Consider the following 72089-nt stretch of genomic DNA (forward strand, 5'->3'; position numbering starts at 1 on the left):
CACTATGAATATTAAAAAAGTTCCGAGCCATCCAATATGATGACGTCAACAAGAAATAAAAACTAAACCATTAAATTCGAAAAGAAACAATCAATCTTTTACAAAATAAGAACATAACCATCAATTTTGAATATATATTAGCTCCCCCTTGTTCGTATAATATCTTGACGGTAACAATCGATCCTTCAATCACATTCTGTAATAAAAAATATATATATATATCGAGTTTAGTAATTTAATTGTGTCACATAACGAAAATATTAAAAACTTTAAAGAAGTAGTGGGGAGGAAAGGGCGAAGGAAAGGAAGCTAGAAAAGGTTCCTCTTGGTCAATAAGCTCACATTTGATAAGAGATGAAAAGCAAAAAAAAATTCTTCCATACTAACTATTTAGATGGATAATACATGGTATTTAAGAAATTTGTAAGCCAACAATAAGACCAGCCATGTAGAATGAAATAGAATGCTAAATAAACAACAAGCTTGTTCATAATTTCACTATAGCTGATATGAGGTTTGTAAGAAAAAACTAGGGGAAAGGCTATTGATGACTATTCAATCTCTTTCTTTCCCAGCTACTAAATTGTAAGGGAGATTTCTTCTTCATACATTCCTATACTTCTGTTCTAATAAATCTATTACTCAAGGATCTATTTGATATATGTGAAAAACATCAGCAAGCAAAACTATCATGTTTTACTTGAAATTTCAGATGGCATATATATATATATTTACATAATTTTAGATCTTTATATTTCGACTTAATACTGTCTTAAAAATTTTGTTGGCCTTATATTCATGAAAGTTCATGTCTTAAATGTTCTTTTTTGTTTCAATTCTAATAAGTTGTCTTTTACACGTTTCAAACTAAATTTGCTTCTTGAGGTTCATTTGAATGTCAAGAGTTTAATCCACTCACACACACACTTGAGGTCCAGACATCAATTTGAAAACATTAATATCCTATCATTTAAGTCCAAATGTATTTTGCATGTTCATATATTACAGTAATACTGTTGCAAGAAGCGACGGAGAATAACAAGATGGAATAACAAATTTCAATGGAAGGCTGAAAAAACTACAATAATCAATATTTATGCGCTTGATAATCAAGTCTCTTATTTATTCTAAGAGAAATGCAAATAACATACCTCACTGATATCGGATCCTATTGCAACACCCTCAGCAATCATTTTTGAAAGAGCAAAAACATCCCCAAAGCCCAAATTCACTCCTTGACCAGCCAAGGGATGAACAGTGTGTGCCGAATCACCAATAAGAACTACATGCGTTGATGCATAGTGATTTGAATGTGATAAAAAAAAAAAAAAATGGAAACACCATTCTACCTTAAACCAACTTGACCACTTTCGGTGGAACTTCAAAACACTCACCGGCTGATGATGTCACGTCTGCTCTAAGCTAAGAAAATAGGTCTGACCAAATAACCGAGACTGAGGATAAGGGCCATGTCCATAATCCAAAGCATTATTTATAGATTTCACAAAATCATCCTCACTCATTAATTTGCATACAGGCTATTGCCATCGCTCAATTTCAGCTTTGCTAAAGAACCATGACTGTTCATTATTGTCCTTGATGATGTACTGTCCACCTTGTTGGATGAAGCACTTGGAGATAAAGCCATTGATATTAATCTGGAAGGATAGATCGCCTTCTGGAAATCTGTGTTCTGATTATATTTAATTCAGTTAAAAAATAATATCAATATTGCAATAACAAAATATAATAACTATGGGATCATTATTGAAGTTTCAACAAGTAAAAGTCAATGCAAGCTATGATATCGTACATTACAAAATTTTCTTACACACACAATTACCCAAAGCACAATGTTAGTTAGGGAAGAAGGATTATATCTCGCTAATTATCTACCACAGAGTAACAAACTAAAAAAAAAAACTAATTGACTCTGTACTACCATTGCAGAACCTGGCACCATTGATAAGCAGCGAATATCAGGTCAATATCTAAAAGTAAACCTCTGATAATTAAAGCCAACAGACTATAGGTAAGCAAAAAAATTATTTTTCATGCACCATTTTGCAATAATTTATAACACTATCCAGGAAGATGTAATAATAAAAAGGCATTAATCAAGCACAAAAATAAAGTTCTTTATCACTGATGCGACTTCTGTAAGATTGTCCAAAATGAGAAATGAGAGAGAGAGAGAGAGAGCAAGCAGAGTCGAGTGGAGTTTCAAGCCTGAGTCATAGGAATGGAGTAGTGCCAATAATTTCGTTTTTTTGTATTCATATTCACACAATATAATTAACTGGGCTTCTAAATCCAAGCAGTTTTAATATATATAGTTCCTTGAAATTAAGGATATCAAATAGGATCTTAGGCATTATTAAAATAAATGCCCCAAAAGAGGAGGTATATGGAGTGTGCGGAGAACTACAATCCCTCTCAAATATGCGCAGTAACTCAAATATCCGAGACTGAGAATGATTCAGCACTCTTAAACTCACTGGACAATAAGTGAAATTGATTGATGGTAAACCCTAATAACTCCTAAATCTCACCATCAGATGCAATTATCTCATAATCTAACTCACAAAATCAAAATTGAAAAAGAAGTAGAAAGCAAATAAAACTTACAAAGGCTCGAAGACATCATTAGGCTGTTACGGCTTTGTCAAAAATCAATACTCTGCCTGGTAGCGTTCAATGATTGTATAGATTAGGGATGAGTTGCTAGATTAAGGAGGAGTCGCTGAAGAATTGAAATACAAAGCTTCATCAATTCTCTTATACATGAGTTTTAACAGAAAAATCAAGATAACCCATCTCAGTCACAATTATAGCTCTAACCAGAAAATTTGAAATATTGTAGCCCATTCACAATTTTTCAAAAGCTTTGTAAACACATAAATGGACACATGTATATCAAGCAGTTTCAAAACCTCAGCCCCAATGATTATTCAACAAAAAACAATGTATGGGTATATATCAAAACATAGTCTCAAGCTTCATAGAATTTTCAACATGGCAACAAGATATATACATCATTTCAGTTTAAATTTCACAGCCCCATTTCAGTTCAAAAACATAGTCACAGAGATATATCTATATCAAAATCATCTTACAGTTTTTATGAATTCAAGTACAGTCCAGAATTTTTGATACAACACAAGACCATATATATATATAATCTAAAATTTAAAGGCCCAAGAAGTTGCAATTCAATTCAATTCAATTCATCGTCAACCTCAATTTCAAAAGTCAGGGACAAACCCTTCACATAATTTTTTTTAGAAAAAGTTTCTCAACCACATTCAATCGTCACAGTCCATTCTCCATTACCATAGGCCATCCTCCTTTTTCACATCACAAACTTATACATTCACAGCCCTAATAAACACAACCACAAATATATGTAGGAAATTCTAAATTCCCATTCTAAAATCAAAGTCCAAAAATCAAATTTCGGGTTGATAAGAGCATACCCGAGAGAAAGATGAGAAAAACGAGAGAGAGAGACTCGGCCTGAAATTTTTGGCTGGAGAAGACAACCGAAACTGGAACTGTGGTGGCCGGCGGCAAGATGTGATTTCTCCTTGGCCAAGAATCGACCAGAGAAAGCGAGACCGAGAAGAAAGGAGAGAGTAACGGCGGCGGCCAAGAGGTTCGGCCGGAGAAGCTTATGGCAGAGGGGGTTCGAACAGAGAGCGAGGGCTTGGTGATGGTGTGAGGATGTGGGTTGATGGTGGTGGTGCCTCGGCATGAGACATAGAGAGATAGAGAGAGAGGCTAGGGTTTTTTCAGAGAGAGGAGATGGAGGCATGAAGGTGAAAGAGAGAAGAGAAGAAAAAGGAAAAGGAAAAGGATTTAGAATGGAGGAGAGGAAATGATGTAATGAAGTGTAGGCCAGATCATGTATTAGTGGGCTTAGCACGGCGAAAAAAAATTTCCTTTAGTCATAACGCCAGGGAAATAAAGTTTTAAAGAATTTTTGACCCACTTTTTACGATATAAAAAATAAGTCGTTACAGTAAAGAATGCAAGTCTTTAAAAGAAACTTGAATGGACAAATTAGTGTAAGCTGTGAATATAAGTGTGTTTTAATATTTAACGACTTACTTTAAAAATAAGTGTTAAATTAGTGTTTATAAAGACTTACTTTTTAAGCATGTTGTCAATTACAAGTTGTTAAAAGCCTTTTTTCTTGTAGTGTTTTTCCCATAACAGTTGACGTATTTTATCAACTGGGGTTTCCCCACTAAAATCCTGGTGTCATCTCTAACTTTGTATTTTGCTTTATTTTATCTGCATGTGATTAACTGTTTAATTGCTAAAATAAGTAAAGTTGGTAACGACATAGGTCTGTTGTATAAAACCTAAAACTTTCTTAAATACATTCCGTTCCTTACAACTCACACTCCCAACTACCATTTGGGGTCCGAGTTGCTAAATTACTCACGGGTACCTCTCATGCCCCTATTAGCCAATTAACACCTCCAATAAAAGGGTACCTCCCTTATACCGAGTTTGAGAAAACATTTTCTCCACAAAACTTCTCAAAATTCAATTTTCACATTCCCAACACACATCACCACCCACACCATGAAATGCATTATCATCAATGTGATGTTGTGAGCATGCCTCTCAATTATGTATGGCAACAATATAGCAATCCTCTCTTATAAAGCATAGCGTCAATCATGTTTGCTACAATAGGTTCTCACACGTATTTAATCAAATATTAAGCATGCTAGACATTTCAAATTCAATTTCAAAGTATATCAATTCAATTTAAAAACATAAAGCACATAATTCTTCATGTGAATGGCAAAGAAAACATGTCTACTAGCATTTTACCACATTATAAACATAGGGTTTTAAATATTTCAACATCTTAGCAAGTAGTCATCTTGCACATGATCATACAAAGCATATAGCATCAATTTCTTCACACCAAGCATACTTATTCACGAGGGAAAGTAAGAGTTAAACCAGGATTACGCAAATTAGACAACTCTACCTCAAAGATGAGCCAAAGTCTTTCCTCAAAATTTTGAAATGCTACAATCCTTTCAATTCTTGGATCAAATGAAAGCCCTTGATGAAAAGAGGTCACACTTTCCTTCTTGCTCAAATCTCGAATCTCACTAGAAATGGATAAAATATAGGTTGAAGTATATGTAGGTTTGTGTGTTTGTAGAGAGATAAACACGAGAGATATAGAGCGAGAGGAGAGATAGTGGGTCGGGATGGATATGAGAGGAAGAGATGATGGCGATGAAGCCAAAAAATCTCATTTTATGGGTCTTCGTTAGTCACAAGGTCAAAGGGTGGTGTCCACCTTAGTTTCCAAACTACCAAATTACCCTCAAAGTGTATATAATACTACAACCATACCATTTACATGCAAACTGCCACATTTACATATATATATATATAGTCATATATATATATATATATACATACACCAAATAATTATATAAATGAATGAAAATAAAGCCGAAATAATTCTCGAGCACGAAAACCCGTCCTTAGGCCCACATAGGGCCTCTTGGGGCAAAAAACCTAAAAACGATGAAATGTCCTACAATGCATTTCTAATAGTTCTAAACTCATAGAAATGTCCTAAATACTCATCGGAGACCATGTGGCAAGCAAAACGACACTCGAAATAAAGTAAATAAGAAATTCAAAAATGCCAAAACTGCGAAACAATACACCACATAACAAAATTCTTTATGTAGAATGTACAACAATGAACAACCAAGTCATCTAAAAGAATTATAAGCTTATATCAATGACTTGGTTCATAATGATAATCAAATTTGTGATAAGAAAATTCTTTATAAAGAACAAAAAATATATATTTAAAAAAAAAAAATTAAACGTGACAAGAAAAATTAAATGAATTGAATATATTATCTACTGAAAAAATATATATATATACCTTAACAAAACTTGAATACAATAATCTAATTCAATAACTTTGCATCTCAATCATCAAGATGGAGAATTTTTAAATAAATATTATTAATTATTATTTAATATTAATATATATATTACACATTAAAAGACAATTCTTATATTTCAAATTATATTGAGCTCAGTGTTTGGGATCTTGTGATTGTGTTTCGGATGATGATCTTGAGAGATGACACGGTGATATTTTTGGTTGATTAAGCAACAATTATGTAATCTTGATATTTTTAATTTTTGTCTTTTTGTGTGCACTGATTTTTTATACCTTAATTTCTTGCTGTACATGGGGGGAATGCTTCTCTTGTTGTACATTTGGTTGCTTTGATACAAAATCAAAGATGATGAGTACAACTATTTAATTTTGCAATAAATGCTCGATTTAGTTTCTGGTTAATGGATGTTAAAAGATGGTGATGGCTGATCTCTTAGAGTATTCGGTACGTAATCCCCGTTTCATATGTACAAGGTAATTAACGAAAAAATTTCCTTAACATATCCTCTAGTCATCCGTCCCATATGGTGTAATGAAACAGACAAAAATAAAAATAAAAATAAAAAGGAAATAGAAAAGACAAGTTTATGACACAAAAGATAAATTTAGAACCTGCTAAATATATCCTACTTTCTCATTGCTAGTTTCACATTAATGACAAGCTATTATTGAACGAAAATAGGTAAATATGGATAATGTATGTATCTCTTTCTTAACATCTGGGATTCATTTTCCGCTGTCAATTATTCTATTGGCTTCCCCTTTTCTAGGAGTAAAATCTTTTGTATTTTTTTCATCCGCTTGTTTGCCTAAAATTCTGCCACTTTTGCCGTTCAGATAACCTATATATAACTTTACATCTACACTTTATATCTACACTTCTGCCTTTGTTTCTATTCAGGTTTTCTTAGAGTCCACAACCATGGCCTCTTCACCACCTATAATATTTGTCACATCCATTTTCTTGATCTCAACCCTGGCATTTGCACAGGAAGTAAAACCTCATAACGACACTTCACCCTACGAAAAAGCTCCGTTTGCCTGTGATGTCGACGCCAATCCAGAGTTTGCCAAGTTTACCTTCTGTGACCAAAAGAAGCCGATTGACGAGAGAGTGGCAGATTTGGTGACGAGGATGACATTGAAGGAGAAAATCGGATACATCAAGAGCAGTTCAAAAGAAGTGGAAAGACTTGGAATTCCATATTATAGGTGGTGGTCTGAGGCCTTACATGGTGTCTCTACGACCGGTAACGGGTCTGAGTTCAATTCGGCTCGTAACATTAGTGGAGCTACTAGTTTCCCTATGCCTATCAACATGGCCGCTTCTTTCAACGTTTCGCTGTTTTACGCCATTGCAAGAGTAAATTAACCCTCACTATCTGGAGCTTATTGGATATAATAATGTTCTTGAGTAATGATACAGAATCCGAGAGTCATGACAATTCGGACTACATTTACGTGAGTAGAGGATGACATTATCATCATATTTAATGAGTTGTGATGATGTCATCTCCCACTCACATGAAACAACCGGATGTTTTCCTCTTTTGGACTACTTATCATTATTTGATATTCTATGTTCTTTGCTTTTGACATGATCAAATAATGCAGGCGGTTGCCAATGAAGCCAGAGCAATGTACAATGTTGGTCAAGCTGGATTGACCTTTTGGTCCCCAAACATCAACATATTCCGAGATCCGAGATGGGGAAGAGGCATGGAAACTCCTGGGGAGGATACATTGTTGACAAGCGTATTCGGAGTAGCTTACATTAAAGGTCTACAACAACCTGATGACAATAACCCGGAAAAGCTTAAGGTCGCCGGTTGCTGTAAACACTTGACAGCATATGATCTAGACGGCTGGAAGGGTTATTCACGATTCACTTTCAATTCTGTGGTATATTTTCGATTTTATTTATCTTTTGTTTTTCCAACATTTTTATATATATATGATCAATACGATGTTTCTTCGTATAATCATTTTCATTGTAAACGTGAGTTAGGTATCAAAGCAAGATTTGGAAGAGACATTTAATCCCCCATTCAAGAGCTGTGTTATGGAAGGGCAAGGGGCCAGTATCATGTGTTCCTACAACAAAATTAACGGCACACCAGCCTGTGCTGACCCTGACCTACTGAAAGGATTAGTCCGAGGCCAATGGAAATTAAACGGGTAATCATTTTATGCTCCATAAGCAATAGCGTTATTGTCACCATTACCATCCAAGTTAACATGGATTTTTTATGCTGCAGATACATAGTTTCGGATTGTAATGCAGTACAATTCCTTTACAATAGACATGACTACGCGAAAACTAGAATTGAGGCGGTAGCCATGTCTGTAAATGCAGGTGACAACATGACATTGAAAATGTGGCAATTGGCTAGCAAGTATAGGATAACTGGGCACAATAAATGTTTATTAACTGTTTAAATCGAACAGGTTTGGATCTGGACTGTGATCATGAATCCTACGTAGGCAAATTCGCTCATAGTGCCGTGAATGCTGGATTATTGAAGGTGCCAGAAATTGATAGGGCTGTCACAAACAACATGAAAACATTGATGCGACTTGGGTTCTTTGATGGTAACCCCCGCAAGGGTATATATGGGAAGCTAGGCCCGAAGGATGTGTGCACCCCTGCGACCGAGGAGTTGGCTCGTGAGACGGCTAGGCAAGGAATTGTGTTGCTCAAGAACATTAGAGAAACACTCCCTCTAAATCCCACTAATATCAAGTCCATGGCAGTAATTGGGCCCAATGGCAATGCCACAAGAGCCATGATTGGCAACTATGAAGGTACTTTTAACATATTGCTTCGAGAACTTAACATTGTTAACTCAAATTCGGTTAAACCAACTGTAATGCAATGTTTCATCCTATATTATGTCGTGTGTCTTTACATCATTTATGCAATAATTTCGTTACATCGTTATTTCATAGTGTTACCATTTTGTCATGAGAATGTTGCACTGGCGATACGTTTATTCTTTCTTTATGTTCCAAGCGCTCTAATGTCTATCGTCCAAGTATTCAAATTTCAAAATCGTCACTTATCAGCATCCTGAATCATGATTAACTAATACATTGCAGGCATTCCTTGCTCGTATATAAGTCCTCTGCAAGGTCTCTCAGCTTCAGTTAAAACTACCTTTGTGCGTGGCTGCAATGTAACATGTGAAGAACCAATATTGGATGAAGCTAAGAAAGCAGCAGCTGCAGCAGACGCTACTGTTCTGGTAGTGGGCGGAAGTACAGATATTGAAGACGAGTTCGTTGACAGAGAGGAAATTAGTCTTCCAGGAGAGCAAGAAAAATTGATTTCTGAAGTCTCAAAAGTATCAAAGGGACCTGTCATTCTTGTTGTATTCTCTGGAGGAAGCATGGATGTTGGATTCGCTAACACTGATAACAACATAAAAGGCATCCTTTGGGCTGGTTACCCTGGTCAACATGGTGGTGTAGCAATAGCAGATGTGATCTTTGGCCGTTACAATCCAAGTATGTCTACTTGATTCTTCACATAACTCACCTGAATACAAAAATATAAATTAGGGTTGGAGCAGTGTTGTTCAAGGCGCACGCCTAGGCTCATACAGACGCAACACTTGTGCCCTGATGTGTGCACAGGGATGCCTTTGACAACATAGAATATGAATTTGTATTAATAGTAATTTAAATTTTTAATTGTGCGCCTCACTTCGCACCTGATGCCATGCTTCACGTGGCATCAGGGCCTCCTTGTCGGTGTCTTGTAATCTGAAAATACATGAAATGTTTTAACTCGACATTGTCTTTTAATGTAGGTGGAAGACTACCCGTGACATGGTATCCAAGAGAATATACACAGTACTCCATGGCAAGGATGCATATGAGACCAAACAAGACCTCGGGATTCCCTGGCCGGACCTATAAGTTCTACACTGGACCTACCGTCTACCCGTTTGGGCATGGTCTAAGTTACACTACTTTTGACCACCAAATAGTTTCAGCACCAAAGGTTGTCAAACTTAACTCAGGCAAGAAAGGTAATCCCAAGTCCGTTGATGCTTCTGGAAGGGCTTGTAAGAAGTCAACTTTCGAAATCCGTGTGAGAGTTAAGAACACAGGGAAAATGGCCGGAGGCCGTCCGATTCTGTTGTATTCGACACCCCCTCCTGTACATAATCCACCACAGAAGATGCTGGTGGCCTTTGACAAGGTGTTTTTGAAACCACAAGAACAGGCTGTGGTAAAGTTCCGTGTAAATATGTGCAAGGACATGAGTGTGGTTGATGAGCAAGGCAACAGAAAAGTAGCCGTAGGAAACTATAAACTTCAGGTGGCAAAACTGAACCACACCTTGGAAGTGAGGCGCTGAAATGAGCACCTAAGGAGAGAAGAGGACATAAATGTGATCTCTTTGTATGTCTTTTGACCTATATGCTATAAAAACCCTTCGGTTTTTGTAGTTACGTCAATAACTAGAATCCAACAAGAATTCTTGTTGGCTTTTAAAAATAAACAAAAAAAAAAAATTCTAAGTATTTATTCCAATCACTATTTTCCACATTAGATAACGTTATGTAGTCGGTGAAAAAAAATCAACAATTATATAATTTTTCATTAATAATAGTTATTTAAATGTGTGAATTGAAAATTTTTATAAACAAGAGACAGTCCAAGTAAAATAAGGCAAAAGTGTTTTAACAACCTATCGAATAAATAGGAGTCAAAATTTGATAAAAACTCACAAATTCGGAGCCATCCCAGCAGCTCCACTAGTGGGACTTCTTCCAGGTGCAACTATACAGTAAGGATTGTCACAGATCGAATTAGACATCAATCCTAATTTGATCCGTTCCCAACAGAATCAAAAAATCTAAATACGCTACCAATCCATTATCTTATGGATCGAATCGGATAATATCCGTTGAATGGTGGATCGGATTGGATTGGATCCGTGAATTGAGATTTTTTCCTAAATAGTCTAATTTTATTTTTATTTTTTTAACTATAACCCAATAGATAAAATTTAAATTAATCACCATTAATTCATTTATTTAAATAATCATTAACTAATATATTTTTAGAGTCCATTAAATAATCATCAAATAATTAAATTAACTAATGCATTCTTTGAATATTTATATATAAATCTCACGGATCAAAACGGATCAGATTAGATTTTTAACAGCCCAATCCGTGATCCGATCTATGAATTACGGATTCAATTTTTTTTTTTTAATTTGCCACTAACCCGGGAGTGTAGCAATCCGTGGATTCAAATTTTTTTGAATTTGCAACTGGTCTCGATTTTGAGACCTACATTGGTGAGACTTGTTCCAACAGGTGGTACTTTACAAGTCTTAGAAACTGATACCACTTGGACCAGTGGGACTTTAAAAATATATTCAAAAATACATATTTTGACTCATAAAAAATATTTAAAAACCTTTTTTAAAAAACAAGTGTACTCATACATTCATTTACCTATTCTAAGTAATGTTCAAATCAAATCAATGGGTGTTGAGCTTCTATGATGACCGTGTCATCTTTTTCTCTTTTTTCAGCAGATTTTTTTTTTTATTTGATTAAATATTTTATTATTTTATTTTTTTAAACATTTAACTGATTATTTGTTTATTTATTTATTCCCTTTTTTGTTGCCTTAGGTTCTAGTGTTCGGAATTGTTTTCCGGCACGGCATGCACTTACATTATTTTAATTCAATATCAGTGCATGATTTATTTACCTAGAAAAGCATGATAGCTTGTTTCCAATTCCGTAGGGGTATGAATGCATAGTTTCTTCGGAAACATTTTCATTTCTCGGGGTGCTTTGTATAATTAAGTTTTTAGAATATTTTGTCTTAGGGACCATTTTGTAATTATTTTCTTGAGATATTTAGAAGAGAGACTATTTTGCAATTTTTGAAAAGTGTGACAAGTGTCATCTTTTCTTTTGGTCCACTTGTCACCTTTTGGGAGAAACACTTGGAAACCTGTAATGTTGACAAGTGTAAGGTGTTGATTGAATTTAGAGAGGGTACTTAGGATGGTGATAAGTGTAGGCTTGAGATTAAGCCTTGTGAGGAGGCCTAGGATGGTGACAAGTGTAGGATGAAGATTCACCCATTTGTTGGCTCATGGTTAGTACACTTGTTGGCTTAGGATTGTGACAAATGTAGGCATGTGATTAAGCCTAGTGAGAAGGCCTTTGATTGTGACAAGTGGAGGTGTAATGTTACTTATTTTTCTATTTTTCAATTTTCGGGAATTTTTTGATTTTCTGGATTATTTTAATCCTTATCTAGTTTTGCATTCCGGATACCGTAGAGTGTACCAGGTGTGTTGCGAGAGTTGGTTGAGACATTTCTTTGAGTTTAAAACTCTTGAAAATGCATTGATTGTCATTTCGGTATTTTTTTTTGTTTATCGAGCCGGGAGGTCCCAAGTGGGACCCATAACCGGAGTGGTGGTGTATGGGGATTATTTTTCAGATTTGTTGCATTTCATACATTATTATTTTGTGCATATTTACCTAATTATTTAATTAATTGTGTGGTGCTAAAGTGATTATATATATATATAAAATAATGTTAATGGTTGATTTTTTTATCGAGTGGGACCCGCCATTAAAATGAAATGTTATAATGGCCATAAGGTCATTACCTGATTCTATTCTTCTTCACTTTTCACGCAAGTTCTCCTTCTCAGCCACCATTTCATTTTCTTTTCTTTTTTTTTATCCATTACATCAAGCTTAGATCTTCTTTCTTCATTGAGATTTAGACTTTGTCACTGAAAGTAAAGTCAATGAGCGCGTCGAGACCTCAGTTTTGATCGGAGCAAATTTCAGTTTGGAGCATTTTGGAATCTCGAATTTTGGAGTGAAATTAGGGCTTTTCTTCTAAGTGAGGTAGGGGTGCTCTAATCCACAATTTCTTGGATTTTTTATGAATTTTTCCTTTAATTTGAATCTAAGCATGCTTAATTTTAATTATCTTGATTATATTTGTTGTGTTTGTTGGTATTTATGGTGATAAAGACATGTTATGTGTTAAGTGAGCTTATGAATATGATTAAATTCTTTGTGGTGAAGAAGCATGCTTAGTGTTGATGTATTATATGTCCTATGATTTTAAATTGCTATGAAAAGTGATGTTGTAGTTATGAAAATAAATCATTTTATTTTATGCCTTATGCATTTAAGTTATTGGATTTGCAAATTGAAAGTATGTAAAATGTCATGATTTAGAAATATGAGAATGTGATATTGTGTGAAAATTCATATTTTAAACATGCTTGAATGATGTGGATGATATGTATGAAATTTCTATATTGTCATGGCATTGAAGAATTTGCATAATTCATGCATTACAATTGGGAAAGAAAAGGGAAAAGTTGTTTTGAAAGCAAATGAAAAAAAAAATTTGGAAAAAAATGTTTTTGAAAAGTGGTTTGCGAAAAACCCGGATGCCTATGAGGTGCCTAGTGGTCCGCGGCGTTAGTGTGGTCTAAAGGGGACTAGGAAGAGACCCTAGCCTGGTTAAGCTACCTAGGCCAAATACGACACCTTGGAGCTGCCTTGTGGTCGTGGATAGTTAGTCAATCCTCCTCTCATGATGCCTTGGAGTCGCCTAGGGTCGAACTGCACTAACGGCTAGGAAAGGTGAAACGGTATTATTTCAGAAATGGGGAATGACATTTCATGGCATGGCATATCATTGGCATATATTACACACTTAGTAGTCGGATGACTTGTGTATGTATTTATTGATATTATTATTGTTTTACTTACTTTTCGAGGCATGATTCCGTTTACTTGTACTCTATTCTTTATGTGGATTTATGGGGTCATAAGAGGTGTGTCTTAGACACTTCCTACTAAGCTGTTGGCTTACCCCATCATATTATTACATTTTTTCAGGTTACGGGAAGGAAATGGCGGATGACGCTCCTCCACAAGTTTAAATGGGTTAGTGGACCGTTCTAACATCTTTTATATTAGTGATCTCATTTTTTTTTATAGCCTTGGGATGGCACTTATATTATGTATCGACCTTGGAATTAACCATAATGTCCTTAGACGACCTCGGGTTCGGGTAAGGACCTGGTAAGCCATTCGGACCCCTGGGTTCGGATCATTGCAAGAGAGGTAGTGTTGGTGTTGTTTTTGTAACTACCAAGTGTTTTTGTTAGTGGAAAATCTTGTGATTTTCATTTCTTCCCCAACCTCTCACCTAAAGCCACCATTAGAGACTCGAAACACTAGGGTTAAGAGCTTGGCTTCAAGCCCCTTTTTTTCTCACCATTTAGTCTTGCACTTGGAAGACAAAATTGTCCCCACTTCATTGTCTACCTTACCTTGTTCTTAGATTCTCCATTTGCTTTCTTGTTCTTGGATTCTAGAGATACATTTCTCTAGTGAGGTAGGGGGTGTCTTATGCTTATACCCTTAGTGTTTTAATATGTTCTTTGGGGTTAATATACATTGTATGCATGTTATTTAAATTCTAGAGTTTCATATAGATGAATCTTGTATGTAACTAGCCTAGGGTTTCAAATTGTTTAAGGTTTGTGAATGATTTATCACTTGTGTTGAAGCTATTTCATTTTTGTGGTAGTTTAAAATCTAGAGATTTTCAATAGTGTAATATATTAAAATTCTATATAATCCTTCTCAATGATTTAATTGTGTATTTGATACTTAATTGTTGTTTAAATCATGGACTTTAAGCTAATAGTATACTAGCATGAGTAGATTTCATAAATTGATTATGTAGTAGTACTTTAAATTGATTCACCTTGTGAACTTGTTCAAATATTTGCTATTGTGTGATACCCCTCGGATCCGAGACACGGGTTGATCAGGCCCAGGCCCAAACCCGAGGGATATCAAACAATTAATATGTTATAACGAACACAGATTACTAAATGAAATAAGAATTAAAATTTTAATAGCTGAAAGAAATCTAAAATAAAATCCTTTAAAAATTATAAACTTAAAATTAGATAAACCAAAACCCCATAAGTTAAACAACTCGGGAATCCATCTCTGGACCCCTAATAAAATCCCAAACTGAAATGAAAGTAAAGCTAAAGATAAAATCCAAATCTATTATCTGGAAAGAAGTCCTACATCGTTGGTAGAGTGGAAGATCGTCTTTGAAGTTCAAGCCTAGAACTGACGTACACCTGAAAAAGAGGAGTGGGTCAGGCCCACGAACAAGTTTTATCCTACTACAATCCAAGCAGAAGCTCGATACGCATGTACATAATAAATAGTTCAACAATAACTAATAATCCATACATAAATATATCCACACTACTGGACTCTCGCTAGACTATGAATAGGGTCTTAACCTGAATAGAAGGTATCACACAAAACGCACCTGAGTGAGCATAAGTACCTAAACCTAAACAGGGTATACCTCAACCCTCACAGCCAGTTAAACATCCAACTACATATACACCTCCTAACCGTCGACTCTGAGACTCAGGCTCATGTCACGGTAACATAAAAATATATTTAAATTCCGTTCCTAACCATCCACAAGAAACCCAGTAAGTCGTTCGGCGTATTCAACCTCACCGACCCATATATATAAGGAGGATTTTTATTTAATAACCCGTACCCTTATTCCAAAATAGGTAGGACTTAGCAATTTAAGCTAATCCAAACCTAGTATGACACTATCCCATACCGATGCATACAATCCCATCCGTCCAACAGTTGATAAAGCATCGAAAATATGAATGTCAATATCAAGAATTCCATATTAAGCATATTAAAGTATATTATCAAACATGCTTAAACAAAACCAACCAGTTGATAAAACACTGATAAAACAAATATCAATACCAACAATTCCAAACTAAGCATAATGGAGTAGCTTAACAAACATGCTTCAGTAAACCAATACATAAAACATAACTTGATCACACAGGATTATGCCTGCAAATAAAACTCTATTCCCAGTTTCCATATGATTAACAGAGCCTAAAATAGATATTGTCTCACTCAATTCCATGGCATGCCAAATAAATCTAGGCAACTTATCGTACTGTAAATTTCCTGTCCAAATAGATTGATGCACTAAATTCTAAAATTTAATCATCAATTAATCCTTAACAAAATATAGATTTCTAGCAAGTATTTCTATTCCACAAATATGTAATTAGCAGTGGACAAGTCCTCACAGGAATTTCTAAAATAATTAAGAAATATACTATCCAAAACCAAACAGTTTTGCAAGACACATAAAATTTCCATATAGTTTTAACGATTAAAACTCGGTGACTAAATCCGTATTATTCTATCCCTTGAGACTTTAATCCTACTCTGAACAACCTCTAATACCTCCATTATAGTATTTAATTTCTCTTAGAAAACTTTAACAAACCATCACCATGAAGCTTTCTCATTGAAAACTGAAGATCACGCTAACACAACAAGAAAAACTGGAAGAAGCAAAGATGGAGCAGGCTCCAAAAAAACTTGGAGCCGCCTCCAATCAAAAGGAGCTGGCTCCAATCCAAAAGGAGCCGGCTCTCTCCTTCCTCTTCTCCGTGTTTTGTTTTTCCGGCGTCGTTTTCACCTCCGGTACTTCTCTGCCAAGGTTCCTAGAAACTGTAACTAAATCCCAGTAGGTTCCCACCCTTATTTAAGCCCTTATTACACTTACTAACAGGGATTTAAATAGAAAACAATGCAGAAAAGTTTCAAGTTTAAACAGTTTATCAAGAATAAGAGTTACGACTTAAACTTAAATCCTTGAAACAGATAACATATATTTTTAAAAAAGTTATAAATAAATCTGGAACTAATCTAGTATGCAAATAACATGAAGCCTAAGGGAGAGAGTTAAGACAAAACTTGCCTTTGAGACTTTTGTTCAAAATCTCTACGTCGTCTTCGAAGGTTCCCGGCAATTCCTACTGAAAAATTCCTCTATTCCTCATCTGCCTCCACAGACGTGTATAGGTTTATTTTTCTTTTCCTAAAACCCTAAACAGAGGTAACCTATATATTTATAGAGTTGTACCAAACCCTAAATTAATTCCAAGCCCCAAGCTGAATCTTAATCGGCCCAAAGATACTTAATTAAAAACCTACGTCGGCTACAAACGTGACTTCTAAAAATAAAACCCTAATTAAATATAATTAAATCAAGAATATTTACAATTAAATTAAAATAATTAAACTAAATTAAACCGGTTAAACAAAAATAAAGAATTAAACACAACAATAAAATAAAACAAGTCATAATAAATTTACTAATTACAAATAACTCGAGCAATTCAAATAATAAGACATTTAAACACGCCATGAAACTTAAACACCAAGTTAAACAAGTAACAAGTATATCAAATAAACAATTAAATAAGTTAAAATTCAATTAAAAGAATAAATTAAATACCAGGACTATCCTTTTGAAATTAGGGGTATTACATTCTTTCCCCCTAACAAAAGGAATTCCGTCCTCGGAATTCGCTCTTACCTTCGTTCCATAATTCTGGAAATTGCGAGCAAATGACATCCTCCCTTTCCAAGTGGACTCAGCCTTATTGTGATGACTCCACTGAACACGAACCGAAGGGATAACCTTGTTACGAAGGATTTGATCCCGACGGTCGACAATACGACATGGTGGCTCCAAATAAGTTGCATCCGGCTGCAACTCAATCTCCCCAACATCGATATGCTGATACCGATCCTCATCTCGCAGAAATTTCTGTAACATGGAAACATGGAACATATTATGGACACGATCCAAATTATCCAGAAGTGCCAACCGATAAGCGACAGCTCCAACTCGATCCGTAATCATGAATGGACCGACAAACCGCGGTGACAACTTCCCTTTCTTCCCAAAGCGCATTACACCCTTCATAAGCGACACTTTGAGTAGAACCTGATCCAAAACCTGAAACTCCAAAGCACGAGTATGACGATCAGCATAGCTCTTCTGCCTACTTTGAGCAGTACGCATGCGATCTCGAATAAGAGCAATCTTCTCAGAAGTATCCTTGATGAACTCAGGACCCAAAAATCTGCTCTCACTAACCTCCATCCAACAAATAGGCGATCGACACGGTCGGCCGTATAATGCCTCAAATGGTGCCATCCCAATAGTCTTCTGAAAGTTATTGTTATAAGCAAACTCCACAAGCGGTAGGTAATCCTCCTAGTGGCCCTTGAAATCAAGAACACACGACCGAAGCATATCCTCCATGATCTGATTCACCCGCTCAGTCTGTCCATTAGTCTAAGGTTGATAAGCAGTGCTAAGATGCAACTCTGTACCCAAAGCCTGCTGAAAACTCTTCCAGAATCCTGACACAAAGCTCTAATCCCTGTCCGATATAATAGACAATGGAATGCCGTGCAACTTCACAATCTCGGCAATGTAAAGTCTTGCCAACTGCTTCGAAGTGTAGTTAGTACGAATAGGCAAAAATTGAGCTGATTTCATCAGTCTGTCCACGATAATCCAAATAGAGTTGTAATCCTTGAAAGAGTTTGGCAATCCCTCCACAAAATTCATAGAAATGCTCTCCCATTTCCACTCCGATATTGGTAGTGGCTATAGAGCTCTTGGCGGCCTCTGATGATCAATCTTAACCATCTGACAAGTACTACATCGTGAGACAAAAAGAGCAATGTCCCTCTTCATACCTGCCCACCAAAACTGCCGCTTCATATCCTGATACATCTTATCGCCTCCTGGATAAACAGAGAACGCAGAGTGGTGACTCTCAGTCATCACATCCTTCCTCAAATCATCAGCAGAAGGTACCACTAACCATCCCTTGTACCTCAAACCTCCATCAGCCCCAACATAGTAGAATCGAACCTCTCCGGAAGCTATCTCTGCAACCTTGTTAATACACTGTTGGTCCATAAGTTGTGCCTTCAAAACCTTGTGAATGATAGAAGGTGTAACTACCATACAAGCCATAAACGCATTCAATAATTCATTCACCTTCTTCAATGCATTCCACTTAGTAGTGAATAGAGCAGAAAGACTACCAACAGGTCGGCGACTGAGTGTATCCGCCATCACATTCGCTTTCCCTGGATGGTACTTTATAGAAAAATGATAGTCTTTCACAAACTCCAACCACCTGCGCTATCTCATATTCAGCTCCCGTTGAGTGAACAAGTACTGCAGACTCTTGTGATTATTAAATAACCTGAAAGATTCACCCAACAGATAATGCCTCCAAATACGTAAAGCAAAGACCACAGCTGCTAACTCCAAATCATGCGTTGGATAATTAAGCTCATGAGGCTTAAGCTTCCGAGATTCATAAGAAATCGGTCGCTCCTCCTGCATCAAAACACATCCAGGACCCTGCAATGAAGCATCCGTGTAGACAAGATACTCTATCCCGCTCTATGGAGTAGCCAGAATCGGTGCAGAAGTCAACTTCCTTTTCAGCTCATCAAAAGCTCGCTGATAGTGCTCATCCCACACGAACTGTACACCCTTCTTGGTCAAATGAGTGAGTGGTCCTGCTATCTTGGAGAACCCCTAGATGAATCAACGATAATATCCTGCCACACCGAGAAAACTCTGAATCTCGGTAGGTGAAGTAGGTTGTCCCCACTCTACCACAGCTGAAACCTTGGCTGGATCAACCGTTATCCCCCTTTCTGATACCACGTGACCCAGAAACTTCATTTCCCACTGCCAAAATTCACACTTCTCGAACTTGGCATATAACTGGTGCTCATGAAGCGTCTGCAAGACTATGCGAAGATGTCTAGAATAGTTGTCCTCAGACCTAGAATAGATCAAGATATCATCAATAAAGACAATGACAAACTGATCCAAATAAGCCCGAAAGACTCTGTTCATTAAATCCATGAACACTGCAGGTGCATTAGTCGTCCCAAACGGTATGACACGAAACTCATAAGAACCATATCTCGTGAGAAACGCTATCTTAGGAACATCCTGCTCCCTAACCCTCAGTTGATGATACCCAGAATGTAGATCAATCTTAGAGAAGTATGTGGCTCCCCGTAACCGATCAAACAAATCATCGATCATGGGTAGAGGGTACTTGTTACAAATAGTAACCTTGTTCAACTCCCTGTAATCTATACACAGGCAAAGCGAACCATCCTTCTTCTTCATAAACAGAACCAGTGCTCACCAAGTTGATATACTCCTACGAATAAAACCCTAGCTGAGTAACTGCTGAATCTGATCCTTCAGCTCTTTCATCTCCACTGGTGTCATCCTATATGGTGCCCTAGTAATAGGCGCAGTGCTTGGAGCTAAGTTTATCACAAAATCGATCTCGCGACTAGGTGGCAACCCCGGAATCTCCTGAAATACATCCGGGAAATCCTGTACAATTGGTACGTTATCCAATGATACAGTAGTCCCCTCCTCCGTTTCCTCCTCCACATGGAACAAATAGGTGCTACGGACCCCGCTAGAATGTGGCATAGCGACGACATACATATCCTGACCAGGTATGGTAAACATAATAGACCTATCAAAGCAATTAACTTGGGCATGGTAGTGAGACAACCAATCCATCCCAAGTATCACATCGTAAGTATGCATGTCCAAGACCAATAGGTTGGCTAAAAATCTAAGTCTGCCAATACCTAGTGTCACAGGCCCATCACTCTCATGTATAATAGCTGTATCACTCAATGGTGTAGAAATACCCCGAGGTCTAGTGTATACCATCGTCCTCAACCCAGATAAAAAAACAAAAGTCCTAGTTACAAATGAGTGTGTAGCACCCGTATCAAATAATACACGTCCAAGAAAACCATGTACAGGAAACTTACCCTCAACAGCCTGAGGTGCCTGCATATCATGTGGCTTAAGGTTGTACACCCTGCCATAATGTAACTGCTACAGTGCATGTCCCAGAGGCTGCGATGGTGCTGGTAAAACCAGATATGTCTGTCCCTGAATCCGTGGAACCTGTGGAGCTGGTAGAGGCACTAGTGCCCTCTACCCCTGTTGCACATGCTATCCCTGTCCCTGTCTGACTGTAGGACACTGCCTGGAAGTGTGACCATATTTCCCATAAGTATAGCAACTACCCTGGAAAGTACCGAATGGCCTCCTCTGTTGGTTAGCCTGTGGCTGACCCTGTCCTGCCTGTGGTCCCCCATTCTGCTGTTGCTGAACAGGTGCCACATCCCTGGGAGCATCCGAACCACCCTTGTGCTTCTTCCAAGGCTGCTGTCCCTGGAATCTGCCTTTGTCATTCTGTCGGTGTCCGTTCCCATTCCCTTTCTTAGATGACTGGTTAGCAGAGTCTCTGTCACCCCGCTTCTCACCCTTGGCCTGTCTGATGTCCACAATCAACTGATATTGCTGTAGAGCGGCGTCTACCACCTGAGCATAGGTAGTATAGGCTGGACTACCTGTAATAGCTCTCTTGATAGACCACATCAGTCCCTTGATGAAACTGTTGCGCTTCTTCTCTTCTGTATCCACCTCCTTCGGTGCAAAAAGAGACAATCATGTGAACTGCTGCTCATAATCCGCCACTATCATATTCCCCTACTGCAGACTTAGAAACTCACTCTTCATAGCTGTCATGACTGTATAAGCAAAGTACTTTTCATCAAAGCGTGCACTGAACTGATCGAAAGTCAATGTCATCCTCTCCTCTGCGGTGGTAACTGACTCCCACCACTGTAGTGTGATACCCCTCGGATCCGAGACAGGGATTGATCAGGCCCACGCCCAAACTCGAGGGTTATCAACCAATTAATATTTTATAATGAACACAGAATACAAACCGAAATAAGAAATGACGTTTAAGCTGATAGAAACTAAAATAAAATCCTCAAATAACAAAGATTCAATAATCCAGCTCAAAAACCTCCAAGGTTACAACTTGGGAATCCAACTAGTGGACCCTGAAATAAAACTCCGACTGAAACTGAAAAACTAAAAGTATAGATATTCCAAAACTAAATCATCAAGTGAAATCCTACATCATCGGTAGAATGAATGAAAGTCCCTGCTTAGCACGATCAAGCTTGAGACTGGAACCGTCTGTTACCTAAAAAGAATAATAAAGAAGTGGGTCAGGCCCACATGCAAGTCCTATTCCAATTGTAATCCATACAGTGCCCAATACGCAGATACGCCCTAGATACCCTCAACATAACTACGTAATCCATAAATATACATATATATCCACACTAAGGACATTCACTGGACTATAGTAGAGGTCTCAACCTGAATAGAAGGCAACATGCGGAAACGCACCCAAAGGTGGGCATGAGTACCTAGACCTAATAGGGTACACCTACCTACTAAATCCAGCTATGCATCCACTGCATATACGCACCCTAACCAACGACTCTGAGACTCGCGCTCATGTCATGGTATCATAATCATATAACTAAAGTCCATCCGAAACCATAGTATGTCATTCACTTATTCAATGAGGAGACATACAAAATACCGTCCAGATTAGCACTCAACTTATTCAGTTGAAGTGACTTAACCACAACCAATTAATCCAAGGGGTCATTCAACCTGGTCAGTTGATTCAACTCAACACATTAATGGATTCAATATTTTATAATCCATACTTTCCATCCGGTAGGTTAGGTCTTAGCGTTTTGAGCTAAACCGTCCCCAGTATGCCACAGTCCCATACCGATGCATACAATCCCCCATATCCATGCAAATTACAATATATAAATCATAACTAAGTAATTTACAGTCCCAACTAGTATCCAAATAATTTCATAAATGGTTTTGTTATACTAGCAATTGCAAAATCAACAGTAATCTATGTAATAGTAGAAACGTTTACTGTTTCAACAATTTAGATCCCAAAGCATGTACAAATTCAAAAATAAATACATAGAGGATCCTATCATGCATTCTAGTAAGTTTTTGTAACCATCCTACATCCCACTACATTGCCAAAATTTAGTTAGGCAATTAATCCATCTCTCCTCCGTTAACCGTATAGAAAATTAGTAATTTTTATACCGTTTGTCCCATTGGTTAAACATAAGCTTTTAGCCCTTTAAAGGTCTTAATAATACCTAGGACTAACTTTTTAGTCATACAGTGAAGTCCCAAACTCAGTCCAAACAGTCCCCAATTCCTACAGTCTCAAAATTTATCAAAAAAACAAGTTCTGAAACTATACGTGAGAAAAAGCCTTCTCCAGATTTTGGAGCAAGCTCTAAATACACCTGGAGTAGCCTCCTAGGAGGGTAGAGCCCGGCTCTACCACTCCTAGAGCCGGTTCTTTGATGGGGGAGGCGGCTCTTTGTATTCCAGAGCCGTCTCTTTCCTCCTCCTCGAGCCTCCTTCAACCTCTGTTGCTCCTACAACTTTCTGCAGTGTTTCCGGCCATTCCCAACCTATCTAGTTACTTTTAAACTGATCCTAAGAGTTCCATCTAAGTCCAGTATCATTCCCAAGATGTGTTTATAACAGTTAAATACAAAAACAGAGGCTACAGATTCATCAGATTTTTCATGCTTCAAGAAACAAATAAATCACAGACACGCACAAATTGTAACTGAATAAATTTTCACACATACAGAACATTGATATACCATCAAATATACATAAGAAACTCAGTTAATTCTTAATTAAATCCTAGAGGCCACCTAGGTGCACAGAACACAAGCAAAGGGAAAAAGAAGGAAAAGAATTTGCCTTTGAGTTTCAGACTTGAAACTCTAAATTCTCAGCTTCTGTGGTGATATGTTTGTGTCCTAAATTGCAAGTCTGCTTCCCCAGTAACTTGGTTCAACCCAGAGACACCTCCTATCTTCCTCTGTTCTCCCTCTGTAACTCACAGTTCCTATGTCTTTCACAGAACTCAATTCACGTCTCCGAGTTAACTGCTACGAATCCAAAAACCCTAAGCTTACCGCACGTAATATATTTATAAGCTTAACTCTAAACCCTAATCCTTTTAACCTTAAAGCCAGAGCCCATCTCGGCCCATAAACCAACCTAGGATATATACCTACGTCGGCCACCCATGTGAATTGCAAACCTAAATTCACGTTGAGAACAGAAAAACTAAATTCCCTTAAATTTAAATTTCCATTAAATCAAATTGATTAAACAATTAAATAAACACAATAATAATAAAAAAAAATTAAATAAACAATTACCAAAAATAATTTAAGTAACATGACTACTTAAACAAATAAACCTTAATTAAATAAAACTATTACACAAATAAGCAAATATTATGCAAATAAACCATAAATTAAATTCCAGGAATAACCTTTTAAAATTAGGGGTATTACATTCTTCCCCCCTAACAAAAGGAATTTCGTCCTCGGAATTCGCTCTTACCTTCATCCAATATTTCAGGAAACTGCGAGCGAATCACATCCTCCCCGTTCCCAAGTGGACTCAGCCTCATTGTGATGGCTCCACTGAACACGAACTAATGGAATAACCTTGTTATGAAGAATTTGATCGCGCTGGTCGACAATACGACCTGGTGGCTCCAAATAAGTGGCATCCGGCTGTAACTCAATCTCCCCAACATCGATATGCTGATACCGATCCTCATCTTGTAGAAATTTCCGTAACATGGAACACATTATGGACGTGATCCAAGTTATCCGGAAGTGCCAACCGATAAGCCACAGCCCCAACACGATCCGTAATCATGAATGGACTGACAAACCGCAGAGACAACTTCCCTTTCTTCCCAAAGCGCATAACACCCTTCATAGGAGATACTTTAAGAAGAACCTGATCCCCAACCCGAAACTCCAAAGCACGAGTGCGACGATCCGTATAGCTCTTCTGCCTACTTTGAGCAGTACGCATGCAATCTCGTATAAAAACTATCTTCTCAGAAGTATCCTTGATGAACTCAGGACCCAAGAATCGGCTCTCGCCAACCTCCATCCAACAAACGGGTGATAGACACGGTCGACCGTATAACGCCTCAAAAGGTGCCATCCCAATAGTCTTCTGGAAACTATTGTTATAAGCAAACTCCACAAGTGACAAATAATCCTCCCAGTGTCCCTTGAAGTCAAGAACACACGACCGTAACATGTCTTCCATGATCTGATTAACCCTCTCAGTCTGTCCATTAGTCTGAGGATGATAGGCAGTACTAAGGTGCAATTCCGTACCCAAAGCCAGCTGAAAACTCTTCCGAAAGCCAGACACAAAGCTTGAATCCCTGTCCGATATAATAGACAATGGAATACCGTGCAACTTCACAATCTCTGAGATGTAAAGCCTTGACAACTGCTTTGAAGTGAAATCAGTGCAAATAGGCAAGAAATGAGCTGACTTGGTCAACCTATCCACAATGACCCATATGGAATTATGCCCCTTGAAAGAATTGGGCAACCCTTCCACAAAATCCATAGATATGCTCTCCCATTTCCACTCCTAATTGGTAGTGGCTGTAGAGCTCCTGGCAGCCTCTGATGATCAATCTTAACCATCTGACAAGTACTACACTGAGAAACAAAAAGAGCAATGTCCCTCTTCATACCTGCCCACCAAAACTGCCGCTTCATATCCTGATACATCTTATCGCCTCCTAGATAAACAGAGAACTCGGAGTGGTGAGTCTCAGTCATCATATCCTTCCTCAAACCATCAGTAGAAGGTACTACTAAATGTCCCTTGTACCTCAAAACTCCGTCTGCCCCAACATAGTAAAATGGAACCTCTCTAGAAACTATCTCTGCAACCTTGTCAATACACTGCTGATCCGTGAGTTGTGCTTGTAAAACCTTGCGAATGATAGAAGGTGTAACCACTATGCAAGCCATAAAAGCATCCGATAACTCATCCACATTCTTCAAAGCATTCCACTCAGTAGTGAATAGAGCAGAAAGACTACCAACAGGTCAGCGACTAAGTGCATCCGCCACCACATTCACTTTCCCTGGATGGTATTATATAAAAAAATGATAGTCTTTTACAAACTCCAACCATCTGCGCTGCCTCATATTCAGCTCCCGGTGAGTGAACAAGTACTGCAGACTCTTGTGATCACTGAATAATCTGAAGGACTCACCCAACAGATAATGCCTCCAAATACGCAAGGCAAAGACCACTGCTGCCAACTCCAAATCATGTGTTGGATAATTAAGCTCATGAGGCTTAAGTTTCTGAGATCCATAAGAAATCGGTCGCTCCTCTTGCATCAAAACACATCTAAGACCCTACAACGAAGCATCCGTGTAGACGAGATGTTCTATCCCGCTCTGTGGAGTAGCCAGAACTGTTGCAGAAGTCAACTTCCTTTTTAGCTCATCAAAAGCTCGCTAACAGTGCTTATCCCACACAAACTGTACACCCTTCTTAGTCAGATGAGTGAGTGGTCCTGCTATCTTGGAGAACCCCTAGATGAACCGACGATAATATCCTGCCAAACCGAGAAAACTCCGAATCTCAGTAGGGGAAGTAGGCTGACCCCACTCAACCACAGCTAAAACCTTGGCTGGATCAACTGCTATCCCCCTTTCTGACACCATGTGACCCAGAAACTTCATTTCCAGTTGCCAAAATTCACACTTCTCGAACTTAGCATATAGCTGGTGCTCACGAAGCGTCTGCAAGACTATTCGAAGATGTCGAGCATGATCGTCCTTCGACCGAGAATAGATCAAGATGTCATCAATAAAGACGATAACAAACTGATCCAAATAAGCCCGGAAGACTCTGTTCATTAAGTCCATGAACACTACAGGTGCATTAGTCGTCCCAAACGGCATAATACGAAACTCATAAGAACCATATCTCGTGAGAAACGCTGTCTTAGGAATATCCTGCTCCCTAACCCTCAGCTGATGATACCCAGAACGCAGATCAATCTTGGAGAAGTATGTGGCTCCCTTTAACTGATCAAACAAGTCATCAATCCTGGACAAAGGATACTTGTTACGAATCGTAACCTTGTTCAACTCCCTGTAGTCTATACACAGGCAATGCGAACCATCCTTCTTCTTCACAAACAGAACCGATGCTCCCCAAGGTGATGTACTCCTACGAATAAAACCCTGGCTGAGTAACTCCTGAATCTGATCCCTCAGCTCTCTCATCTCTACCGGTGCCATCCTATAGGGTGCCCTAGCAATAGGCGCAGTGCCTGGAGCTAAGTCTATCACAAAATCAATCTCGCGACTAGGTGGCAATCCTAGAATCTCCTGAAATACATCCGGGAAATCTTATACAATCGGTATGTTATCCAATGACACAGTAATCCCCTCCTCCTTTTCCTCCTCCACATGGAACAAAAATGTGCTACTACCCCCTTTAGAACGTGGCATGGCTACTACATACATATCCTGACCAGGTATGGTAAAAATAATAGATCTATCAAAACAATCAACTTAGGCATGGTAGTGAGACAACCAATCCATCCCAAGTATCACATCATAAGTGTGCATATCCGGGACTAGTAGATTGACTAAAAATCTGAGTCTGCCAATATCTAACGTCACAGACCCATCACTCTTATGTATAATAGCTGTATCACCCAATGGTGTAGAAATACCCTGAGGTCTAGTGCATACCCTCGTCCTCATCCCAGATAAAGCAACAAAAGTCTTAGTTACAAATGAGTGTGTAGCACCCGTATCAAATAAAATACGTCCATGTAAACCATGAATAGGAAACTTACTCTCAATAGTCTGAGGTGCCTGAACATCCTGTGGCATGGGGTTATACACCCTGCCATAGTGCAACTGCTATGGTGTTTGTCCCTGAGTTTGCGGTGGTGCTGGTAAAGCCAGATGTGTCTGTCCCTGAATCCGTGGAACCTGCAGAGCTAGTAAAGGCACTGGTGCCCTCTGTCCCTGCGACACATGCTGTCCCTGTCCCTATCCCTGTCTCTGTCCCTGTCTGACTGTAGAACACTGCCGGGAAGTGTGACCATACTCCCCACAAGTATAGCAATTACCCTGGAAAGTACTGAATGGCCTCCTCTGTCGGTTAGCCTGTGGCTGACCATGTCCTGCCTATGGTCCCCCATTTTGCTGTTGCTGAAAAGGTGTCACATCCCTAGAAGCATCTAATCCACCCTTGTGCTTCTTCCAAGGCTGTTGTCTCTGGAACTTGCCCTTATCATTCTGTCGGTGACCGTTCCCATTCCCTTTCTCAGTTAACTGATTAGCAGAGTCTCTGTTACCCCGTTTCTCACCCTTGACCTGTCTAATATCCACAGTCAACTGATACTGCTGTAGAGCGGCGTCTACCACCTGAGCATAGGTAGTATAGGCTGGACTACCTGTAATAGCTCTCTTGATATACCACATCAGTCCCTTGACAAAACTATTGCGCTTCTTCTCTTCTGTATCCACCTCCTCCGGTGCAAAGAGAGACAAATGTGTGAAATGCTGCTCATACTCCGCCACTGTCATATTCCCCTGCTGCAGATTTAGAAACTCGGTCTTCATAGCTGCCCTGACTGCATAAGGAAAGTACTTTTCATCAAAGCGTGCACTGAACTGATTGTAAGTCAATGCCATCCTCTCCTCTGTGGTGGTAACTGACTCCCACCACTGTAATACATCCCCAACTAACTTGAATGTAGTAAGCATCTGCTTCTGAACCTCCGTGCACTGAACCAAATGAAGATGACGCTCAATATCTTGTTTCCACTAGTGAGCTGCTCTCGCATCGGTGGAGCCTGAGAACACAGGTGGACTCCCCTTTATGAAAGAGCTCCTAGCCTTTCCCCAAGAATCCGTCTGAACCACTGGTGCTGGTACAGGTGCCTGCTGAACCTGTGGTTGGTTCCGGAGTGCAACTGTTACCTCAGCCTCTATAGCTCGAGCAACAAGGTCATTGAGGTGTGGAGGAATCTCTGGATCTCTGACCCGACCCTAAGTCTGTTGAACTTCCTCCTGCTCCTCCTGAAACCCTGGCATTTGCTGCTCTTCTTCCATTTGCCGATGTTGTAAATGTTCCTGCTGTCTACGTGCTGCTCTCCTCTGTCGACTACTCGTGTTCTATCCTCTTCCAGTGTTAACCATGCTGTTAACATAGAAAGACAGACATCAGTACAAGTTTAAACGAACCGTAAAAGAATTCAACGAATCCTAAACATAAGCTCTATATAATAAAAAAAAAACGCTACGTGGAAGTCTTAATACGAAACGTCCTAGAGACACTTGAACCTAGAGTGCTCTGATACCAACTGTGATACCGCTCAGATCCGAGACACGGGTTGATCAGGCCTAGGCCTAAACCCGAGGGATATCAACCAATTAATATTTTATAATGAACACATAATACAAACCGAAATAAGAAATGAAGTTTAAGCTGATAGAAACTAAAATAAAATCCTCAAATGATAAAGATTCAATAATCCAGCTCAAAAACCTCCAAGGTTACAACTTGGGAATCCAACTAGTGGACCCCGAAATAAAACTCTGACTGAAACTGAAAAACTGAAAGTATAGATATTCCAAAACTAAATCATCAAGTGAAATCCTACATCGTCGGTAGAATGAATGACAGTCCCTGCTTAGCATGATCAAGCTTGAGACTAGAACCGTCTGTTACCTAAAAAGAATAATAAAAAAGTGGGTCAGGCCCACATGCAAGTCCTATTCCAACTGTAATCCATACAGTGCCCGACACGCAGATAAACCCTAGATACCCTCAACATAACTACGTAATCCATAAATATACATATATATCCACACTAAGGACATTCACTGGACTATAGTAGAGGTCTCAACCTGAATAGAAGGCAACATGCGGAAACGCACCCAAAGGTGGGCATGAGTACCTAGACCTAACAGGGTACACCTACCTACTAAATCCAGCTACGCATCCACTGCATATACGCACCCTAACCAATGACTCTGAGACTCACGCTCATATCGTGGTATCATAATCATATATCTAAAGTCCATCCGAAACCATAGTATGTCATTCATTTATTCAATGAGGAAACATACAAAATACCGTCCAGATAAGCACTCAACTTATTCAGTTGAAGTAACTTAACCACAACCAATTAATCCAAGGAGTCATTCAACCTGGTCAGTTGATTTAACTCAACACAGTAATGGATTCAATATTTTACAATCAATACTTTCCATCCGGTAGGTTAGGTCTTAGCGTTTTGAGCTAAACCGTCCCCAGTATACCACCGTCCTATACCGATGCATACAATCTTCCATATCCATGCAAATTACAATATATAAATCATAACTACGTAATTTACAGTCCCAACTAGTATCCAAATAATTTCATAAATGGTTTTGTTATACTAGCAATTGCAAAATCAACAGTAATCTATGTAATAGTAGAAAAGTTTACTGTTTCAACGATTTAGATCCCAAAGCATGTACAGATTCAAAAATAAATACATAGAGGATCCTATCATGCATTCTAGTAAGTTTTTGTAACCATCCTACATCCCACTACATTGCCAAAATTTAGTTAGGCAATTAATCCATCTTTCCTCCGTTAACCGTATAGAAAATTAGTAATTTTTATACCGTTTGTCCCATTGATTAAACATAAGCTTTTAGCCCTTTAAAGGTCTTAATAATACCTAGGACTAACTTTTTAGTCATACAGTGAAGTCCCAAACTCAGTCCAAACAGTCCCCAATTCCTACAGTCTCAAAATTTATCAAAAAAACAAGTTCTGAAACTATACGTGAGAAAGAGCCTTCTCCAGATTTTAGAGCAGGCTCTAAATACACCTGGAGCAGCCTCCTAGGAGGGTAGAGCCGGCTCTACCTCTCCTAGAGCCGGTTCTTTGATGGGGGAGGCGGCTCTTTGTATTCCAGAGCCGTCTCTCTCCTCCTCCTCGAGCCTCCTTCAACCTTTGTTGCTCCTACAACTTTCTGCAGTGTTTCCAACCATTCCTAACCTGTCTAGTTGGTTTTAAACTGATCCTAAGAGTTCCATCTAAGTCCAGTATCTATCCCAAGATGTGTTTATAACAGTTAAATACAAAAACTGAGGCTACAGATTCATCAGATTTTTCATGCTTCAAGAAACAAATAAATCACAGGCACGCACAAACTGTAACTGAATAAATTTTCACACATACAGAACATTGATATACCATCAAATATACATAAGAAACTCAGTTAATTCTTAATTAAATCCTAGAGGCCACCAGGTGCACAGAACACAAGCAAAGGGAAAAAGAAGGAAAAGAACTTGCCTTTGAGTTTCAGACTTGAAACTCTAAATTCTCAGCTTCTGTGGTGATATGTTTGTGTCCTAAACTGCAAGTCTGCTTCCCCAGTAACTTGGTTCAACCCAGAGACACCTCCTATCTTCCTCTGTTCTCCCTCTGTAACTCATAGTTCCTGTGTCTTTCACAGAACTCAATTCACGTCTCCGAGTTAACTGCTATGAATCCAAAAACCCTAAGTTTACCGCACGTAATATATGTATAAACTTAACTCTAAACCCTAATCCTTGTAACCTTAAAGCCAGAGCCCATCTCGGCCCATAAACCAACCTAGGATATATACCTACGTCGGCCACCCATGTGAATTGCAAACCTAAATTCACGTTGAGAACAGAAAAACTAAATTCCCTTAAATTTAAATTTCCATTAAATCAAATTGATTAAACAATTAAATAAACACAATAATAAAAAAAAAATTAATTAAACAATTACCAAAAACAATTTAAGTAACATGACTAATTAAACAAATAAACCTTAATTAAATAAAACTATTACGCAAATAAGCAAATATTATGCAAATAAACCATAAATTAAATTCCAGGAATAGCCTTTTAAAATTAGGGGTATTACATGTAGTGCATCCCCAACTAGCTTGAATGTAGCAAGCATCTGCTTCTGAATCTCCGTGCACTGAACCAAGCGAAGATGTCTCTTAATGTCCTGTTTCCACTTGTGAGCTGCTCTCCCATCGGTGGAGCCTGTGAACTCAGGTGGGCTCCCCTTTGTGAAAGAACTCCTGGCCTTCTCCCAAGTATCAGTCTGAACAACCGGTGCTGGTAAAGGTGCCGGCTGTACCTGAGGCTGATTCTGAAGTGCAGCTGTTACCCCAGCTTCTATAGCCCAAGCAATGAGGTCGTTGATATGAGGAGGATACTCTGGATCTCCTCCCTGATCCTGAGTCTGTTGAACTGCCTCCTAAACCTGACCACCATCATCCTGAAACCCAAGCCTTTGCTGCTCTTCCTCCATTTGCTGACGCCATAGGAGATATTGTTGCCTACGTGCCGCTCTCCTTTCCTTCCTAGTTCCTTACATGTTCTGTTCATTTCTAGCGTTAACCATCTATTAACACGAAGTGACAGACGTCAGTACCATTTCTATACGAACCGTAAGGAATACAATGAATCCTAACTTAAGCTCTAATCAAGAGAAAACGCTAAGCGGAAGACTTAATACGAAACATTCTAGAGACACTTGAACCTGGAGTGCTCTGATACCAACTATGATACCCCTCGGATCTAAGACATGGGTTGATCAGGCCCAGGCCCAAACCCGAGGGATATCAAACAATTAATATGTTATAACGAACACAAATTATTAAATGAAATAAGAATTAAAATTTTAATAGTTGAAAGAAATCTAAAATAAAATTCTTTAAAAATTATAAACTTAAAATTCGATAAACCAAAACCCCATAAGTTAAACAACTCGGGAATCCATCTCCAGTGGACCCCTAATAAATTCTAAAACTGAAATGAAAGTAAAGCTAAAGATAAAATCCAAATCTATTATCTGGAAAGAAGTCCTACATCGTTGGTAGAGTGGAAGATCGTCTCTGCTTAGCACGAACAAGCTCAAGCCTGGAACTGACGTACACCTGAAAAAGAGGAGTGGGTCAGGCCCACGAACAAGTTCTATCCTACTACAATCCAAGTAGAAGCTCGATACACATGTACATACTAAATAGTTCAACAATAACTAATAATCCATACATAAATATATCCACACTACTGGACTCTCGCTAGACTATGAAGAGGGTCTCAACCTGAATAGAAGGTATCACACAAAACGTACCTGAGTGAGCATGAGTACCTAAACCTAAACAGGGTATACCTCAACCATCATAGCCAGCTACACATCCAACTGCATATACGCCTCCTAACCGTCGACTCTGAGACTCAGGCTCATGTCACGGTAATATAAAAATATATTTAAATTCTGTTCCTAACCATCCACAAGAAACCCAGTAAGTCATTCGGCGTATTCAACCGCACCGACCCGTATATATAAGGAGGATTTTTATCTAATAACCCGTACCCTTATTCCAAAATAGGTAGGACTTAATAATTTGAGCTAATCCAAATCTAGTATGACATCGTCCCATACCAGTGCATACAATTCCATCCGTCTAACAGTTGATAAAGCATCGAAAATATGAATGTCAATATCAAGAATTCCAAATTAAGCATATTAAAGTATATTATCAAATATGCTTAAACAAAACCAACCAGTTGATAAAACACTGATAATACAAATATCAATACCTACAATTCCAAACTAAGCATAATAGAGTAGCTTAACAAACATGCTTAAGTAAACCAATACAAAAAACATAACTTGATCACACAGGACTATGCCTGCAAATAAAACTCTATTCCCAGTTTCCATATGATTAACAGAGCATAAAATAGATATTGTCTCACTCAATTCCATGGCATGCCAAATAAATCTAGGCAACTTATCGTACTGTTAATTTCTTGTGCAAACAGATTGATGCACTAAATTCTAAATTTTAATCATCAATTAATCCTTAACAAAATATAGATTTCTAGCAAGTATTTCTATTCCACAAATATGTAATTAGCAGTGGACAAGTCCTCACAAGAATTTCTAAAATAATTAAGAAATATATTATCCAAAACCAAACAGTTCTGCAAGGCACATAAAATTTCCATATAGTTTTAACGATTAAAACTCGGTGACTAAATTTGTATTATTCTATCCCTTGAGACTTTAATTCTACTCTGAACAACCTCTAATACCTCCATTATAGTATTTAATTTCTCTTAGAAAACTTTAACAAACCATCACCACGAAGCTTTCTCATTGAAAACTGAAGATCACGCTAACATAACAAGAAAAACTGGAAGAAGCAAAGATGGAGTAGGCTCCAAAAAAACTTGGAGCCGCCTCCAATCAAAAGGAGCCGGCTCTCTCCCTCATCTTCTCTGTGTTTTGTTTTTCCGGCGTCGTTTTCACCTCCGGTACTTCTCTGCCAAGGTTCCTGGAAACTGTAACTAAATCCCAGTAGGTTCCCACCCTTATTTAAGTCCTTATTACAATTACTAACAGGGATTTAAATAGAAAACAATGCAGAAAAGTTTCAAGTTTAAACAGTTTATCAAGAATAAGAGTTACGACTTAAACTTAAATCCTTGAAACAGATAACATATATTTTTAAACATGTTATAAATAAACCTGGAACTAATCTAGTATGCAAAGAACACGAAGCCTAAGGGAGAGAGTTAAGACAGAACTTGCCTTTAAGACTTTTGTTCAAAATCTCTACGTCGTCTTCGAAGGTTCCCGGCAATTCTTACTGAAAAATTCCTCTGTTCCTCCTCTGCCTCCACAAACGTGTATAGGTTTATTTTTCTTTTCCTAAAACCCTAAACAGAGGTAACCTATATATTTATAGAGTTGTACCAAACCTTAAATTAATTCCAAGCCCCAAGCTGAATCTTAATTGGCCCAAAGATACTTAATTAAAAACCTACGTCGGCTACAAACGTGACTTTTAAAAATAAAACCCTAATTAAATATAATTAAATCAAGACAATTTACAATTAAATTAAAATAATTAAACTAAATTAAACCACTTAAACAAAAATAAAGAATTAAACACAACAATAAAATAAAACAAGTCATAATAAATTTACTAATTACAAATAACGCGAGCAATTCAAATAATAAGACATTTAAACACGCCATGAAACTTAAACACCAAGTTAAACAAGTAACAAGTATATCAAATAAACAATTAAATAAGTTAAAATTCAATTAAAAGAATAAATTAAATACCAGGACTATCCTTTTGAAATTAGGGGTATTATATATTGTAACTTTAACAACTTGACTGTGTAACTATTGATTAGATTATATTACTTTAGTGTTGTGACATTTTGATATATTTACTTTGAGTAAATCATAGTTGTGTGTGCACCACTTTGGCCTTAGGAGCATGGTAGTCATAGTTTGATTCATAAAGTTCATTGAGCATAAGTTATGTGTGTACGGCATACACAACAAGTTTGAAGGATGGAAGCCATCCAAGCATTGAAAATAGTGGACATCGAGTCTGGTGGGTGGAAGGTTCCATAATACACTTTGCCAGTGAGATGCGGAAGTGCACCAATCTTATCATCATGTACAATGGGGTGTGTCAATACACCAATTGTTCCATGTGCGGGATGGATCTCCTGTGATTCCGGCATGGATGTGCAACCCATTGCATCATGGAGTCGCATGTTTGAGTTGCATTATAATAGAGTCTATGTGCGAGTTGTATCGTAGTTCTACGAATGGTGTACACCTTGTTATCCTATGAGTTTTGTGATAGTTATTCTTCTACACATGCTTCCCATTATTGTTTTCGCATTCTATTTCAAGTTGGCAATACTAGGTAGTTGTAATTTGTTGTTTGGCATTGTGGTTCTAATATTATTTAAGTTTTTTACTTATTATGGATAATATTTAACATGTTTCTATGATAGCTTTAGGATGATCCCTTAGCTTTCCCTTGAAATTAGACGTTAGGGAGCATGATCCACATGTTGTGTCATTTATATATACTTGTAAAGACTTTTAAAACTTTAGGTTACACGCATGAGCATCATCCTACGAGTAATTTCAAATTACTCACCTTTAGTTGATTATGGGTTTTTCAGGTAAGGAGGTACTCTTCTAGGATGCACAACGTCCTTAACTCAGATTGAGTTTTATCTTGGGATATCTTTGGTTGTTTAGAGTATGCAAATGTTAGCATGTTTAATTCTCCTTTGAAGTTGTAATGTAGAACTTATTTGGAAGCATGTTTGCTCTCTTTTGATTTTGTAAAATGAATTCAAGTACTCCATTTTAATGTATTTTAAAGTGTATGTAATGAGGCCAAAGGCCAATCACTTGAATGTATGCAAACTTGGGCTTTTATTTCAAATGTTCATTTTGATGTCATAGCTACTATTCATTGATTTTTTTTCGAGAACCAAACCGACCATTCCGAGACTTCCGGGGGTCTCTAAGGTGTATTTGAGCACCGCATATCCAATTTAGAACCTTAAGAAAACTTCCTGAGGGCTTACTTCCATTCTTATGGCCGCAACTTAGCTTTTGGGCGACCGGGCGCCCATTTTTGCGACCGGGCACAGGTTCAGTTCAAGTTTGGCAGCTTTGCAACCCGATTTTGTAACAGCCAACTTGCTCATTTTAAGTCTAAATTAGGTGATTCTTGAGTCTAAATTCAATAATTTTGAGTCATATTTCCAATGGTGCCAACCTATTTTCAGATTCATTTTCTACTGAGAGATATAACCATTTAAGTGGAACAGTGACGGGATTTGGTTCGAACCGGGTTACGGTTTCCGTGGGATTTCACTTCCAATGACCTTAGAACTTCATATGAGGCTACCAAATGATCTCATTGAGTTATTTTGATTTCATTTGACTTGTTGAGAGTCAAATTTCCTTCTCTTAGCATTTTACCCTTGTCTTTGCTTTCGGTTCGTTTTATTCTTAGCTTCCACTTTCATTTCCGTTTTGAATCTTGTGACTTCTTAGAAGTTAACTTTGATGTCTTAGAGATGGTATTCATCTCTAGAGACCTCTTCTCTTTTCTTGCTTCCGCATTTGGGATCCGCTATCGGGTAACTTGTTGACGCTTTGGATTATGAGAATATGGAGCTTCCAAAATCGAGACTCGAAATAAACATAAAATTACAATTTGCTTAACATGTTTTGACACTAAAACTTTTCAACAGAAAAACTAAGGTTTTCATAAACACCTCCTTTGTGAATTTCGTGACAAATCCACCTAGACATGCAATTGTAACCTAATCCATAGCAAGAAAATTTTAATTTTCAAATTATCAAAAGTAAAACAAATAGCTGAATTTTACAGAATTCTCGATCGTGGAGAAATTATAAACATGTTTGTTACTCAATAATTGACCCCGCGGGCGGGCGGGCGCGCGGGCGGGCGGGCCGCGGGGGGAAGTAAAATAGGGTCTTTGACAAACAATAGAATTTAAATGATTCAAATAAAATCAAAGTGAAAGCAATTATACAATTTTATGCTTAGATAGAAATTTAAATAATGAGCATAAAATAAATAGATAGGGATAGATCTTCCCTGGACACCGAATCCCAAATGCATCATTTAGTCTATTGGTACAAACTTTGATCCAGAATAACTATCATCCGTTGGAGAGCTAGACTCAAGATGAGATTATATGATGAAGACCTGAATAGGTGGTAGAGTTAACAACTCATTGTTTGTTGAGCCAAATTGAACCATTCATAATAGATTGCTTTTTAAGGCTTTTGGTATAGTTGTTCCATCTTTGTCACGCTATAACTTTATTCTTTAACCAAACTTAATTAGGCTATAACTGTTTTTTTTTTTTTTGGTAATCATTTGCTTGAGTATACGTGTAGTGAAATGATAAAAAATAATAATATTGAAAAACAATATAAATTAAAAATAATAATAATAATATAAGTTTATGATACAAAAGATAAATTTGGAACCTACTAAATTTATCCTAGTTCCATAGTGGTGACTGGTGAGAATTGAACGAAAAAACCTATAGACCATAAGTACCTTTTTGTTACCAGAATTTCATTTTCTGTGCCACTTATTCTAGTGGCGTGCCCTTTTTTAGTAGTAACTTCTATTTCTTCATCCACTTGCTTGCCTAAAATTCAGCCATTTTTGTCTTCCAAATGAGCTATATATATATATAACTTCATAGCTACACTAATATTCAAACAACCCTTCTGTTTAAAACTCAAACTAAAAGTTACCCACACTCAAAAACCCATTTTCATACATTTCTATTCAATTTTTCTTGGAGGTCACAACCATGTCTTTTGCACATATAATATTTTTCACTTTTATATTCTTGAGCTCAACCGCGGCTTTTGCACAGAAACCACCACCTAATTTTGCCTGTGACATCGATGCCAATCCCGCGCTGGCTCAATTCGCATTCTGTGACAAGAAGAAGCCGATTGGCGAGAGAGTGGCAGACTTGGTGAAGAGGATGACATTGCAGGAGAAAATTGCGAACCTGGTGAACAAAGCAGGGGAAGTGAGTAGGCTTGGAGTTCCGGCCTACGAGTGGTGGTCCGAGGCCTTACATGGAGTCTCTAACGTTGGTCCCGGGACACGATTCGCTCCTCCTGTTCCTGGAGCTACTAGTTTCCCTATGCCCATCACCACTGGCGCTACTTTCAACGTTTCGCTGTTTGAAATCATTGGAAGAGTAAATGAAGCTTCACTCTGAACTCATTATAATATTTTTTCTCTTTTGACATGATCATAGCGAGGTGATTATAATATGCAGGTGGTTTCCACTGAAGCCAGAGCAATGCACAATGTTGGTTTAGCTGGATTGACCTACTGGTCCCCAAACATCAACATATTCAGGGACCCCAGATGGGGAAGAGGCCAGGAAACTCCGGGGGAGGATCCATTGCTGACAAGCAAATTCGCGGCAGCTTATGTTACCGGTCTACAACGCCCTGATCAGTTAGGTAATCCGGAGAGGCTTAAGATCGCGGCTTGCTGTAAACATTATACAGCATATGATGTAGATAATTGGAAAGAGTTTGATCGATACCATTTCAATGCTGTGGTATGTTTTCTATACTAAGGGTATACTTGGTGTCACTACGAAAATAGTTTTCTATTTTAACTGTTTTCAGATAGCTGAAAATTAAAAAATTATACAAAAACTCTACTTGATTCAATTTTCTTATAACTGTTTTCTGAAAACTCTACTATAAATGCTTATTTTCATAAAACGGTCTTTTATAGTTCTCTAAAAACAGTTTTATGTTATTTTCTATTTTTCGAATTCTGAGAATTGTTTTCAAAATTACAAATCAAGCAGGCCTTTCTGCTTTGTAATTGTGACTTTTCGAATAATGTGATCAACAAGATGTTTGCTCATTGATTTCCATTGTTGGGATGAGTTAGGTATCAAAGCAAGATTTGGAAGAGACGTTTCAACCCCCATTCAGGAGCTGTGTTCTTGATGGACATGTTGCCAGTGTCATGTGTTCCTACAACCAAGTTAATGGCATACCAACCTGTGCTGACCCAAACCTCCTGGCAGGAACAATCCGAGGCCAGTGGAAATTAAATGGGTAATCAATCATGCTCCATAAACAAATACTTTTAGAATAATGATTCTCAAACCTAATAGTCTAGCCGAGAATGTCTAATCCATCCAAGGGATAGACATCGCTCAGATTCTCAGCTAGACTATTAGGTCTAAATAGCATTGTCCATAGTCTTGTCAACCTAATAGTCTAGCCAAGAATGTCCAATCCATCCAAGGGATAGAAATCTATCGGTTAGGACCCTCAGGTAGACTATTAGGTCTGAATAGCATTGCCCAATGTTTTATATACATGAATTTTGGATGCTTCAGATACATATCTTCAGATTGTGATTCACTGGATGTGTTTTTCAAAAGCCAAAACTACACTAAAACACCAGAGGAGGCTGCAGCCATGGCCCTAAACGCAGGTGACAACATTTTGACATTGAAAATGTGGCAATTTAAACATTTAATTTTGTCATTGGCTATCAAGAATAGGATAGTTGGGTACAGTAAATGTTTATTTACTGTTTTAATCCAACAGGGTTGGATCTAAATTGTGGAGACTTCCTAGGCAAACACACTGAAGGTGCAGTGAAATCTGGATTACTAAAGGAGGCAGTGGTTGATAGGTCTGTCTCAAACAATTTTGCAACATTGATGCGGCTTGGGTTCTTCGATGGCAACCCCACGAAGGGTGAATATGGGAAGCTAGGCCCCCAGGACGTGTGCACCCCAGCGAACCAGGAGCTGGCTCGTGAAACGGCTAGGCAAGGAATTGTGTTGCTCAAGAACACTCCCGGATCACTTCCTCTAAATCCTACTGCTATCAAGTCCTTGGCAGTAATTGGGCCCAATGCCAATGCCACACTAGCCATGATCGGCAACTATGCAGGTATACTAACACTAATGCAATACCGTAGCAATCTTGAACCCGAATCCTCTCCTATATTATTTCAAAATGTGGCATGTCTTATGCATTTACTTCGTTTATACAACAAATTCACTTTGCATTGATTATGCAACAACTACGTTATATCGTTAGTTCATAGTGTTACATTTAGTCACGAGACTATTGCACCACTAGCGATATAGACAGGCACGGAACTACATGGTGCTCAGTGGGGGCGGCTACCTATAAATTTTATGAAATTTTAAAAATGCCCGCATTAAAACTATTAAAAAACTTCAATGCCATCCCTCTCAACAAAATTTCTGGATCCGTCACTAGATACAGGAGGGGTGCACAGGATGAGGGGATCCAGATTCTAGCAATCCTGCACCCAAGACAGCATTTCTGTGTTCTTTATGTTCCAAGCATGTCTATTGTGTATTGGAATTTCAAAATCACCAAATATGAGCATCCTGAATCATGTTTAGTTAACACATTGCAGGCATTCCTTGCTCTTATACGAGTCCTCTGCAAGGTCTCTCAGCTTCGGTTAAAACCACCTACGTTCCTGGCTGTGACATAGCATGTGCAGGCAGACCACAACTCGTGGAAGCTAAGAAAGCAGCAGCTGAAGCAGACGCTACTGTTCTGGTAGTGGGAGCCGATCTATCCATTGAAGCAGAGGCCAGAGACAGGGAAAGTATTAATCTTCCGGGAAGGCAACCTCAATTGGTTTTCGAAACTGCAAATGCAGCCAAGGGACCTGTCATTCTTGTTGTGATGTCTGGAGGGAGCATGGATATTCAATTTTGTAAAGATAATAAAAAAGTAACAAGCATCCTCTGGGTTGGTTACCCTGGTCAACATGGTGGTGCAGCCATTGCAGATGTGATCTTCGGCCGGTACAATCCAAGTATGTCTCTACTTTACTCTTCTTCATTGTTGCAAAGGACTTATCCCAACTTCCATTTGCTTTTCAACTCATTTGATTCTTCCCATAACTCAATGGGAAACCTAGTTGGCCTTTAAATCATTTCCTTTTGATAAATAGATCAAACTAGTTGGCCTGAATATCATGATTCTGACACAATTAAATCATAATTATCAACTGTTAAAAATAAAGGAAGAATAATATGATATTGTATTGATATCACGTGATTACAGCAAGCAGAAACAAAATACCAACATGTATTCTTACCTATTGTGGTAGAAAAAGAAGAAGAAGATGCACCTTGTATTCTAGTCAAAACCTGATTATTTGTAACATCAACATTGCCTTGCACTGCAGGTGGAAGGCTACCCACGACATGGTATCCACACACATACGCAGAGCAGTACCCCATGACAAACATGAACATGAGAGCAGACAAGGCCTCGGGATTCCCTGGCCGGACCTACAAGTTCTACACCGGTCCAACCATCTACTCGTTTGGGGACGGTCTAAGCTACTCTCCTTTCGTCTACCACGTATATTCAGCATCAAAGGTAATCGAACTGCACTCAGGCCAAAAGGGCAATGTTAAGTGCATTGAAGCTGTTGGAAAGGTCTGTGAGAAGTCGATTATCGACGTCCATTTGGGGGTGAAGAACATGGGGCAAATGGCCGGAAGCCATACGGTTTTGCTGTTTTCGACACCCCCTCCAATGCACAATCCGCCACAGAAGATGTTGGTGGCCTTTGAGAAGGTGTTTTTGAAGCCACAAGAAGAGGCTATAGTGAGGTTGTTTCCAACTATGTGCAAGGAAATGAGTGTGGTTGATGAGCAAGGCAACAGAAAAATAAACTTGGGACAATATCAACTTCAAGTGGGAACAGAAAAAATTACCTTGGAAGTGAGGCCCTGAAATGGGATTCTCAAGTGCCATGGCTATTCTTTTTCTTCTTCTATTTCTTGGAAGAAATTGAAAAAAAATATATAAAGAAATCCCAAGTAAAATCGGATTTTTTCTTTTTCATTTTTCATTTTTTTTTGGGAAGGCTAGAGGCATATAAAGTGGAAATTGAGCCACAAATAATTGAGAGAGAGTTGTTAACAATTTTTGTGAACCTCTTCAAACATTTTCTTGTAGATAATCAAATTTTGAAATGGGAATGAAAGTTATTTCCTTTTATTTTCAACTTCTGTGTTTTTTATGTTATTTCTTATGACATTCTCAATCTTATATGGAACACCACTGCAACTAGTTCTATGCATAATATAACTAGTGAAGTACCACTTGTTGAAAATAACTTCCATTGATATTTGCTCAAATTGACAGAACTCTTTAAAATTATATATATATTCATTTTGTTTCCATCATGTTTTATTGGAATTTTATGAATTTTTTGTAGCTTTTTTTTTTTTTTTTTTTTTTTTTTTTTTTTTTTTTTAACTGCAAATTTGGAGTCTGAACTTTCAGAGAGTTGATTTAGTGCAAGTGAGAACAATTTTTTTTAAAGGAGTTTTGACTGTTACATCGCTGGTGTTAGCTAAAATTTTGGGCATCAATATATTTTTCATCCCAAGAATGTTAGTGGGAAAAAAGGGGCGAAAGCTTGAAACCGTGCTATAAGGACAACGGGAAGGAATCTTACAGATCAGAAAAGTCTGTTTGGTTTCTAGATGCATACTTTGTCAGAAGAGTTTGGACACTACAGATCACGTGTTTGTTACTTGCCCTTTCTCTCAAGGTTTCTGGAAATGGTTAGGTGGGATTCTCGGTTGGGATCTCATTAAATTTCAAGATGTGTTAACAGCTTGGGACCTTTTCAATTGGATGGATAATTTATATAACAAGTCAAAACAATAGCAAAGTCTTTTTGCTACAGGTCTGTGGTACATTTGGAGGGAAAGGAATAATAGACTTTATGGTTTCAATAGCCTTGGCTTGGAGGTGGTGGCAAGGACTGCCTTCCTAGAAGTGTGTGATGTTCAGAGAATTAATTTTATTGATGTTATTGTGTAATGTCTGTTTTGGTATAGTGCTTTTGTACTGGAAATGGACTTATTCATTAAAGCACATACTCCTTCTTTTTCTTATTTTTTCTGCTGTCTGAGTATATGCCCTCTGTGCTCCTATATTCCGGTTTTTTTTTTTGAGCTCAATACAACTCCAATTATGAAAAAAAAAAAAAAAAAAAAAAACAGTGGAATCTTACCTCTTGAGTTAAGAATGCAGCATCAATTGAGCAACATGTAATGTGCCTGATTTGAATTCATTTTCTACTAGGCCCATTTTTGGAGTTTCAAGGATTCTAAATTAGGCCGGCCCAATTAGATTGCTGATTGCACTTTCTTTGTCGAAGGGTGACTAATTGTTGTGTGGGTTGCAAGCCCAATTTTGAGCCAAGAGTCTGTTGGGCCTCTCTGTGGGTTGCAAATAAAAAGCGAGTAGAGTTAGGCTTTGGGTTGTTCAGGCCAGGCTTGTCAAAGTCGGAAGAGTGGTCCGGCTCATGCTTGTAAATATATATATATATATATAGCAAATCAGATGAGAAGTTCAGTAGGGTACGCATTCCAGTCACTATAAAAAAATAAGTTCGAGCCCACAGTGGACAAACCTCCATGTGGCACTCTTTACTTTTCTTTTGTATTTTGGCAAATCTCTTTTTATTCATTACAACTTCATATTTTGTGGTTTTATTTTATTTTTTATTTTTTTTGAAATTTTTTTTAGTTTATTTTACTTTGTCTTAGGTTTTTTTTTGGCACAAAAGTAAGCTATTGAGTAGACAAATATATTTTTCTTGTCTTTTTTCCCAAGGTTAAAATATGTCCTCAACGGCACAAAATGCCTAAACAAACGTGACATATTCATGCCTCTTCTTCTCGTGGTCAGCTCCTAAACCCAAGCTTTTCATGCTCTTTTTAGTTAAAGATATTTTTTGTGCTTGTCCTTAAAAAAATAAATAAATAATAAATAAATAAACAACGAATTGACACTATGATTTCCAATGTTCCTGAACAAATATGTACAACATAAAAAGATATTTTCAAAATTGTTAGACAATTTTAAGTATTATAGTTTGTAGTAATATAGGCCTTGATTGGTTTGTAATTTTGAAAATAATTTTAAAAAAATTAAAAAATAGGAAAATAGTTTTCAGAGAGTATAAAAGATTGTTATCTAAAAGCACCCTTTTTTATAATTGAGTTTTCAAAAAATTGAACCAATCAGAATTTTTTGTACAATTTTTTATTTTTTATTTTTCAAAAACAAAAAAATATTTCCATATTTACAAACCAAGTAAACCCATATAATCTCCACGTATAATGGCATGTTCTCCATTTTACCATCCCCAATTTTATATTCCGGTCAATTTCACCACCCCATCAAATGTGAAATTGACGAGGAAGAAAACACACTTTTTAAAATGTGAAAAGAGAGTGGAACTTTTGTTGTACACACTACCAAGAAGAGGAAGAAGCAAAACGTTACTTTTCTTTTTCTTTTCTTTTCTTTTCTTTTCCTTCTTCTTTCTTCTTTGGTGAGTCCAATGACATTGCCAATTTTTGCAATTGGACATTTCATTTCTATGCTTAGCAAGGCACATGGAAATAATCGCCTTAATCATTTACCCTTTTTAATAATAAAATCCACACTTTGCACTAAGCTTACTTAGTATTGGACACCACTATTCTAATTTTGCTCAATTTTATGTTTTATGTCACTTTGATCCCATCACCTGGCCCTAAATTATCATTAAAAAGCGGATTAATCGGCGTATTATGAGTTAAGTAAGAAAACACCTTGACTTTCTTTCTTTTTTTATTTGTTTAATTTTTGTAACATATATAGTAATTGTATGAAGTGAACATAGACATCAGCACATAGGTTTTCAAAACAATGTTATTGTATAATTTTCTGATTAATCAAAGGTGTTAGTTGTGGGATAGACATTGACAGGCACAAACCCTACCTTGGTGGGGTTTTTCTATTAATTAACATTAAATTGATTAATTTACAAGTTTTTGTCACAAATGTAGTGATAGAAAATGAACTTGTCTTGGGTAACAAACTGTCCCTTTTGAATATTCTGCAACTTGGTAACGACCAATGGGACTTATGTAACCTAAGAAAACCAATTATTATGACCTATTTACCCCTCTAAAACCTTGATTTTGTCTCTATTAATTAGACATGTACTAGCACTCATTCCGTAAGAAAGAAAAAAATTAGATGGAAAGTAAAAAAGAATGGATGAATGAGACATTCCTACATAAAAGATTATGTTATTTTTTCTTTTTGTTCGGTTGGGTGAAAGGGAAGAGAAGAAACAGACAATTTACTTTGATTGGTAGGATAAAAGGAAAGAGAGATTACCATTAAACTCATCACTTACTTTATTGGTAAGATTTATTAAATATTCATAAAGAAGGATACAGTAATTTTAAACTTCTAAAATATGTCCATGTGTTTTCTCTTTTTTTCCGTCCATATTTGAATGGATGATTGTAAAGGAGAAATGATGACTCATCATTTCTTCCCTTATACCATACTACATAATTTTTAGTGATAAACAATTTCTTTTGTCCAATCAATTAAAATAATAATAATAATAATAATAACAAAAATATAGAGTATAATAGAAGGGGTTTAGTCAATTTAAACTATATGAAATACAAAAAAAATATAAAGTATAATAGAAGGGTAATTTAGTCCATTTAAACTATATGAAATACGGAGTATTGCCCTTCTAGACGGAGAAATTAATTAGGGATTATTTGGCAAGGGCAAAGATTCCAAATAATACGTGCCATACTTCTCACAACAAGTCAACCGCTTGTCACAGCAATTGCTGCTACTATTCAATGTGCAATCTCAAAGTACACCAAATGCAGCGTCTCGATGGTATAAGGGACTTTCCTCAAACCCCAGCCAATCAAACTCTTTCGCGCTCAAATCTCCGTGGGCTGCACCGCGTCGGATCACCACCGCATTGAAGACAACATTAGCGAAAGATTCCATATAATAAAAGTCATAGTAGGCTCCGCCCCAAGTTGTCGTGTCGTCACTCGTCACACATTACCCTTTAGAGTCTCCCAAAAGACATATCACTTTTTGACACGTTTCATTGACATAGATTTTTGCGCCATCTTTATAGTATTTTTCCTTTTTCTTTTTCCAAATTTTATTTTCTTTTTTCCAATTCGATAAACTCTTTTAAACGCACTCGAAACGCGGCATCAACGCGGATCTACGAAGCACGTGATAGGCGCGTGTATTTATATGTATATATATATATATATCTTGGAAGACAAAATTATTTATATAATATATAAATAAAATACTAATCTTATATACCTAATAATTGTCATGACATGTGATTTAAATAAGCACATTTTGTATATAAAAAAAGAAAATTAATAAAATTGACCACATTTGAATGTCAATGTGACCATATCAGCCGATACGTTACGTAATGTATTGGTTGATTTGTATTTTTTATTCAGGTTTTATATTATTACACACTTTTATGAACTTAAATCACTTAATTTATACTGATATTCACCCGTGTCTGTTACATTACGATCGTGATCAATACTAAAATCGATACTGCAACTGCGAACAATGATTGGATATTATAATAACGTTGCTGAAAATAAAATTAAAAGAACTAATAATATTTGTCTCTTTATTAGTGATGTGCCACTATATACAACAACGTTACTTTCATTTATAATTTATATAAATTTTCATTTCTTCGTCTTATATTTTAAATTAAAATAAAAAATGTGTCATTTTATTATTATGCCACATGGCCTACATTGATGGAAAAGTTATTACATGATCCCGAGACTATTATTCTCAGGCCAATTACAAAGTAACACATAAATAAATGTGTCAATTTTATATCATTGTCAATTAATTTTTTTATTTATGCATGGTTTTGTGAGTGACAAAACCATTTATTGGAGAACCATGTAATAATTTTTTACACCAATGAATGAGGGTACAAGTGAGGAAACAAACATTGTTTCTCAAAAAGTACAAATTACATTATCACGCAATCAACATTAAAGTAACTTTATTGTAAAAATAAAATAACTAAAAAAATTAATTTAAAATAGCAAAAAATAAAAATATAGAATGCAAGTAAAATTTACTAGTTTAATTTACTCAAAAAAATAGTCAAAACAAAAGATAGTATAAAAGTTTAATTGATTTATGTAAATAATTTTAATATAAAATTTTAATTATATAATTCTCGTACATTATCACCACAGAAAGAAAAAGTAGTAACCGATGGATCTTATGATTTAATTACTCCAGAGTCCACACATTGATATATATATATATATATCCACACACACACACATGTAACTGTATTTAATGTACTTTGCGATTCCTGGTATCTCAATTATTGACGGAAATGGCGAATTGGGTGAGGCCACATGTCAATCATGAGATTCCGACCAATTGGGATTTAAGATGGATGCTGCGAATAGGGAGTGAAGCAGCTTCCTGTGAGACAGCTGGGATGGACTTTTCTCTGTTGCAGATTTAGCCGAGCCCTTTCACTCAGCCGGAGCTCTGTTTTTGAACTGCAAGCCAAGTATATGGATATTTTCAATTCTTTGGTTTTGGCAAATCATTTTAAGGACCATTTATTGTAGAAAATTGGAGTTTACCCTTGGGGAGGTGGGACCAAATGGCAAAAGGTTGGAAGAAAGGAAAAGCCAAGTATAGGGACTCAATCTGATTCATCCGGCACTTCCAATAGTTAGGGTTCTCTTCTGGTTATACAGAGCTGAAAACGTCGACATACAGTTTCGGATGATTCTTTTGCGGTTCAGCTTAAGTGGGATAAACGACTTAAGGGAGTGGCGGGTAGTGCGGTGAGTCAGATGACTTCTTTGAGTCCATTAAATAATCTGGCTGGTATCAATTCCGTTTCATCTAGGGGATGGGGGCGCAAGTGACCGACTCTTTTACTCATGACTCCTCCCAGTCTTTTGCAACAAAAATTGCTATGTTGGTTGGTGCTGGACAATTTCCTCCTATAGAAATTGTTTAAGTTTGGATTCTCGTAGCAATAGTCATGTCTTAGCTTATTGTTAGGTTTCTTTGGAGTTATTTGGTTTTGATATGTATGTGATTCTTGTACGTTGTTGATTGGCTTATGGTTGTTTGTTGTTGATCTTGTAATGGCGGGTTGAATATTTGTTTGTCAGGACAAAAAAAAAAATGCATGGTTATTGGATTTATACATAAATAGATGTTGCAACTATTTCTCTTTTATTTTTGTTATTTTGAAGTTTTACTAAATTAGCTTGTGATCATCAATTGTGATGATAATATATTTTTTGATATTAGTTTGAAGTTCCGAATTGAGAGATTATGTGTCTAACCATGCCAATGATTATAGTACTATGGTACTCTCAATAAACATGGTAATGAGAGTACCATAATACTATAATAACCATCAATAAAGATACATTAATCAAAATAGAGATTTTAGTAAAAATGATGTCCGACAAATATTTTAAAAGTATCTCAAATTAAGTTAAGAGAGTGCAGCTATAACAATACATAGATATTATACAAAGACAACTTTTAGATACAATGAGCAAAATTGTGAAATCAACATATTCAATCACTTCACTAAATGACCAGTCATTGCCTGTTACCCCAAATTTTGCTGCCTCTTTTTACTCCTCCTCAAGCTAAGAGAAGTGCTTTGATAAATAAAAAATAATAATAAAAAAAGACAATAAAAATGTCAAAACAGCCGCCCTAAAGTGCGATCTAACGAGTTCTCACTAAAGAAGGATCAGTTAGATCAAAAGATATCCATACAGGAAAAATATCAAACTCACTTAAATACAAATATTTCAAAGTCTCAGGTAAAGGCTTTAAATTCAACCTTATGGGGCTTATTCGCCTTTTTAGATTTAATGGCACTTGACATCGCACTTTCTATTCACATTTGGTTAGTTAATGCTAATGAAATCGAGTTTTGAATACTTTTTGGACCTTCGCCCATGATTTGGGAGTGATAAGGTTAAATTATAGATAACTTGAGTTGAGTTTAAAGACCTCCATCAACATGAAGTGAAATGAGTTGTGCATAACTCGGATTTGAATTCTAGGACCTCTGCCCATGATTTGGGAGTGATAAGGTTAAATTATAGATAACTTGAGTTGAGTTTAAAGACCTCCGTTAACATGAAGTGAAATGAGTTGTGCATAACTCGGATTTGAATTCTAAGACCTCTGCCCATGATTTTGGGAACTTCCAAATGCGTTAAGTTGCTCGTACAAATCTTTTATAGAATAAGCAAATATGAAAATATTTATCCCATAGCATCTCTAATTAAAATGGTTTTTTTTTTCTTAGTAAAATCCAATTAAAATAGGTTACCTTCCGTACTATGTCAAAATATCCCTTATAAAAAAATAAAAAAAATAAATAAATTGCCAAAAGTAGTTATTAGTTATAACTCTTTAATAAGCTTTAGCTTAAATGAGCTCCTTGATTCAATCCAAGTTTAGATCTGAATTCTTTATTATTCCTCACCTATTCTATGTTGACTCTTAAGGGTCCAATATACTATATCATATATGTAATATCTATCACCTATGCATAAACGATACAACCTTCATACAATATATTTATATAGAGATATATAATACTTATTTAACAGGTTACGTTATATTATAACATTATAACCTATATTATTAGTGTAACGATTTAAAAATATGTTGTACAGATGGACAGAATAACGGACAAAGAAAACGAGAACCGCGAGAGGTTTTCAAATCCATCCAAGTGTTTTTGCTTGTTTGACTTTTCATAAAATAAAAAAAAATAAAAAAAAATAGTGTGAAAAAAAAATGAAGGCATAGTATCAATCGCTTGCCGAAGAAAGCCGATAGAGAATTGACACGGCGCGTCGGGAGCGAAGCCGACAAAAGTGGCGGTGTTATGCTCTTGCCAGCTCAACTACACTCCCACAAGATATTTTTTAGTCAGTGAGTTAAGTTAATGATTTGAGCACGCCACGACAAATCTACCTCCGCCACTAATTTCTATGCCCCAGTTTCGTCATCAAGAAAGTGACTTCGCCTTTATATGTATGTCAAAACACATAATTGCCCTTAATTTTTAAATAATTATATATATAATATTATATATAATCAATGGCAAGAAAAACTCACTTCCATTTTATTCCATGCGAAAATTTTAAACTCTCACTTTCCAATTTGAAAAGTAAAAGAAAGAATTCAAGATACAAAATTTATATTCCATTTGGTTAGCTAGAACTAGAAGTAAGGGATTGTTTAGAATTCTAAGAATAATTTTAGTAAATACCATTTTTTTTATGCTCTCGTAACTAATAAATAATATTTTTCTCCAACACACTTTAGAATTTTTTTCATGCTAATCAAAGACATCTTGAAAACTTAATTTTTTTTTTTTTATTCACTTCACTTTTTCATTTTTCAGTATTAATTTCCATCTAATTAAATGAGGAGTCTCTTTGTGTTAAAAATATTAACAGATAAATTATACATGTGCTTCAGATAATTATATATATATGTACGTGTTTTGTTTAATAAAGATAATATTCTCCAATGCAAAGGTATACTGTATTACATGCTCGTAATTATCTTCTTTTGTATACTTTGTATTTTATTTTATTTTATATGAATAATAATGGGTGCTAGATTTCTTAAAGCAGTATCTAAATTGACATATATATGAACTCTTCTCGTTCTATTTATAATAGACATGTATAAGAAATATTCTTAAGAATTCAAATTCAAGTCATACACAATGAAAGGGCGAAAATAACAAAATTTAAATTACTCATAATAAAAGTATAAACTAAACATATAATGACATAAATTTAAAAGAATTGTGTGACCTAATGAGAGGAGGGCTTTGTAAATAGACTTCACTAGTAGGGTTAAGAATAGTACAATATTTGTTGTCTTTTTTTTTTTTTTTTAATCTTTATTTAGTTACTATTTTTATTTTTATTTATCACAATCTTCTTTGTTGTCTCTCTCGACCAAAAAGTGTGCAATGGTCCAGATAAGGAGTGTCGGTCCAAAACTGTCTTGTCCACTAACAGTGACAGAAATTACAAAAATGGTATTTTGGTAATTCAACCGCCATGGGTTGCCCCAGCTATCAATAACCAATGGCTGACCCGATAAATCTCCTATATTTTATAAATAACTGCACATATACTTATAAGGTTCTCTTCTGTACCCCTTGCACTTCAAGTTGCAATTTCAACTCGCTCTTCTTTCGCTTCTCCCACTTTCTCTCTCTAAAACACACACACGCACAAACACACACACTCTCTCTCTCTATAAATTTGTGCTTGCTGGATTAGGATGTCTCTTGTGGCTTCACAGATCTCCTCACTTTGCTGAAATTTCCTTTTGAAGTCCCATCACGGTACTTTTTTGCTTTTTAGTTAATTTTTTTAATGTAATCTTTGCGCTTTTTTTAATTTCTATATTGATTTTCAGTTGTGGAGGAGTGTTTGTGTTGTTCATCGATTGTTTTATGTGTTTACTCGTGTTCTTCTTCATATTATTTACTAAAATTGGCTGATTCTAGGGTTTTGAGTTGTTTTAGATGCTGATTTGTTAACAACTGTTCGATGGGTTTATGAGCTTCTAATGCTTGATTATTGGGAATAAAATCATGAATGAATAACTATGGAGCTGACTTTTTTTTTTTTTTTTTTTTTTTTTTTGTTGCTTATTGGATGTTCTGATCTTGAAAGAATAATTAATTGATAGATTGATACTTCTAATTATTGGCCTTTTTTTTTTTTTTTTTTTTATTTATGTAAAACACAGGTTCATTGGTAAATTGATATTTTATTTTTTATTTTTCAAATGATTGAGGATTTTTGGTCTTTTTCTTGCTGCTACTAATAAGGGTTATTTTACTATCAATAGAATTTTTGGTATTTCAGATCTGATTGAGTTCGAGGTTTGGAATTTAGACTCTCTTCCGATGTGTTTTGCATATTATTTATGTCTTTGGGTTTCTCTTGTATTATATATGATTTATTTGGCTGAATTTCAGTTTCTGAAATTGGTTTTATATGAAAATAAGAGTTCTTTTTTTCTGTTCAAAGCTGTCAGGTTAAGAATAGCTTGCCTGATTTATTTATTTATTTACCCGAATAGCTTGCTGTGAAGGATATTTTTTATTTTTATATTTAATGTATATAATTTTATGGAGGGTATAATTTTCTCTAATCTCAAATCAAAACACTATGTATGGATGATGTGAATTGCCTAAACAGCAATTCATGAAAAGTGAACAACCAGTTGATCTCTGAAGATTATGAAATAGAATAGATGAGAGTAGTAGATAAGGGCTTTGGAAAATATTAATTTACTTGTAGTTGGCTTTATATAGGACATGCATACACAATGTAGACAATGATATAATATTGTTGGACTGCCAAGGATAAATTAGAAGCAATCAAGGTTTCTGGCAATGTAAAGTATGAAGTTTTAAGAAGGCTGTAATATATAATGTGTAGTGAGTAAAAATTTATTTTTGTCTTCTTCTTATCTCATCTTTTCCTGTTTCCATCTTGTTCGGTGTTGGTGGCAGAGAAGTACTCACTTTTTACTGTTTCTAGTACAGTACTTTTTATTTAATGTTCTCTTAATGATACATAGTGTAAGACTGTAAGTTCTCTTCAACTAAAATCTATTGCTCATCTTAGATTGTATTTCTTAAACTTTCTTGTTCATGTCTTCTGTTGAAGTTTTATATTTAATATCAAATATGGTATGCAATATAAATTCATAAAAGTGTTCCTCTTCACCCCAGTAAATCTCTCACTCAAAAAGAAAAAAAAAAACAGAAGTGTTCTGTCCATCAGACTTAGATGCTGGAAATAACATGTAAAACTTAAATTTTGCTGTTAATGCGATTGTCAGAAAACTTTTTGAACACCTTAACACTAAAATGAGATTCTTCAATATCCAAAAGTATGTGCACGGGTAGTGCCTTAAGGGGAAATAATGTTCCATCTGCTTTATCATTATACTTGGGATAGTTGGAGAAATTTGCATTGAATCGTGTGGTTTACAGATTAAATTATCAATGTTTTTTTGGGTAAACTTTGTATTGAAATCTATTGGTTTGTTTGTCTTCTGCAGCTCATCTTAATATTGTATAAATCACGTATAGCCAATTCTGGACTGTCTTCTGATGAAATAACATGTTTGCTCCCTCAATATTATCCTTTATTATTAATGTTGTTATTTATATATTTTGCTTTATTTGAAGCTTGAATTCTAGGTTAGGTTGGAAAAAGACTATTAGTATATTGGTTCTAGGTCATTGTTACACATATTTATGTAGTTTACCTTGTTAATAACAGAACTCATAAGGTAGCTTTTCCCATTCATATGCGATTAAGGCAAGGATGATGATGATGATGATGATGATAATGATGACAACGATGGTAAGGTAGCTATTGCTGAATGGGAAAAACTGGAAAGTGATTGAGTTGGCCTTGCAATTATCTTTTTGATGCATAATGCTTCTTCTTTATACTCTTTAGCTTGAACTACTTGGTGTGGTGAATTTTTATTAGAACAGCCAAACAAAATTTCTTTTTGGGTGTTATTATGAATCAATTCTCCTTATTCTGATGAAAGTGTGAAGCTACAGCATTTGCAAATCATGAAATGATAGTGACATTGGTATGGATATGGGTTCTGTTTAACACATACTATCCTACGCTTTCCTGCAAGTGTCTTGATTCAGGAAGAGACAAACACCTCCCTAAATCATTTGATGTTCCCATGGGTTCTCTATGAAGTATGTTTCTTTTTATTTTTAAAATGGATATTTCTAAGTTAATGAAATAGGCACATTGGATTATTATGCTACTGTATAAAAGGTCCTTTTAAGCTATGGTTTGGATACAAGAAAACATTCGATCCTTTGACCATCGAGCCATGTTCTTGCATCCAATGATTTGAGGGATAGATAAATCTGACACCTGGAGAAGACTCACACTCAAACCTTTATTACAATCCCTGTAATATTGGAGGACAATAAGCCTGTGAAATTTTATTAATTTCTTATGAATTTCCAGATATCAATATATCCTCTGACTAATGAAGTGATTTAATATTTAAATCCGAAACAGTGATAATGTGTATGATATACCTACTTCTGTGTTATTTTCTGGTGTTCCTAATTCGGGCAAGGACAGATATTATAAATTAGTTTAGTTATGTAATTAGGTTAATAATTCTTATTTTGGTTTTGAGATAGTTGAGTCATACATGTTTACTTCTTTCGTGATAGTTGCATTAATATTTTTTTTGACAATTTGTTATTGGTGATCTAATTATGTTGGCCAGAGTTCCATCGATTCTTTCTTATAACTTTTGTTTTACTAGTTGCAACTCGTTAATATTGATTCATTCCAACATGCTTGAAGCACTTAGAGTTTCTTTTTACATTATTGACTCGTGTAACTCATTAGCCAATTATCATATACGTATGACAGAATTAACATCAAGGAGCTATATGATACCCTTAAATATTACTCCATCCGTCCCACAAAAAGGGTCCACCATTCCATTTTTGGCTGTCCCAAAATAATTGTCCCAATTCAAAATCCAATATACTATTTTTTAATTAGGGCTATAAACGAGCCGAGCCGAGCCGAGCTTTGGGTGTTTCGGCTCGGCTCGTCATAGTAAGAAGATGCTCGAGCTCGATCGAGCTTTGCCAGTCTAGGATCGAGCTCAGCTTGGCTACTCGTTTATTTATACCAATAAAAAAACAAACTGTTATACTCCGTATATTTGTACCCACTGGAATTGATTTCCATATCAAGCTTTGTTTCCATCTCCAGAGCCCACTGATATAGATTTCGATATCAATCGTCAAAGTTTCCATATCAATCTTCAGTGTTGATCTCCAAATCTTACACAGTTAAAAAATACTCCTAATTTTGATTGTGTCAATATGAAGAGAAGAGGAAGGAGGAGAGACAGCACTAACCTGACAGTAGCATTTTGCAGCTGTTGCCGATCTCAGTGGGTTCGTTTTTCCGATTAAAATTGCCTCTGCTGTAGGATGTTTGGGGGAGGGGGTGGTTAAAATACTGATGTGGCTAGGGTTTATAGAAGGGGGAATGGTCTTGGAAATAAGAAATGGGTTTGGGTTAGTTTATTTTCAGTAAGTGAGAGAGCTAAGAGTTTTACACACAAATGGGCTTGGGGCTAGACCCTTGTATTTTTGAAATGGATTAAATGTTATAAATGTTGGGTGGGGCTGCATCGGACTTAACCTTATTTAATGGGTAAAAGTAAAACATTAATTTGGATTAATTAAATATTATGGGCTCATATCTATCTATCTATCTATATATATATATAGTTCGAGCTTTAAATGAGCCTTTAAACGAGCCTGTTCATGGACGCGTTCACAAACAAACGAGCCGAGCAGAATGGTGTTTGAGATTGGCACGTTTATTAAACGAGCCTAAATTTTGTTTGAGCTTGGTTTATTAATCAAACGAACACGAACCGAGCCCTTAGCGAGCTGAGCTCGAGCTGTTTGTCAACCGTTTGTTTCATTTACAGCCCTATTTTTAATATTCATAATTTACCCTTCTTGCCTTGAAGTTATAATAGCATGAGGACCCATCATAGAAGGGTATATTTGAAAATTCATTCCCTACGACTATAATAAAAAAAAAAAAAATTTAAATACTACACTCTTAAAAAGTTAGATTCCCAAAAAGGGACATTTTTTGTGGGACAGAGGGAGTAATACTTTTGCACATTTAGTTTTGTTCTGCAACATTTTTCACTGATACTGGCGTGCCTTTCATGCTGAACTTTTAAAGTGCCATATATGCCACTCTGCATGATTGGTGGTGTCCTGCTTTATGATCCAATTACTAATGGTAACTTATCCAATATGTGTACTGCTAAATAAGTTGGAACTATTGTTGATGTGTTATTTTTGCGGTTAAATATTGGACTCTTATTCTATCACATTCCACCTTTTCTAGTACTGTTTTATCATATAGCCATTTAGATTTGGTATCTTTGCTAATTCAGTTAATAGTGTAGGATAAAATGTATATCTTACGTTGGCAAATAAAATATATCTTTGTTATTGCCCCTCTGAATTTAATTTTGCGAAAGGTTTTGATTATGACTGCATTCTGCGTTAGAACATATCACTGCAACTTGTATATTTTTAGCCAAATGACGGCAACTTATCACTTCAATGTATTATCTGTACTGATTATATCTATGATTATACACTTTGTTGTTCTTTCGTAAGGTTAATACAGAATTGAATAATTATGGTGCATTCTTTTCTTTGTCAGGTGAATGAGGCTTAAGGAGTTTACAGCAAGGAGCATAAGACGCTCCACAGATCTCTGCACATCAATATCGACTGCTTTCCTTATTGGGTTCTATCCTAGAAACGTAATCAGATATATTTTATGATCCAAGCGTTTCTAGTTTTAGATCTGGTACTCTGATTGTGGACATTCAGTAAAAATGGATAGGTCAGACACAGCAGGCTTTGTGAGTGGTGGAGGTAGCTTATTAAGATTTCTCCAACTAGTTCTTTTAGTCCTGATGTATAGGTCTTCAAGGAGCAAGTAATAAACCTTGTTTTGCTATTTGGGCCCCTTCTTCCTCAGTAAAATAGTGTGAACAGCATCTAGAGAATGGATCTGAACAAGAAAAACATGATGTTTTCATGTAGAAGTGAGCTCATGAAAAATAACAACTATGGTGATACGACTTTACGTTTGGATTGCTTTGGTTATGGAGGTAGCAGAAGTGTTGGATTTGGGAGTACCCAGAGTAACCCTGGAGATTGGGTAGTTCCTTCAAATGCTGCTGATGATGGTTGCAGGTTGGTACTTGGCTTGGGTCCAACACCAAGTACATACTCTGATGATTATTACCCTGTTGGGGTAAATAAAAACAAAGGATCAGCCACCACATTGCGCCGAGGGCTGCCATCGGAGGGTGATTCAATCCTAAAACTTGGCCTTTCTGGAGGAATTGAGGAAGTATCAGGTGGGCTTGAATATTCAGTATCATCTCAGGGTGATTTGAGTACACCTCGTCACCCTAACCAAACATCCATTGGTGGTAATAGACTTGTGATTCCTGTTGTGGATGAAGGTTCTACCACAGCCAAGAAATCTGGTGGCTATATGCCATCACTTATTCTAGCTCCTAGAATGGATAGTAGCAAAATTTTGTTTCAAAAGCAAGAACTTTTAGAGTGTGGTGCCAAATCCCATTGCCATCCTTTGTTGAGCTCTGAACCTTCTGCTGTCACAAATTACTCGGTGGAAACTTTCTCTGAGCCTGGAACTTCTGGGACATCGTCTGATTACAGAAGTAGTAATCCTAAGAAATGCAAGTTTATGGGGTGTTCAAAAGGGGCACGCGGGGCAACAGGCCTTTGTATTGGTCATGGAGGCGGACAGAGATGCCAGAAACCAGGTTGTAGCAAAGGTGCTGAGAGCAAAACGGCCTACTGTAAGGCTCATGGAGGAGGGAAGAGGTGCCAGCAACTAGGATGCACTAAAAGTGCCGAGGGGAGAACAGACTACTGCATTGCACATGGTGGTGGGAGACGTTGTGGGCATCCAGCCGGGTGCACTAAGGCAGCACGAGGGAAGTCGGGGCTTTGCATCAAGCATGGTGGGGGTAAGCGGTGTAAGGTCGATGGCTGCACCCGTAGTGCTGAGGGGCAGATTGGCTTGTGTATTTCTCATGGGGGTGGTCGTCGTTGCCAGTTCGAAGGTTGTAACAAGGGTGCTCAAGGGAGCACCATGTTTTGTAAGGCACATGGTGGTGGAAAACGTTGCATATATGCAGGTTGCAGCAAAGGTGCCGAAGGGAGTACACCACTTTGCAAAGCACATGGTGGTGGAAAGCGCTGCCTCTTTAGTGGTGGTGGGATCTGCCCCAAGAGTGTACATGGAGGCACAAATTTTTGTGTTGCCCATGGTGGTGGAAAGAGGTGTGCTGTTTCAGGGTGCACAAAGAGTGCACGTGGCCGTACTGATTGCTGTGTTAGGCATGGAGGAGGTAAGCGTTGCCGGTTTGAAAACTGTGGGAAGAGTGCCCAAGGGAGCACAGACTTCTGCAAGGCTCATGGTGGGGGAAAGCGATGCAACTGGGGAGAGGGAAAGTGCGAGAAATTCGCAAGGGGAAAGAGTGGGCTGTGTGCTGCTCATAGCAACATGGTTCAAGACCGGGAGACAAAAATGGGGGGTATGATTGGCCCCGGACTCTTCCATGGCCTTGTACCTTCATCCTCAGCTGCTGTGAGCCACTCAGGTGGATCTGTTCTCTCAGATTCTATGGATTCACTGGAAATGCCAACCAAAAGACAACAATTCATACCTCCGCAGGTATTGGTTCCTTTATCAATGAAGTCCTCCTCATCTTATTCAAGATCGTTTAATGAGAAGCAAGAGCAAGAAAACATCAGGGGCAGCATTCGTGGTGGTCATGGGGGTGACATTGTGATTCCCGAAGGGAGGGTCCATGGCGGTGGTCTCATGTTATTGTTCGACGGAAACCTGAAGAATGCAATTGATGGCATCTGAAGTTTCATGGTCGCATTGGATTGCCCATTTTTATGTTGTTGATTATTTATTTTTCAACAATGGAATTGTGTATAAATGTTGAATTGTCTGTTCAGTGACTTACAGATTGTACCTGTTTGATACACTTCTTGTTAATAATATTCTGTTGTAAAGGCGCTCTTGCACTTCTCTTTATAATATTTGCCTTCGGAACATGCTTGTATTTGTCAACTGACCAGGCAATTTGAAACTCTCACTTTGAACTAGAGGGTAATTTGTTAACTCAGAATTAGGTGGTTGGTAGAATATACTCTGTGACACCTTTCTGATCATGAAAACTCAACAAGCAAAGCATTCGCAGTGGTATAGCAGAATGTAGCAACAGCGAATCAACTCAGGGTTCTTCATCAACCTAGGTGCTGATGTTGCCTTGTTACCCTATTACCATCTCTATTCCATTAAGAAGTCAAGTTCCTCTAGGATTATGACAATTTTACCCTTGTGACCGGTACTGACCTCGTTCCTTCTCGACAAATTCTAATCACGATGAATAAAAAATTAATTTCTATTGACTATTACTAACCTCGTTCCTTCTTGACATATTCTTCAAATTCGTCTCTATCCCTCATGACTGTTACTGACCTCGTTTCTTCTTGACAGACTTTCAAAATTCATCTAATTTTGAACCCCTCCTACTTAGTTATAAAAATTGTGAGCTGTTTCACCTCATAGGGGAAGAAGATTGGGGAAACAGGCTTTCTCGCCGAAGAGACTCATGATGAGGAAAGCTGCTGAACCCCGAGCACTATAGAAATATCTCCGCGGATGTCCCATGATTTGGCCAATCAGACAGACATGCAAGACAGGATGTAGGCAGTCATCTATGGCAAAAAAACTTGGACCTTGGACATATAATAGTTCCGAATCGAGGCCGTAGCCATGCCCGTTTCTACTTCTACTGGGCTTTTCCAAATCAAATATAGAAAACAAGAGTTTGATTGCTTAGGCGCTCCTCCCTTGCCAAACCAAGAATTCTATTCGATAGAGAAGGGAGCCGGAGGAACCTGGAGAAAAAGAAGTCAACACTGGCAGAAGCGTATTTCTTCTTATCTCTTCTTGTATTGTCGACCAAGTTTGTTCAGTGGTCGTAACGGTAACGTAATTAGTCTTAAAATGAACCACAGAATGGAAATCACTTTCCCGCACTAAGAGCAAATTCTAAAATAGTGCAAGGGGGTAGGTCGCGAAAAGAAAAACGGGGCAACATCAACATGTCTATTTGAGAGGATTGAATGCGATTAGAAGGGGGACCGTAGCCAAGGAATGAGGGGGGTGATCCATACGGGGAAAGATGAGAAAGAGGCTTAAAACGTTTCTCCTCGACAAACTTTTAAAATTCATCTAATTCTGAACCCCTCCTACTTAGTTATAAAAAATGTAAGCCATAATTTCAGAAGTGGACGTATAATATGGGATAGAGAGAGTATATCAATAACACTTTAAAATTAGTGTATTTTTATTTTTGTAATCTTTTAAATTTCCAACTAAAAAGGAATTGATATAGTATATAATTGTTAAATATTTGTTTGCATTTATACAATTTTACAAGAAAATATATTAAATTTGATTAGGATTTTGGAATTTTATTTTAATTTTGTAAACTGTCCGCTACCAAATAATCGAATTAATTTTTTTAACTAGTTATGATGAATCTAAAAAAAATTAATCCAGACAAATTGAATAGGACTACTAGTCGTAGATAATCCTAAGCCACCTAAACAGTCCTTACTATGAACTTTTAGAAATTAGGATTAAGTTTTAAAATGAAGTGAAAGCATAAAATAGTTTGTTATATAGTTAAAGAACTAATTTAAAAAAATAATAATAATTAAATTCTCATTTTAGAAAACTATTTTAGTAGTTTCATAGAGACTATTTCTATTTCTATTTTATTATTATTATTTTTTCGTATTAAAAAGTGCTGAAGATCTTGTGGGGGCCACAAACTGTGGTAGCACCCTGGTAGTGTTATATAACAGAAGTTGCAGGGACTTGACAATGTTAATTATGTTATTCTGATCATTTCGGTTCATTCCCTTTCCGTTCTGTTCTGTTCTGTTCTCTTCAGTTCTCTTCGGCCGAGGACTCGTCGGAGATGTTTCCCTGAGATTCACCGGAAAAGTTTCTACAAATCAAAAGCTTTTCTCTGCGTCGAAGAACATTGAAGCACGATAGCACTCGAAGAGATCAAATCGCTTGCAATTTCTGAGGTACTCTTTCCTCTCGACTCATACATATATCATCATCTCCTTGTAAAGCTCGCTTTCTTGAAAGTACCGATATGTAATTGGATCAAATTCTTAGAAAATTATGTGTCTTTTTTTGTAATCTGTGTTGTTTGAATGTTTGAATTTCTTTTCTTGAATCGAATTCTTGAAATTGATGAAGCTCAAGAATTGTCTTCCAGTGAGCTTTTGAAATCACATTTCAAGATTTGAATCTGATTTTTTACTTCACACTTCGTTTCATTTCTTGGATCATTCTTCTCAATTTCATATACAGGGGAACACACACACACACACATATATGTGTACACTGTGTGTGTATATATATATATATATATATATATATATATATATATATATATATATATTCTCTTTGGTTAATCCGTTTACGTGTCTCTCGACTAGATTGAATGAGGTTGAAATTAGGCGGGAGTTCGAACTTCGAATTGCAAATCAAAACAGAATCGAAAGTGAAAAGTTAAATTCACATGTTTTTCTTTCTTATATCATCGATAGGAATCGAATTTAGAAAGAGATGTAATTTAATTGATAATAATTTAACAGTTTCAGAGAATCTGTGTACGATTGCAGAGAAAAAGCTACATGGAAGGCCTTTACGGCAACAACAGTTCGAAAGCTTCGAAACTCAAGGCGTTAAATGGCAACGTTTCACCAATCAACGTGAAGAGAGACAATCACCGGATCTTCCTAAGCGGAGGAGGACGTCATCATCTTCCGTCGAAGAGTCCAAGCTTCGATTCATACGCGTCTGGTGATGATAGCAATTTGCAGAATTTGGACTCCACACTGATAAGGTACCTGAGATCCGTCTCTCCGGCGGCCTCGGGCTGCGATTCCTCCAAAACTCCGTCCGGCGGTGGCTCCTCCGTGTACCGTCAGATGATTGGGAATGAGTACGTCAGAAGCAACAGTAACACCAGCGGAGGAAGCAGTGGCTTCGGATCGCGAGGCACGTTGTCGCCGTCGCCGCTGTCGTCGGTGGAGAACTTGCAGACGCCAACGTCGAGATCGCCGCCGATGTTCGGTACTCCGTTGAAGGTAGACGAGGACGTCGTGGTGATGGACGGCGTTCTGGTGGCGTCTCTGCCCGGTGCAAAGGTTAGGTCTTCTACGTCGTCAGATTCCGGTGGATCGTCGTCCGGCAGCAATAGCAATTACAAGACGGAGATTTGTCGGCCATGGGTGGATTCTGGTAATTGTCGCTACGGATCCAAATGCCAGGTCTCTCTCTCTCTCAAAGTATTTTGATCCAACGATTAGGATCTTCTTGATTAAACAAATCATTTTGATCAAACGGCTGAGATTTACTCATTGAAAACTGATGTTGCTGTGCTTGAAATTTTCACGCTTAAATATGTGCCCTACTGTTTGATCAAATGACTCAGAGAATTAAGTCGTGTGTGTATATATATATATGCAATACATGTATAAATTACAAGAAGTTTGCTCTTTGATTGAAATCATGTACACACACAGACACAACACAGTTATGTATGCTAAAATGACTCAAAAGTTGATCAAAGAATGACACCAATTTTCAATTCCAAAATTTTCAGTTTGCACATGGAAAAGAAGAGGTGCGTCCCACAAAATCCCTCAGCAAGAACAAATCCGAGGTAAAGAACAATCGTCTGGACTATATCTATCTAATTGTGGGTGTGGGCATTTGCTTGAACTTTCCAAGAAGAAAAAAAAAAAAAAAAAAGCCTACATTGCCATTAAAATTGACAATGCTGTGTTCATCATCCATTTTCGGCTCTGTAGGCTCATCCGTGCAAGTCATATGCTGGTTCAGGATCATGCAACTATGGCTCAAAGTGCCGTTTTGTTCATCATCAGGTTCCGGTGACCGCGTCACCAACAGAACCAGCAGCAGCTAGATCAGTGTCGAAAACCCGAGCAGTCACACCTCCGAAACCAGGACGTGCCAATGGTAGGAGCAGTGTCACTTTGGCAAGCATCAACTGGTCTCCCCAAGACGACGGCATTAAGGTTGCATTGCCTTCTTCTGATTCGGCTGACAAACCTCCGTCAAGGAAAGATGTTGATGCTTATATAAACACTGTTCTTTACCGTCCCAACCGAAGAAAGAGATTGCCAGTTTTTGAAGAAATTTGCCCCTTTTATTCTAAATGAGCCCAGCTCCAGTTCCAATTTTCAACTGGGGGCAAAGGGTAAAATACGTATACTCATATACTGTAGTTTCAGAACCAACCTTCCACTGATTTGCTTCGACTCCATAATGTCCATAATATACATATTGTCCTAGTGCACATTACAGGCTATGGCATAGAACTAGAATTGAGTATATGCCAAATAAATTTGCATAAATTTGTATGCTACTATTCTGATGAAATGATTCTGATAGACAGACAAACATATATTATATGTTTCTACACTGCAGAGTTATCAATTGACAGTGAACAAAGACTTGAATCCATTGTAATCTCTCTCTCTCTCTCTCTCACACACACACACACACACACAACACAGAGTGTTCAGGTGAGTGCGTTTGAGTTCTTGCAGTTACTAGATTCATACTTCTATTTGTGCTATTGACTGTTTGTTTGAAAGCTTGCTCTGTTTGCTGCTTCTAGAACTTTCTCAAGTGTCTTAATAAACTTGTAAATTTACCACAAGATGAACCTGCATACTTTCTTTTAGTTGACTTAACACTGCTGTGAGATAGTTTGGACAAATTACCAATTGCTAGGGACAGACAATTTTGGACTGTTTATTGTGTGGACTGCGCAACAAATGAAGCCACTAATTTGGAGGGAAGAGCAAATTTCTAATTTTGGTTAATGACTATAGATCTAACTTGATTAGTGGTAAAGCCCAGTGTTTTGTAACATGTTTGGATGTCTATGAGTTATGTAGAACGGGCCTTGGTCAGGCCAGCCCACCCAGCCCTCCAAGTGGTGGTCCAACCGACGTTCAAGCCCGATCCACCCTCTTATAGGGTCAAGTTGCACTAGCCCCGTAAAAGGCTTAGGCCGAAACAAAACTTGGCGGGCTAGGGTTTTTTTTTTTGTTGTCTCCAAATTGTTTAGTAATTTGATCTCAAGTTTTTGTGTGCAAAGTGAATGTGTTATTTGTCCACATATTTTGCTTTTCATTTGATCCAGCAAGTTACCTAGTGCGTAATGAATAACGTGAGTGATATTTAGAAATAAAAAAGTTTGATTCATAGTAGTACAAAATGATAAAGGAAAAGGCTGTTATTGGATGATATTATTTTATTTTATTTTTTTCTACTAGAAACTTGCACACTCATTTCTCCTTGAAGATTTGAACTCTCATTATCAGCAGAGAAGTCACTTGGTCAATTTATTGAATGTAAGTATAGTGTTGTCTCCAAATGGTTGAGTTGCTCCCGGTGAATGTAAGTGTCGTATTTTTTTGTGTTCGAGCCTTGGGTTCGTCTTTTTTCCTCTAACAATTAATCCTAATGTTCTTGTCATGAATATATATATATATATATATACATATATATATATATATATATATATATATATATATTGAATGAGTTGGACAAAGCTATTAACTAACTTTTTACTAATATAGTGTGGCACTTTTAAATTTTTTACCAACTTTTTTGTTGTACCAATTTTTGAAATCTTTAATACAGCTTTCCATTTCTTCAAAAATTTACTCTTAATTTCACAATTATCACATAAAGCATATCACAAATTCTTCAAAAATATTAGGTTTTTTAAGTATATTTCTTGTGAAGATAAAAACTTTTTTGTTTGATTATTTTTTATTCTTTGCCATGCTCCAATATTCACATTTTCAAACTATAAGATTTTTTCCATATTGAAGTTTCTACACCCTCATGTACACGATCATTGCCCACTGCCCACTAAGATAAGCCATATCCAAAAGTACACACTCTCATTGAACACTCACAGCCTCATCCAAATGACTCTCACTCTCTCTCTTCCCTTCTCAAACCTCTCTCTCTCCCTCTCCTCCCACCACCGCCTCAGACTCTCCCCATTCCGGGCGGCCCAACAAATCTCCGTCGACTCCCCACCACCCGAGCCGTCCTCACCCCGGCTCACCAAAACCGGAGTCATCGTCATTGGCGCCGGTCTAGCCGGTTTAGCCGCCGCCACCAAGCTCAGCTCCGAGAGCATAAATTTCCTCCTCCTCGAAGCTTCCGACGGCGTCGGCGGCCGAGTTCGGACCGACGCCGTCGATGGCTTCCTTCTGGACCGCGGTTTCCAGATCTTCATCACGGCTTACCCCGAAGCCCAAAAACTCCTCGATTACGAAACCCTAGACCTCCGCAGATTCTACTCCGGCGCGAGGGTTTACTACGATGGAAAATTCCACACCGTAGCCGACCCATTACGCCACTTCTCCGACTCCTTACAAACCCTAACCAACCCAATTGGAACACTGTTGGACAAATTGCTCATCGCGTTGACCCAAATTAGGGTTTTGACCAAATCCGACGATGAAATTCTGTCCGCAGATGAGATTTCGACCATTGACTTGTTGAGGAATATTGGGTTTTCGGATTCAATGGTTGATCGATTCTTTCGACCGTTCTTCGGCGGGATTTTCTTTGACAGAGAGCTCGAGACGACGTCGAGGCTCTTCGATTTCGTCTTCAAGTGTCTTGCTCTCGGCGACAATACTATTCCGGCGAAGGGAATTTCAGCTATCCCTGAGCAATTAGCTGAAAAATTGCCGGAAAAATCGATCCGTTTGAGTTCGAGAGTTGTTTCGATCGATTTGGAGTCGGAGTCAGCGACTGTGAGATTAGAGAACGGTGAGGTTTTAAAGAGTGAGCTTGGAGTCATAGTGGCAGTTGAAGAACCGGAAGCGGTTAAGCTTTTGGCGGGAAAGCTGAAGAGCGAACCGGTTCGGAGGAAAAAACCGGTTCGAAGTACGGTTTGTTTGTACTTCTCGGCGGATCAGGGTCAGCTACCGGTTCAGGACCCGGTATTGTTCCTTAACGGGTCGGGAATAGGAATTGTGAACAATATGTTTTTTGCAACAAATGTGGCTCCTTCTTACGGTCCACCAGGGAAGGCTTTGGTATCGGTTTCACTAATTGGGTTGTTTGATGATGTGTGTGATGAGGATCTAACGGTTCAGGTTGTTCAAGAGCTTTCAGATTGGTTTGAGAGTTCGATGGTGGGGTCGTGGAAGCACTTGAGAACGTACAGGATCGGGTTTGCACAGCCGAATCAAAGCCCGCCCACGGATTTGAAGAAGGACCCGAGAGTCGGGCCGGGTTTGTACTTGTGTGGTGATCACCAAACTAGTGCTACATTTGATGGGGCTTTGGTGTCTGGGAGAAAAGCAGTTGAGGTTCTTTTAAGAAATAGGGTGGTTCAACAAGTTTAATTCCCCCAATTTTTAATATTTGTTGTTATTTGTGCGCTGTGAACCCATTTTGTCCAATACCCTTTATTATATTTGTATATTAATTAATGGATTGTGATTGGCAATAATTTTATTATTTATTTATATATATATATTTTGTATAACAAGAAAAATTATCACAATATTTATTGAGTGGCATTTTCACTAACACGAGTCGGTAACGCCACAGACAGGATGCAATAGTTTTTTTTGTTAGGTGCAAATAATTCTTTCGAGGAGGTGTACGAGTATCAACCAGGGAAAAAAGAAAAAGGATGCAATAGTTGCAATGCACGTATTTTAAAATATGGATAAATTATACTTGTGACCTTCGAGTTTTACTCGATTTGCATACGATTGCTCCTTTTGACATTGACCAATCCATTAAATTTACACAATAGTAGTGAGCTAATTGGGCTCCGCTTGGCTGTTAGGGTACGGTGTTTGAGCTCGACTCTAACTCGAGTTGAGTTCAGGTCACAATGTTTGAGCTCGGCTCTAAGGCGTTCACAACCTACTCGAGCCGATCTGGTTAAAATTTATTTTTTTGTTCCTTAAAAATTTATATATATATATATCCTAGGGCTATATACGCTTGTTTATTAGGTATTGGCCTTGTAGTCTTACGGATAGGCCACTTATGACCCCTTTCTCATTGGCCTATTTATACTGTCATTGGGGCTGGTTTGGCCTTTTTGTTTATGGGCTTGTTGATTAGGTATTGGGCTTGTAGTCCCACGTATGGGCCACTTATGACCCTTTTCTCACGGGCCTAGTTATACTGTCATTAGGGCTGGTTTGGCATTTTTGTTCATGGGCTTGTTAATACTACACACTACATATTTATTATCAATACAAATTGCTTCATCTAAAAAAAAAAAAAAAAAAAGAAGAAGAAGAAATAATAATAATTGTAAACAATCTCGTTGTTGTGTTCGAGGAGAAATACTTTAATACTTCTATTTTATTAATGACATAGTCTACCAACATATTATATATTAACACGTAATAATAAGATTCTAAAATAAAATACTTTTATTTATGTGACAAAATATAATTGGTGAATGACAAGAATTACATAGTATCACCGGTTTAGGGAATTTTTTCTCGTGTTTGAAGACAATTTTTAGCTGTCAACACTGCCTCCTTGTTTCAAATATGTATTATATATTTTCAAACTGGTATTGCCATCTGTCCATTTTTTCCAAACTAGACTGCATGTAGTAACGGTTTTATTAAAGTGGTATCTCGTCAATGAAAAATATTTTATTGCACCTATTTATGGTATCACCAAGACACTAACTAATTAAATGTTGACACAAAGTGATAATATCTACTTAATAAATGTATTTTTTCTTATGTGACCTGATATAATTGGTTGATAATACCCGATTATATGATATCACCGGTGCAAAACAATCTTTCTCGTTGTCTCGAGATTAATAAATGAAAGGTTGATGGTTCGAGTATTCAATGATATACTTAAAATTGTGAGGTTTGCCAATAACCAAAAAAGAAAAAAAAGGACAAAAAAAAAAAAAAAAAGTTTTCAAACTTTCTTCAAATTAGTTGATGTGAAATATTTCCCTAATATTGGGAATAAGCAAGAGAGGGGGGATCTTTTTTTGGAATAGATGAGGGAGAGATAACGACGTTGAACATCGTTAGAGTATAGTGGAATTTTCTTAATTCAAAAGGGTACAATTTTTAAACTTTGGTAATTTTTTATTTTTTATTTTATTTTTTTTTTCTCAAAATGGTGCAGTTTTCAAACTTTCTTTAAATTAGTTGACGTGGTTTAATACCAACAGTAGATATATTTTAAATGTCACGTGTTAATTTATAGCAAATTCAACTTATGATAACTTCAAAAATATTTAATTTAGAGGATCAAGTCCGGCCAGAGGATTATCAACCAACCCACCAAACTAACCCACAAAAAGAAGGACCGAAATCCTCTTCGGCGCAACAGGACATATGTCCTAGCCGGTGAGTAAATTAGAAAAGTAAAAATACATGAGGTAAAAAATTAAAAAGGAAAACTTTTGTATATACACACATATATACGGAACCAAATCAAAACCAGACCAACTTCTTGCTTCTTTTTTTTTTTTTTTTTTTTTTTTTTTTTCTACAATCTCTCTCTACACAAACATTTCCCTAACCTACAACTTCTTGTATATCACAACATTTATAGAACAGATGGTATGCCCGCAACTTCTTGAATGTGCTAGATGCAACATACCATCTGCATCTACAACATACCATATTGTATCCCAACTTTCAGCTTACCAACATCCCACTTATTGTACAAATACATAAACATATCTTGGTACAAATTGTATATCATAACATTTTCCTACCTTACATTCCAACTTTCCCTTTATCAACATCTTAACTTTTTCCTTATCAACATCGCACTATTCATCTCTTTATCTTATTTGGGATGTACATTAGAAAATTGTTGGGATGCTAGTAAAGAGAAAGTTAGGATGTACATTAAAAAAATATTGTGATGCAAGACCAACTTCCAAACATTTTTCTAACATGTATCCCAAACAAGAGAAGGATATTGTTGGGATGCATAGTGAATATTGGTACAAACTGATATATATACATCCATACGTGTTTATGTATATATATATGTGTGTGTGTATGTGTATGTATAAAAGGTTTTGTCATGCTCGGATGAAGTTATCAAATTTCAGAACCGTGGAGATCATCTTCCCACCAATCAATTGCAAAACCATAGTTATCTAGCTATCCAATTTGAGAACCATGCAGATCTTCTTCCCACCAATCAATAGCAAAACCAGAGATATAATACTAATAACAAATGATTCAAACACATATACCCCGAATCAATCAATACCAAACTAGAGATTTTGATAAGATAATGCTAAGAATTGAGGGTTTTGAGAGGAAAGAAAGAAAAAAAAGCATCGTTTGCTGAAATTTGGTATTTTGTATCAAGGACAATATTTGTAGTATGTAGTAACAAATTTTAACCGATCCCCACTTATGCGACGTGGCGCTACTAGGACCATACATCACTCACTAGCTAGGACATATGTCCTGTTGCGCAGGAGAGGATTTTTATCCCAAAAAGAAAGGGTCTTAAAAATCCTCTATAGACATATAAAAATAGAAAAAGACAAACAAATACAATAAAAATAAAAAACCGCCATTTGTGACATTTGTTGCTGGAGTGGAGAGTTAGGAAATGAGAAGAGTGCATTGAATCAACATCACATAACATTCAATTTAATATGAGGAACTTGTAGTCTCTGTGTGGATTGCACACTCCTTCCATTTTACTATTTCATATATCTTCCCACTTTCGTGTGGAATGCTCACTCTCTCCAATTTTATACTAACAAATAATATATCTTTTCTGTTTCTGTGATTTATCTGTAAGTGCACTCCTATTTAGCACTCCATCTCTCTCTGTTCACGTACATGAAAAAAAAAAAGAACTGTTATGCATAGTCACACACACAAACAAAAAGTCCGACAAGTTTTTGGTAGTGCAGTAACGCAAATATAATCATGAGATTGATTCTTCCTGTAGATTTTGGATGTTTAACATGCACTAGACCAATAGTTGTAAATCATGTTGAACAGATGAGATTATCAAATCTTGAATACCTTCAAGCTACGTACTTCTAAGGTACCATTCTAGAGTTGAATAAAGTATGTTGTTTCATATACAATGAAGTTCTCAATTCTTGAAATGTAGTTTATGCGGCATTAATGCTTTGCTCGGTAAGAAGGAAGGAAGAGGGGTAGAGGAGTAGAGGGAAGATAGGATGGATGGAGGAACAAGCTTCTTTCATTCGGTGGAAATAATACAAGGACATAAAGGATAATAGGAAGTATGAGTCATTCTTCATCCTTTACAAATTTTTATCCTTCTAAATATGGAAGGAAAAGTGGTTGGAAAAGAAGAGGGAAGATAAGTGAGGTTATTTAACAAGTTTTAAATTATAATACTATAGATAGTGATGGCTCTAATTGTAAAAATAATTTAAAACTATCTCTTCCCTTCTTTCTTAACGAATACAATAATTTGCGAGTTTATTATCTTCTCTTTCATTCAACTGAATAAAAAAGAGAATTACATAATCTCTTCTCAATCTAAAAATGTCTCATTTAATCATTCTTCTCTCTTTTATATATTTAATCTTTTTCCTTCATATAGATGTGCTCTTGCCAGTTTAGTTGTTGTTGGATTCGTATAGGAAGCTTAGATATGTATTAACATAACTCATTCATTTCAACAATAAAGTAAAAAGTTTAATTATGTAAGTAGAAGTTTCATTGAGGTCATGGTTCGAATTCTGAAATAGCCGTAAAGGTAAGATTGCGTACATTTAATTCTTTCCAGACATCACAATGGTGAGATCTCGTACACTGAGCTAGCCCTTTACGTAAGTAGATGCTTTGCGCGAAAACCCAATTCTATATATCTCAAGCGGTTTTGTATTTGACCACCAAGGCTAGTGTTGTATATCAGAAGTTAAAGATACATAAACCATTGAACAAGAGAGCCTGTTGTAGACATGAAACTCAAAGTCATGGCATGAACTTTATCATATGTCTGCTTAAGAAAACACAAAACAAATTGGATATATACTAGCAGCCAATTACTAATATAGAGATCCCATGTAACATTTAAAGAGCGATGTTGCTAAGAAAGACTAAAGACAATATTTTAAATTTATATCTTTGTATTAATTAAAAGCCACCATTGATCATGGGCTTGTGCCTTCCACACTATTTTCTCCTTTTTCACCACCACCACTTCATAAACTAATCTAGTCCCCCTTCTATATATAGTCTTCATGAGGGGTGTGTGTCTTCCACAAGTAGTACTACTCTATCTATCTATCCTCTCCATTTTCTTCCTTTGTGTAGTACTTAGCCTTTTGCCTTACTGTGTTATACAACTACCTCATGGCTGCACTAAATGATCTCCAAATTTCTATTCTTGACGGTCAAACTGAGCATAAACAATGCCAAGAACCCGATTTTGATTACTCTTAAAGAGCATAGTGGATTCGAGCTGCTGTGTTGGGAGCCAATGATGGTTTGGTCTCAGTTGCATCATTGATGATGGGTGTTGGAGGCGTTAATAAAGACGTTATGGCCATGATCCTTACCTGCTTTGCAGGGTTAGTTGCCGAGGCTTGTAGTATGGCTATAGGCGAGTTTGTCTCCGTATATGTTATGAAATAAGGATCGAATAGGAGTTTATGAGTACAAGAGAAAAATATAACAAGAAAATAATAATAATAAAATAGCATACACACAAACGAGATAAGGATTTACGTGGTTCGGTTGTGCCTACATCCATGGGGAGAAGACAGATCAATATTTCATTATAGAAATATAGAGATACAAGGCTAAGTGGCTCACACACAAAACCTAAATTACACCCAAGACTCTCACACACTTTGCTTTGCTTGATATTAAGTAAACAGTCAAATTTTGGGATGATTAAAACACCATGGGAGCAAGGCTATTTATAGCCAAAATGTCATCACTGTTTGTGAACTTGTAGACCAAGCATAGGCTGGCTTGCTGATCACAATTCTTGGAAACCAAGTTGATGATGAGATATGTGATGGACTTGCTGATGTCATGGGTGGTGATTGAGCTACAATATTTAACAAATCTCTACC

At 37.0% G+C, this 72089-nt stretch overlaps 4 protein-coding genes, 1 long non-coding RNA gene and 1 pseudogene across 7 annotated transcripts; 5 read left to right on the forward strand and 1 right to left on the reverse strand.

Moving 5' to 3' along the window:
• Positions 1 to 1319: 1319 nt before the first annotated feature.
• On the reverse strand, positions 1320 to 5243 carry LOC132298757 (uncharacterized). Its single transcript, XR_009479947.1, has 3 exons — positions 5012 to 5243; positions 2629 to 2743; positions 1320 to 1693 (listed from the first exon to the last, which is right to left on the reverse strand). It is a non-coding gene; the product is annotated as an uncharacterized LOC132298757 (long non-coding RNA).
• Positions 5244 to 6869: 1626 nt separating this feature from the next.
• LOC132298758 (beta-xylosidase/alpha-L-arabinofuranosidase 2-like) lies at positions 6870 to 10701 on the forward strand. Its single transcript, XM_059795126.1, has 7 exons — positions 6870 to 7325; positions 7577 to 7864; positions 7971 to 8140; positions 8221 to 8318; positions 8411 to 8767; positions 9062 to 9469; positions 9775 to 10701. Exons 1-7 carry the CDS (start codon positions 6885 to 6887, stop codon positions 10326 to 10328), a joined length of 2316 nt encoding a protein of 771 aa, XP_059651109.1. The 5' UTR covers positions 6870 to 6884; the 3' UTR covers positions 10329 to 10701.
• Positions 10702 to 37992: 27291 nt separating this feature from the next.
• Positions 37993 to 42258, forward strand: LOC132298759 (beta-xylosidase/alpha-L-arabinofuranosidase 2-like). Its single transcript, XM_059795127.1, has 7 exons — positions 37993 to 38404; positions 38486 to 38776; positions 39121 to 39290; positions 39578 to 39675; positions 39792 to 40142; positions 40642 to 41052; positions 41428 to 42258. The coding sequence occupies exons 1-7, from the start codon at positions 38003 to 38005 to the stop codon at positions 41982 to 41984; spliced, it is 2280 nt and encodes a 759-aa protein (XP_059651110.1). The 5' UTR covers positions 37993 to 38002; the 3' UTR covers positions 41985 to 42258.
• Positions 42259 to 51322: 9064 nt separating this feature from the next.
• LOC132300345 (uncharacterized) lies at positions 51323 to 58915 on the forward strand. 3 transcript variants are annotated; one of them, XM_059797376.1, is made up of 3 exons: positions 51323 to 51534; positions 53495 to 53583; positions 56480 to 58915. In XM_059797376.1, exon 3 carries the CDS (start codon positions 56831 to 56833, stop codon positions 58736 to 58738), a length of 1908 nt encoding a protein of 635 aa, XP_059653359.1. In that variant the 5' UTR covers positions 51323 to 51534; positions 53495 to 53583; positions 56480 to 56830; the 3' UTR covers positions 58739 to 58915. The 3 variants fall into 3 exon arrangements, with proteins under 3 accessions (XP_059653359.1, XP_059653358.1, XP_059653357.1); XM_059797375.1 differs by having other exon boundaries at positions 53495 to 53578; XM_059797374.1 differs by lacking the exon at positions 53495 to 53583.
• Positions 58916 to 64913: 5998 nt separating this feature from the next.
• LOC132300346 (polyamine oxidase 2) lies at positions 64914 to 66514 on the forward strand. The gene has a single exon (XM_059797377.1). The coding sequence runs from the start codon at positions 64948 to 64950 to the stop codon at positions 66385 to 66387; it is 1440 nt and encodes a 479-aa protein (XP_059653360.1). The 5' UTR covers positions 64914 to 64947; the 3' UTR covers positions 66388 to 66514.
• A 4847-nt stretch (positions 66515 to 71361) lies between these two features.
• The window catches only part of LOC132298760 (vacuolar iron transporter homolog 4-like), a 5712-nt pseudogene continuing 4984 nt past the window's right edge, over positions 71362 to 72089 (forward strand).

Source organism: Cornus florida, unplaced genomic scaffold (assembly GCF_030987335.1).
Source record: "Cornus florida cultivar Cherokee Brave unplaced genomic scaffold, ASM3098733v1 CherokeeBrave_3.0.0_Hap2_Chr03, whole genome shotgun sequence".
In the NCBI taxonomy this organism is placed as follows: domain Eukaryota; kingdom Viridiplantae; phylum Streptophyta; class Magnoliopsida; order Cornales; family Cornaceae; genus Cornus; species Cornus florida.

Bases quoted from the DNA above. Each gene is read 5' to 3' on its own strand.
- LOC132300345 (XM_059797376.1), top strand. From the start codon at position 56,831: ATGGATCTGAACAAGAAAAACATGATGTTTTCATGTAGAAGTGAGCTC.
- LOC132298759 (XM_059795127.1), top strand. From the start codon at position 38,003: ATGTCTTTTGCACATATAATATTTTTCACTTTTATATTCTTGAGCTCA. The intron at 39,676-39,791 runs GTGACAACATTT...TTAATCCAACAG, and splicing joins AGCCATGGCCCTAAACGCAG to GGTTGGATCTAAATTGTGGA. The intron at 41,053-41,427 runs GTATGTCTCTAC...CTTGCACTGCAG, and splicing joins CTTCGGCCGGTACAATCCAA to GTGGAAGGCTACCCACGACA.
- LOC132300346 (XM_059797377.1), top strand. From the start codon at position 64,948: ATGACTCTCACTCTCTCTCTTCCCTTCTCAAACCTCTCTCTCTCCCTC.
- LOC132298758 (XM_059795126.1), top strand. From the start codon at position 6,885: ATGGCCTCTTCACCACCTATAATATTTGTCACATCCATTTTCTTGATC. The intron at 7,326-7,576 runs GTAAATTAACCC...CAAATAATGCAG, and splicing joins TGTTTTACGCCATTGCAAGA to GCGGTTGCCAATGAAGCCAG. The intron at 8,141-8,220 runs GTAATCATTTTA...TTTATGCTGCAG, and splicing joins GGCCAATGGAAATTAAACGG to ATACATAGTTTCGGATTGTA.